The 70,679-nt window shown below is 41.1% G+C and overlaps 6 protein-coding genes and 1 long non-coding RNA gene across 7 annotated transcripts in view; 2 read left to right on the forward strand and 5 right to left on the reverse strand.

Moving 5' to 3' along the window:
• Positions 1-2,164: 2,164 nt before the first annotated feature.
• LOC125885865 (nucleoredoxin-like protein 1) lies at positions 2,165-3,959 on the reverse strand. Its single transcript, XM_049571670.1, has 4 exons — positions 3,787-3,959; positions 3,171-3,436; positions 2,700-2,789; positions 2,165-2,570 (listed from the first exon to the last, which is right to left on the reverse strand). Exons 2-4 carry the CDS (start codon positions 3,404-3,406, stop codon positions 2,234-2,236), a joined length of 663 nt encoding a protein of 220 aa, XP_049427627.1. The 5' UTR covers positions 3,407-3,436; positions 3,787-3,959; the 3' UTR covers positions 2,165-2,233.
• Positions 3,960-6,828: 2,869 nt separating this feature from the next.
• On the reverse strand, positions 6,829-7,794 carry LOC125886016 (nucleoredoxin-like protein 1). Its single transcript, XM_049571915.1, has 3 exons — positions 7,559-7,794; positions 7,364-7,453; positions 6,829-7,204 (listed from the first exon to the last, which is right to left on the reverse strand). Exons 1-3 carry the CDS (start codon positions 7,792-7,794, stop codon positions 6,829-6,831), a joined length of 702 nt encoding a protein of 233 aa, XP_049427872.1.
• A 7,441-nt stretch (positions 7,795-15,235) lies between these two features.
• LOC125886081 (procollagen galactosyltransferase 1-like) lies at positions 15,236-33,179 on the reverse strand. Its single transcript, XM_049572026.1, has 12 exons — positions 32,724-33,179; positions 25,629-25,739; positions 25,383-25,500; positions 23,389-23,523; positions 20,855-21,059; positions 20,649-20,768; positions 18,937-19,013; positions 18,745-18,851; positions 18,211-18,343; positions 16,560-16,687; positions 15,631-15,837; positions 15,236-15,523 (listed from the first exon to the last, which is right to left on the reverse strand). The coding sequence occupies exons 1-12, from the start codon at positions 33,155-33,157 to the stop codon at positions 15,253-15,255; spliced, it is 2,046 nt and encodes a 681-aa protein (XP_049427983.1). The 5' UTR covers positions 33,158-33,179; the 3' UTR covers positions 15,236-15,252.
• Positions 31,836-37,383, forward strand: LOC125886082 (uncharacterized). Its single transcript, XR_007448975.1, has 3 exons — positions 31,836-32,034; positions 36,042-36,217; positions 37,078-37,383. It is a non-coding gene; the product is annotated as an uncharacterized LOC125886082 (long non-coding RNA).
• A 7,649-nt stretch (positions 37,384-45,032) lies between these two features.
• On the forward strand, positions 45,033-52,072 carry LOC125885816 (zinc-binding protein A33-like). The gene is made up of 7 exons (XM_049571610.1): positions 45,033-45,303; positions 48,265-48,360; positions 48,488-48,724; positions 48,818-48,840; positions 48,927-49,045; positions 49,133-49,347; positions 50,705-52,072. The coding sequence occupies exons 1-7, from the start codon at positions 45,079-45,081 to the stop codon at positions 51,395-51,397; spliced, it is 1,608 nt and encodes a 535-aa protein (XP_049427567.1). The 5' UTR covers positions 45,033-45,078; the 3' UTR covers positions 51,398-52,072.
• Positions 52,073-52,406: 334 nt separating this feature from the next.
• On the reverse strand, positions 52,407-60,123 carry LOC125885458 (long-chain fatty acid transport protein 1-like). The gene is made up of 14 exons (XM_049571003.1): positions 59,600-60,123; positions 58,953-59,130; positions 58,673-58,811; positions 58,279-58,534; positions 58,026-58,193; positions 57,353-57,422; positions 56,289-56,380; positions 55,508-55,617; positions 55,216-55,425; positions 55,002-55,128; positions 54,715-54,852; positions 53,531-53,695; positions 53,238-53,384; positions 52,407-53,154 (listed from the first exon to the last, which is right to left on the reverse strand). Exons 2-14 carry the CDS (start codon positions 59,120-59,122, stop codon positions 52,997-52,999), a joined length of 1,950 nt encoding a protein of 649 aa, XP_049426960.1. The 5' UTR covers positions 59,123-59,130; positions 59,600-60,123; the 3' UTR covers positions 52,407-52,996.
• Positions 60,124-65,820: 5,697 nt separating this feature from the next.
• Positions 65,821-70,679, reverse strand: part of LOC125885457 (adhesion G protein-coupled receptor E5) — a 19,029-nt gene continuing 14,170 nt past the window's right edge. Inside the window, exons 13-17 of the mRNA XM_049571001.1 lie at positions 70,440-70,657; positions 70,141-70,299; positions 68,964-69,132; positions 68,689-68,790; positions 65,821-67,684 (exon numbers count right to left, since the gene is read on the reverse strand). Of these exons, the coding sequence (XP_049426958.1) occupies positions 67,643-67,684; positions 68,689-68,790; positions 68,964-69,132; positions 70,141-70,299; positions 70,440-70,657 (690 nt within the window). The 3' untranslated portion in view covers positions 65,821-67,642. The remainder of the gene's footprint in view (positions 67,685-68,688; positions 68,791-68,963; positions 69,133-70,140; positions 70,300-70,439; positions 70,658-70,679) is intronic.

Here is a 70,679-nt window from a genome sequence, read left to right on the forward strand (position 1 = left end):
TTATTTAAAAAAAAAAAGGCAGGAATCGCGCTATGAGGTGACGCTGTGATAAAAAACAAAAAGACAACTGGACAGTCAGGAGAGATGTGGTTTTCTGCTCCTGGCCTCGCCTTGCATCCGTCCTTCTCTCTTCTTCTTCTTCTTCTGGCTCTCTCTCCCTCTCTCCATCCGCTGGTCCGCTTGTTGCGCGTTCTGCACTCGAGAGCGCGCAACGCGTGTGTTGGCGTGCCTTTGTGTGCGCACGTGTGTGTGTTTGTGTGTGCGCGTGTGTGCAGAGAGGCAGGGAGAGATGGGGGCTTCGACTATATTACCAAGGTTTGTCTGAGTGAGCAACAATAAGCTGCTGTGTAGGCAAAAGGCACAGGAATATGGAATAAACAGCGGCTCATGTTTATTTAGGCCGCTGTGTCTTTTTACAGGTCTGGCCAGCTCGGATTTAGGTTTAGCGTTTCTCCCATGGCAGGAACATGCAGAAAGGGGAGCTATTGTGTTTGCCGTGCATGCCTGTGCACATCCAGCAAGCACAGGCATTTGCAACATTTCTATTAACCTTACAGGAGGAGCTTTGCTTTGAGCAACAGCTACATCATCATGTCACTGCAATGTATATGTCAAACCCATCAACCAGTCACACCTTGATGACACCTGATGACATGCTGGTTTCATCATGCCCCTGCAGAAGCATGTTTATCCCATCTGTTCCTGCCATTACTGCCATTAGTCCTACAATGCAAAAGATTGCTTTTGTATTTGCATTTGAGGAGTAATGTCAGCATGCAGTGACGGCCTGGGTCACTCAGAGGATAGAGGATGGATGGGAGATAACTGACTGATCTCATAAAAGCATCACTCATGCAGTTTACATGTGCGAGGAAGTGTGCAAAGGCTAAACACAGTCCTTGGCTTGAAAGAGGATGAGTCATGTCAGAGGAAATCACTGATTATTTCGAAAAGCCGGTTTCTCCATAATTTCACTTGACTGCCTTTGAATGGCTCTGATTGCTTCTTGTGTAGCCTGTAAAGTGGAACTAGACTTCATAAACACTCAAAGCACAACAGTCACTAACAAAATTATTTTAATGGCGCTGAATAATTCATTGATGTCAGATTATGCGTGATGTGTTTTGATTGGGTGGTGCAAATTGTCATGCAAAAAGAAGCAGGTGGGGGGGATAGCATTACAGTGCTGTGTCGCTGAAAATGGGGAAATGGTTAGAATAATCTCCGGGGAGTAATAAAACAAGCCATAATGGTAAGACTTGGCTCAGACCTAAGCTTGGCTTGACTGTGTACTTGGCAGCTTTCAGATATATTAAAGACAGCCACTTCTAAGCTGAGGTCAGCATTGGTTAGCAGCATTCAGTGTTCCTTTAGATAGTGTTTTAAATTACTTTTTATTGGTTGTTGGCATTTCCACACCCACTTATATGGGTAATATGTTTGCAGTAAGACTTCATACGTTGCTAGGTGCTGAATCTAGTCATAGTAACATCAGTCTAACATTTCTACCTCTTCAGTAAGATTAGATTTGTCTGTATTTTCTGATAATGAGCTCTGAAAGAGGTTTAGTTTTGTTAAAGGGACGGTTCACTCCAAAATCTAAAATACATATTTTTCTTCGTACCTGTAGTGCTATTTATCAGTCCAGATAATTTTGGTGTGAGTTGCCGAGTGCTGGAGATATCAGCCATAGAGATGTCCGCCTTCTCTTCAATATAATGGAACTATATGGCATTCGGCTTGTGGCCTCTCGTCCATGAGTAGATACACACTTCCTTCTGCGCATTGATGTGGTTGGCAGGTGCACCTCAGTAAAAAGAAAATAGTTCCTACATGAAAATGCTCACAACAAGGTCTGTGGATTATCTTGAGTAACTGGATCATAACTTCTGGAAAGAGACATTGCTGTTGAGTTTTTCAATTGTATTTTTTTGGTGCTTTAAACACCACAAGCAGAGTGCCATCTAGTTCCATTATATTGGAGAGAAGGCAGACATCTCCATAGCCAATATCTCCAACACTCAGCAACTCACACCAAAACAATCTAGATTGATAAATAGCACTACAGGTAGAGGAAAAATATGTATTTTTAATTTTGGAGTGAACTGTCCCTTTAAATAAAACACTGTCACATTTGCAGCATCAGTAGGAATCTTTGTGACAAAGCTTTAATTGCTAATCATGGCAACTTTTGGAGAAACTCTCAGTCTTGTCCTCTTGTTCTTGGCCTCCATCACCATGAAGGCCCTCCTCCATCCACCTCTGCATCTTCCTCTCCACCTCCACCCCACCCTTTGCGCTTTTTCTTCTTGTTCTTCTTCTTCTCGTCTTCCACCTTGTACTTCAGCCTTCTCACCGGGTCACTCAAGCTTCGCATGGACTTCTCCTCAAAGTCCTCGTTGATCATGAAGTTCCTGTCAATGAGCTCCGCCGCTTCCTGCCAGTTGCGGTAACAGCCCGGGCCGAGGCCGAGTATCTCCTCCACTGCATTCGGGATGAGGATGGAGCAGTCGGGCCGCAGCACCACCACTGTGGGTAGCTCCTGCACATTAAACATGGCCTCCAGCTCCCTGTGGACACACGCACACACTGGCACACACATTGGCATACAGCTAATAGGTTTATACAGCAAGGTATATTTACACTTCAATCATCCACCAGCAGGTTGTGCACACAACTAAATGGCCAAACCCACACACCTCCTGTAGGGGTCCTCATAGGCCAGGAACAGGCACTTCTTGGGCAGCTCTTTGAGGAAGCTTTCTTGCTGTTCCTCTGACTGGTCCAAACTGATGGATGAAAGAAAAAGGGAGAGAGATAGACTCCAAGTCTAGAAAAGCTATCCAAATGTTTGCTTATCTGTGTTATCCTGCCTTATGAGGACATTTAGCTCTCACAAAATAGGAATGTTTGGCTATAACTGGGACAAGACTATAACAGTCATATTTTCCTTGTCCTTTCCAAGAGATACAGTGGGGATTAATACATGTACCGTATGCTGCCGCACTTGTGCACACAGAATGTGCACACAGATGATGAAGATGTTTTAATTTAGGATAGGATAAGGGTAGTAGCTGAGCAGCTAAGTACATTAAGTATAGGTTTTGGTTTTGAGAATCTGTAAGCTTCAGCAACACCTTAATGTGTGTCCTTTTGTGTGTGTGTTGTACCTAATATACAGGAGAACGAGCTGAGCAGCGCGGTCCACATAAAATTCATCTGTCAATCTTTTGAAGAAGTCGGCGAGCGTGGGAGCAAACTGCTGGCAGCTCTCACATGCAGCAGATGCAAAGAAGAGCATCAGGATGCGGTTCTGCAGGCGCATGACGATCTCTCGTTCTGTGTCCAGCTCATCCTGGTCCTTGTTGTTTTTCACCAGGACCCGGTCAACGAACAGGTCCACCATGATGAGGTGTCACAGGAAGGAGGACTGGGGCTTAGGGAGGGATGAAAAAACTATTTATATACATTGGTTTGACTTGGACATCATGCACAACATGAAGTGAAAGGACATAAACAGAAAGAGACAGTTGTCAGGGTTTTTCACATTCATGCATATCAGTGCCAAACATGAAGAGAGCACAGACTAACAGCTACAACACTCTTGAGAATATCTGAAAGAGTTTCTGCTTTTGCAAAGGTTTATCTTGCATACTGTATTATTTAAAGACTCTGTCCTATAAATTAGATGCTATCTTTCCTCTCAGTCAGAATTACAGACCTCCCATTAATCATATGAGCCCATCTTGCTTGCTGTTAAATCGGATAATCCTCACAGTTGCTTACCTCTCACAAATATTATCTCCCCTTGAGGCCGCAAATCCAAAAAGAAAACAGCCTTCAAAATATAGTTTTTTTTCTTTCTTTTCAACTCCTCCTGGGTCGTACTTGAATCAGTTCCCAGCCTGTCACTTTATACCACGTTCACTCATTGACTGTGTCTCCTTCACCTTGACGGCAGTGGCTGCTCACTCCCTTCTCCCTTTGTGTCTCTGCGCTCCACCTCCCCTCCTCTGTCTGGGAGGGAGGGATTGAAAGACAAGGTGACAGAGGGACAAGAGACATGAAGTGCTCACTGTGACTGTGTGTGTGTGTGTGTGTGAAGGAAGTGACTGAGCCGGAAAGCATAGAAATTACAGAATGAGAGACATGCTTGAAAAAATAAAAAGACCTTAATGAAGTGAGCCACAGTGAGACCTTTATTATTCAGTAACTAATGGAGGAACAGAACCACAGGGAATGTGCGTTGGTGATAGCTTGATTCACTCTGCAGGGAATGACACAATATGGCCATGAAGCCACAGCAGTGACACACACACAAAGTTAGTGTTTGCAGAATCAAGACTTTATTGTTTTTGTAGATTCATACAACTTTTATATAACAACTTATAATATTTAATAACAAAATAGAAATTAGCTCAAGAGACACGCCATATTTAACATGGCAAAATAATGCTAAAAATAAATAACAGACACACAGTGCTTGACAAAATATTAATTTTGATTTGAAAACACCAGCAGGCGCCAGCGCCTAAATTTAGTTCAGAGCTGCAATCATCTTTTTGGCCACTTGGGGGCATAAAAACTCCACAAAGACAGCCGTAACACATTATTACCATGACTTAGCAAACTTCTTAGTTTTAAACATTAATTAAACAGACATGGAGCAACATTATCATTCATTTGAAATATCTCCAGCCTTCACTGTCCTTTATTTCTGGTTTGGCCTCTACCGACCCATGAGAAAAATATGTGGTTTTTTAGCTGCAAGATGTGTGACTTTCTTTACTAGCTATCAGGGGTGTAGTGCTGCCTGAGTGCACTGAAACAAGGCTTCAACACTTTCTTTCTCCAAGTGAGGACATAGGCTACAATAGTCACAGTTTGCATGATTCATCTGAAATTCATAGACATTTTGAAGCACTTGAAGATCCAATAGTCTCCAAAGCATATGTTATGTAAGAGAGACAATAAAAACAAAAGGGATGGCTATCATAGCTGTGCTGACTGATTCATGACATCAACTTATGCATTAAATAACATACAAGAAAATGTTTCATCTTACATGTTGCCGGTAGCAGCAGTAGCCTTTCAGTGGCACACTGAATTAATTTTTCTCTGTCTATACATAGCCTAACTAGTAAAGATAAAGAGGCAACAAAACATGCTTTCATTTTAAATTTATAGTCAGCCTGGTCCCACTCCCAACTCATCAAATACCACCATTTTTGTCAGTGATGTTGGCGTTAGACACACACAGGCACCCGTCACAGCAGTATAAAACACACTGTACAGCGGCATTTTGCAATGCTGCCGGCAACTAGCGTAGTATAAAGAGCAATAAAGTATGTTTAGTAGTGTGAGAGTGGAGGTGGATTGGTAAAACAAACTCCGGACTTTCACCTGGGAGACCGCTGTTTGTTTCCTGTGTGAAACCAAAAGTCAGTCAAGTTATTTTGATAACAATGTAGTGTGCTAGTATGTGTAGCATGCAACGGAGGTGATGTATGTCTCGTGATGTTACATGATGCTTGTAACAACGGCAATTATTTTAAGCTAAACCATGATGTTTCTAATTAAACCCTACCACGTGTTTTTGTTGTTTAAACTTAAGGAAATAAACCTAAAAACGATGTGTTTTACACCTGCTGTAATTTTATTTTGAAAAAGACTGTATGCATGTGATGAGCAGAAACTGTACGTTTCCTGTGAAAAGGGAAGTGTGTTCTGAAAAGAGACAATGCATGTAGCAAGCATGCATTGACACACTGTCCCTAAACATCCAAAACTGATGCAGGAGGGTACCTGGCACATCATATTTTGACATGTGGGCCCACTGAAAAAGCGGCGGTATTTGACAAGTTGCGATGAGGATGTATGTTATAGTTGACTCATGTATGTAAACTTGTAACTGTGGGAGGACTGTGGTTACATAACTTTCGAAACGAGCCACAACTGAACCATGGGGATGCACATTTGCACTCCATTACTTCAACAAATAGCACTACACCCATGATAGCTATAGTTGCCAACCTTTGCCATTTGTTGTTGGGCAGGCAACAAACTTCTTTTTGATTATTTGCTGATTATTTTTTGCTGAAAAATAATCTTGCTTTTCAGCTGCCTGAAAAGTGAAAATGGAGTGGATGTGACCTGAATCACTTTGTCAAAAACAATACACTTAAAAGGTCCAAAAAAGAGCTGCACGGTGGGGTCTGTCACCAAGAGTAACCCCTTTGTCACTACATGTCGTCATTTTAAACACTGTTAATACACAAATATTGATTTGTGGAGGTTTAAATTGGATTCTGGAGAACAGTGTTCACAGTATATGAAAGCTACATTACATTATGAGAACCATGACATTTGCTGTGAGACTGAAAATCTAACAACTCACACTTAGTTAATTTCAGTCATTAATTGACAATGTATAAGACTGGACTGGATAATAATAATAATAATTATAGATAGTAGGCTACATTAAAATATTCAATAGTTAGAAGTAATTGTGGTATATTTCTTAAACTAGAGCTTCATTTTTTTCAAATTTCGTGTCACCTGTGCAGAGAGGCACAGTTATGCTTCTACATGCCAATACCTCCGGCAAAGAGGAGCTTTTTTCAGTGTGCATTTTTTAAGAATTCTCCTGCACATGCCATTGCAGGCATTGCAAGTATTTCTGAGTGTTTCTTCAAGAGCCTGTAAAGTGGCTGTAGTATCATTAACACAGGATTTAAGTATTTACTTGAAGACTTATGACAACCAACACCAAAACCTTTGCCTCTTATACATATTCATATATGTTTTTTTTTCTTTGATTCCTTCTCTTCATCTTTTCCTCCATGGTCCTTTATCTCCCTCCTTTCTCTTTCTATCAAATGCTCCATCTTTCTCCTCCTCCACTTCATACGCATCTTTTCCCTTCCCCCACAAGTTCCACCATCTCTTTTTCCTCTTGTCGTCTTCCGTCTTGTACTTGAGTCTCTTCACGGGGTCAGTGGCAGTGCGCATGTTTAGGTTCTCGAACTGCTCGTTGAGCATGAAGGTCCTCTCGATGACCTCCGCTGATTCCTGCCAGTCTCGGAAACAGTCGCAACCGTAACGACAGATGTCTTGCACGGCGTTTGGAGAGAGGACAGAGCCGTCTGGACGAAGGACCACAACTGTTGGTACGTCCCTTACCTTGAACATGGCCTGCAGTTCTCTGACAAAGAGAAGAACACACACACAGTTATGGCAATGCACGTTATTCATGTCTAATCAGTTACAATGAAATGTCATCATGTTATTCAGACACATACACTCAAACAGGTTAGAAATACAAGTAAATTTACAAAAACATTTGAGTTTTCTTTCCACCTACTTCACATATGGGTCGTCAAAGGCTAAAAACAGAACCCTTTTGTGCAGCTCTTTGAGGACTCGCTCCTGCTGCTTCTCTGATTGGTCCAAGCTGGAGAGAGATGGAAATGGAAATGTTATGAATGATAAAACAGTGTAAATGCAAGTTCATGCAATCACATGGGTGCGTCAAAGAGATGAAGAGAAGGATAGAGACCTGATGAAGACAAGCGCGAACAGTTTGGGGTATTCAATGTACGCTGGATCTTTCAGTCTCTTAAAGAAGTCGTTCAGAACAGGCAGGAACTCCTGGCACTTTTCACACTCTGCCGATGCAAAGAACAGCAACAGGATGCGATTTTCAAGGATCCCGATGATCTCGCGCTCCGTGTTGAGTTCATCTTGGTCCCAGTTGTTCTCGATCAGAACTCGGTCTAGGAACAGGTCCACCATGATGAAAGACAGGGTAAAGGCCCTCTGTGGAGAAAGGCGAAATGCAGATTTGTTTATTTGTGCTACAATATACATGTATAATCTCATCAGGAGTGGTGCAGTTCTTTGCTTGCATCCATGGTAACGCTGTTGAACATCATTAGGAAATCATCTGAGATTTTCAGTGCAGCCTCAGCAGTTTAACTTTACACTGATTTCCCAGAATGACTTTCAACATCTCAGAGAGTGAAGTTGTTGCATACAGCTGTGATCTGTGTATATGTGTTTGGGAAGAGAAGTAGCAATGCAGCAGAAAGAGAATGGATTATTTCCCCCAAACTGGAAAAAAACACATTGTGGCTGCACTGCATTATGGTCTATTAGCCCCTGAAAATTGGTTTCAAAACATAGGTATTAAATATTTATGACTAAGTAAGCAAGAGCCAAAGTTCGGTGAAAAAACAGCTGTTACTTAGTAGGAGTTTTACCATACTATAATCTCTGCTTCATTGGGACTGTGTGGGTGAGGTTTGATTAGACTTATCCGACTGTTGCAGCTCAATTAAAGAAAACTTAACAGCTGGCATGATTTTAATTCAGATGTTGCTGAACAAAAAGATGTCTAACAAGCAGATTCTCATGTAGGAGTCCATCTTTGGAGTTTGTTCCTGCCCCCTAATACTGTGACAACAAAGACAGATATTTATACATGAGTTATATTTCTCCTATATTAATCCTGAATAAAGCCCTTTTGCTAACACTAACATCATTTTTGGTGCAGCAGAGGAAAAGTAGCTTTCATAAGCAATGCTATTGCTTTATATGCATATCCACAAAAACACATGAATAAAGAATCTTCTTTCTAGATTTGAATAAATAAATCCCTGCCACCTTAATCTGTTATTACCACACATCGGCAGAAAATAAAGAGTCTAGAAATTGATGATTGACTGATACCACAATTTACTGTTGATCATTTTCTTTAAGGGAGCAGTATGCAACATTCAGAGCATATCAATAAATTCAGAATCTGAGAGGATTGCCTCCACATGGACGTGGCAAAGCTGGCAGTTAGCAGCTAATGGTGCCAACAGTACAAACAGTGCTAACAATGGCAACAGTGCAGAGCTAACGTAGGGGGGAATGCTAATGCTCTATGATGCCATTCCACCACTGTGGTAGGTGAGAGTGTAACAGCTATGGCTCCCTTCTACACGAACTAAAGTTAAGGCGACGAAAGTCTGAGTTGGGCTGGTGGGAGGGGTCATAGATGGGTCCGACAAACCCAAAGACTTTCACCCAGGAGAGCAGTGCTCATGTCTCGTAAGATTATAAAGACAAACCCTTCTTTTTTCCTAAATCTAACCATGTGCTTTTGTTGTTGAAGGCAAAAAAAAATTCAATTTATAGTGCTGTACCGATGTAGTGTGTTTATGAAAGAGACTGTATGCAAGCGTTAAATTTCCTGTGACAACAGAAGTGCATTTTAAATAAAAGACAATGCATGCGACAGACATAACTTGACACGGTGTCTAAGAACGTCAACAACCAACTCACGCAGGGCACCTTGCATGTCATATCTGGACGTGGAAAGTCCACGACCAATGATTGAATGAATGAGTGGCTGTGGCGACCATTAGCTAGCCACTGGGAATCACTCACAGAGACTCACATGCACTAACATGCACATGCAGCCAGACTGTCCACCACAACAAACAACAGAGAAGCTCGGATTACAACACTAAGAGACGCCATGTGCCTTCACTCTCAGGACACCATGACTCTGCACATGATCTTAAGTCTGGACGTGGCTGTTTATGAGGGTAAAGAGGTCCACAGCTTTTCAGATACAAACTGATATTGATACTTAGTAGCTACTGAAACTGAGTGGATTACTCTGGTGAAATACGCTAAACCCTTTGATTGGTTGGGTTGTCTGTAGCAATAAGAGCACTGAACTAAGAGGGGAAAGGCCAAGAAAAAGTGACAGCATTTTGCGATAAGGTTCTCTTTAAGTGAAGCTGCTCATTGACTGACTGATGTTTAGTTTTGTGTTGCAACCTACAGGAGAAGATCCAGTCTGCCAGCTACAATAGATTTTGTAGGAAAAGGTAATCTAAATACAACCCAACAGCCCAGCCAGGATCAGCTGGCTGGGATGAATCAGCCATTTATGGGACGGCATTTCCAAAACGCAGACTTATGGCTCAGAACAAAAAACCACATAAGAAATAAATTTCATATATAGAAATAAAGTTCAGGCCTAACATCTCAGAAATGTGCTTTATCTGTCTCTGCCAGCCTGTATTTCACTGTCGCCGCAGTCGCTGCAGGCTGTGAATTGACAGTGATAACCTCACAAATTAGATTTGGCTCTCTGGCTCTGAGCTGTGCCAGATCTATTTGAGACTACAACTCTGGACTGAAACTTCCAAGGCTGATGTAGGAGAAATATGTTTGAAATTGAGCAGCATTGCACCTTACCTGAAGAAAAAAAAGAAGTGAGGATTTACTGGAAGACTCTGAAAGGTCAGAGCTTAAATCCTACATTTGGAAAAGTTATTTCACAATAATCCGGTTCACTTTTTGAAGCTGATCGATTGCACCTGATATATACTAGCGACACTGCCTTGTTTTGTTAGTTGCGGATTTAATAGACCATCAATCTCTGTACGTGCCGTGGCAGCTGCATATACCACAAGTAATTTACCTCACCTTGAAACTCCTCGACTCCTACAGGGAAAGAAATATATCCAGTTCCTCCTCTCTTTCAAGCCATTGTACTCTTTCTGTGATTTGTTTTCTTTCTTCCTTTAAATCCTGCAAAGTTTATGTTAGTGACACCTTTCACTGCCTCTTCACCTCTTGCTCTGTAATTTCTTTACCTGGCACTCTGTGCTGTACTGAGGGAGATTACAGATAGCTGGAGGTGTGGCAGTGCTGTAATTCAAGGGCAGAGGTTGCTCCTGTGTTTGAGTGTGTGTGTGCATGTGTGTGTGCGTGTATGCTGCGGGCCCTAAAACTCCAGCTCAACAGTAGCAATCTTATTACTTAAAGAGAAGAAGGGAGGGTGGAAAGGAAGGATGAAGTAACAGGACAAATTGGATTGCAAAATGAGGACTGACATGCAGGTGAGAAGGTGGTAAGAAAGACAGACAGGAAACAGAGAACACAGACAGGCATGTTTCACGTTTGCAACAAGCAAAGCCTCCTTACCTGCTCCAACCTTTCCTTCACAGCCAAACGGTGCTGGTTGTAGTCTTACTAATTACTGCTGTCACTCATTTACCCCTCAGATAATTGTAATGATTCTTTAGCAACCTGTTACCAAGGGGGTTTGACAGCCAGGATGAGGAGCTTCAAGGAAATGAACTGGGAAAGTCGATAGTTTGAGTCAAGCCTGGTTCTAGTAAACCCCAGCAGGTCTTACTGTAGAAAAGTGGCTATTGATCTGCAGAGGCACTTGCACAAAATACCTGGGTTAATCTCACAGAGGGGTGAGGTAAATATAGAGGTGGGGGGGAGAGAGCGATCTAATGGGATTAGTCTGAGTCGCACAGACGTTCGCCACTGACTGCACATGGATGCACATTCACACACAAATAATCCGAAACATACTGTGGACATGTGAGCATGGTCACCCAACACACGCTAAAGCTTTGTAGACATGATGTTAAGTGGCGTGGCTTTACCGTAGGGGCAGAGGTGTCGGTCTGTCGAGCCACAACAAGACATTTGTGTTCTCCTCAGGATGAGATGTAATACCTTTGTTGAACTTTTCATCCAGCACTATTTGTCCAGTACTTTGGATTGTGATCATATTCCTGCAGGGATAATGACATCCCCCATCAGCCTCAGCTGTACTTTGTGTTCAGTGCTTATAACCAAAACTAAGATGGCGAACCTTGTAAATACAACCAGCTCAAAACTGGCATGTTAGCATGCTAATGTTTAGTTAGCATTCCACTTAAACAGCTGTGTTGAAGTGCAGCTTCAAAGAGCAACAAGTGTGACTTCTGTTGTTGGTCCTGAGGGACATGCAATAAAAAAATTCCAACATGATTATACACACAGTAGGGATGGGAATCGAGCACCAGTTCCAAATTGCCTGATCCATCTGATTCGTATGCCTCCGAACTTATAAATTCCTTTAATCCCTGCCGGCATGTTTTTCTGACAGTTGTGCATTGCAAAACAACAACATCAAACCAGCTGTGTGTAGGCTGCTGGAAACCTGCAACAAGAAGGGGTCACGGCAAGGTCCAAAATAAAGCTTCACAAAGGAAGATGACATCGTAACGTCTGTAAAATGATCATTTCAGCAATATGCTCAAACATATTTCTGCGTAACATGGGCTTATGTTTCAGGAATGTATCCGACACTCTACACGCTGCTTCCCAACCAAGCAGCATGCCCATTATCAAGGGTGATTATCCTGTTATATTAACATTAGTGCCACGCATAGCCGTAGCCTTAGCATATTTTTTCTTTGACTAAGAGAAACCTAAATGAAAACGAAAATGCAAGACGAATAAACCTACTTTTTACATACAGAAAATTTATCAGAAATCAGAAAAAGGGAATCAAATTATTAGGTACACCTGTTCAACTGCTTGTTAACATAAATAACTAATCAGCCAATCACATGGCAGCAACTCAATGCATTTAGGCATGTAGACATGGTCAAGACGACCTGCTGAAGTTCAAACTGAGCATCAGAATGGGGAAGAAAGGTGATTTAAGTGACAACCATCTCTTGAGTTTACAGAGGATGGTTCGAACGGGAGGAAATATCCAGTGAGCAGCAGTTCTCTGGGTGAAAATGCCTTGTTGATGCCAGAGGTCAGAGGAGAATGGCCAGACCGGTTCAAGATGATAGAAAGACACTCAAATAACCACTCGTTACAACCAAGGTATGCAGAAGACCATCTCTTAACCAACAACACGTCGAACCTTGAGGCAGATGAACTGCAGCAGCAGAAGACCACACCAGGTGCCAAAACCTTTGGGATGTGATGGAATGGGAGATTCACATCATGAATGTGCAGCCGACAAATCTGCAGCAACAGCATGATGCTATCATGTCAATATGGACCAAAATCTCTGAGCAATGTTTCCAGCACCTTGTTAAATCTATGCCATTAAGAATTAAGGCAGTTCTGAATGCAAAAGGCGGTCCAACCTGCTACTAGCTTGGTGTACCTAATAAAGTGGCCGGTGAGTGTACAATGGTATCAGAGAATGTCTATTGCCATACCTAATTTTAAGTTTAAAGTATAATATCTATCTCTTTTTAATTCAGCCTTTTTCAGTGACACAATCTTTGTCTTGGATGCAAATTACATGAAACTGTATTACTCAGCACAGCAGGGTCACTTCACAGGTTAACAGTGAATAAAAGATTGTCTGTGTAAACACAGTGAAGGAGGAGTAATGGCAGCCTGCTGCAGCCCAAACTGACCATTATGCACAGGCAGGGAAGGCGAACACCAGCAGGCACTAATTAAAAGAGACCTTTCAACTGGATTGTGGGACGTTTACGTCTGGGCTGAAATAAAACTGCTGTGTGCCAAAAAAAAGCAGTGCAGAATGTATGTTGATGTTTTAGCCACTGTTGCTCTGGCTAGAAATAAACCCACAATTTGTACGATGTCAGTGCTACAGTGTTCTTTAATTTAGCTTTAAGGGGCTGATGCTCGAGTGTGTCCTCGTGTGGTCCAGGCTAAATTCAGCAGAGAATAGCACAGCCAGTAATTATAAAAGCATTTATTCATTCTTTGGTTAAAAAACAAACTTTGTAACCACAAAGGAGACAAAACATGAAAAGTTACTTAAAAAAATCAATATTCATTTGTTTTCTGTGATCTTCGACAAACAAAATGCAACAAAAGCTACATTAAAACTGCAATATGAACCGAGGGGGGAACAGTAAACCAATACACAGCTGCTGTCAAAGTGTAAAAAGGTTTGACAGCAAATAAAACACTACATTACATTCATGAGTGAAAAATATTTAAGGTTATTAACTAACAACCTTCGAAAACTTGCTTAAATAACACAATGGCTGAACTTAACAACAAGGGGTTAAGAGTCAGTGGGAGAAGACGACAGAGCAGTGGTTCCCAACTCTTTGGTAGAACTCGTCACAGCCAGTAGACATCCGCAACTGGTGATTAGGGGTTTCAAGTAGACACTACTTCTTCTTAAGGGATCAAAAGCCAAAAAGGTTGGGAGCCACTGACCGTATAACACTGTGTATAGAAAAGGCAGCATTTTAGTGACTGTGTTTTTCCTTAAGAGTATAAAAGGAGCTGTCGTTTTATATTCTAGAGGCTCATTTTCCAAAGCCAAAGCATACTGCAGCTTTCGCGTGTAACTAGGTGATGTTTTCATGATGTGTTGTGAACAGATGTCACTTTGGAGTTAAGCTAAATACTGCATCTTTTTCCAGCTCCTGGTTTTATTTTATTTTCTATGGAAGACTTTATATATGGGTGAAATACTATTTAAAGGTCCAGTGTGTAGCATTTAGGGGCATCTATTGGCAGAAATGGCATATAATATGTCTGTGTTTTCATTTGTTTATATTAACAGGTCCTCCTCCATGAAGTCCACCATGTTGTACTACAGTCGCCACAAACGGGCAAACCAAACACTGGTTCTAGATAGGGCCTTTTACATTTTTGAATCAGCCTCTGTAGGTCTCCTACACACTTGGCCCACAAGAGAAGTTTCAATTCTGTAACACTAGATGGCACTAAATCCTCCACACTGGACCTTTAAAACATGGAACTAGGGCTGGGTCATATGGAAAACATCTGATATCACATATTTTTTTACCAAACACCTCAATATCGATATAGGGAAGATATTGTAGGGTTGACTATTGGCGCATTTTCAAAATATTTTAACTCTGAGACTGCTATGTGGATATGTGGATATTATGATGATGTGGGTAAAGGCAAATAGTAGAGTGCCAGAACAGTTTGATAAGTTCAGAAAATGACATCACTTCACTGTAATGCAGCCTTTTAACCAGGAAAATAGTCTGGAAGATATCCAAAATCTAAGGTGATATCTAGTCTCATATCAGGATATGGATATAATATCAACATATTGCCCAGCCCTACATGGTTCTGTTATCGGACCGGGCTGTGGTCAAGGGATGTGCGTTGGATGCAATAAATAAAACAAAAGCTGCTAGCTGACTCTTCAAGAGTTAACTCTACATCTACATCTCATCTCCTAAGAGAAAGATGAAAGACCGGGGAGAGAAATGTATAAGGAAGAGCATTTTTCCCCTCACTAACCCTGTGTCGGTCTGACTCTGCCTTTCCTCTCTCTTCTCCTGCATTTGTTTTATTCTCGCCATCTTATCCATTCCCTCCACCATCACAGCTTTATTCTATCCCCTTTTATCCTTATCTCTGTTTGCCAGAGTCTTCTCTGTCTCTCCTCGTCAATTCCCCTCTTCTTCGTCACAGCTCGTCCCGTGCGCTCCAGTTCTCCAGTTCAGACTGCAGTACGTCAGAGTTCTGGGCCTCGAAGCTCAGCTCCCCCTGCTCCTGAGTTTTCCTCGACTTGGCTCGGTCCCAGTCGGTTTTGACGGTCTCGTTGTCCCACACCACTGATGTTTCCGTGTCACTGATGTAGCCCTCGTCTCCCGTGTAATGGGTCGGATACACCAGAAGTGGCTCAGCAGAAAACGCGCGCAGGTCCCGAGTCTCAAAGTGGTCCATGTACTCTGACCTGATGAGTGAGGGAAACAGCAAAGTGATTAGATTTACAAGAGCATAAAAATGAGACATGATGAGAGGAGCAGAGAGAAGATTAAGGGACAGATGGGTTATACTCACACTGGATGTTTGTTGTACATGACAGGAAGGAACTCATCAACAGGAAGCAACTTGGTCAGAGGGTCGGCCTTGAGGAGCTTCCGGGCTCCTTGTAAAGACAACAGATAACCTAGTGTCCAGTAGGAGTAGTCTGCCTCCACTAGATTATGGATGTTTGGCACAGTCTTCTCTTGGTGGTCCACCTGCATCCGCTTTCGCCCGATGTAACTGTATTTAGTGTTCAAAACAAGAGGCAGCATAAATATCACAAACACTACACAAACAACTGCTGAACTTAATATGAAGTGTACAATATAATCTTTAGCCCCAGCTTGCTATTAGTGGTGCGTGCAGCAGAATTCTAAACACAGTGATACGATGTGTCTTATCGAAACACTTCCTGAGTTGTAGTTTTCTCCTAACATCTTTATATGCCTCAGACTTTTTTTAATTTATTTATTTGTTTGTTTTATTTAGTGAGGCGAGACATGGCAGGTGAGACCAGACAAGACTTAATACACTGGATGACATGACCAGATTGCAATCAAATGCAATCAAACAAAAACAAAGGAGACAAAAAAAGATAAGATTATATGCCTTAGACTTTCTATGAAGAAAAACCCTGATATTATCTACTGAGGTTGCTCATTTTTGGATACGTTCACGCCTTTACACACTTTGTCATGGTCTGCGCAGAAAATGAACGGTATTTATTTTCTGACATTACTCCTCCAAATTTGTTCCTCTCTGACCGTGATCGGTCTCTGTGAATGTGAACATGCTGCAGCAGCTCAGTCGTGTGATGCTAAGATGCATAATTCCCACAAGTGTCTTCAGCATGTGATCAGTGGTGTGTGAGATATCATGTGTGACAGATGGACGGATTTCACTGATAATCCTCTCTGTTTACTACATCGTGTTTTCCTTCTGTTCGCTGAAGCATCACTCACATGAGATCCCAGTCCAGCTTGTGTGTCTTCACCTCCTGCAGCAGCGCTTGGATTCGTCGCTTGAAGAACACCTCGAAGCGGAGGTCGTCCTCGATGACCAGGGATGTCTGCAGACCACGATCTACTATCTATACACAAATACAGAAACGCATGAGTTTTTGAGCACTACAGTGCTGCTGGGTGAGCTGGCATGTATGGAAGCCCTTTTTCACCAATGTGATGAAAAAAAGATCCTGTAAGACATAATTAAAAAAACATTCTTGAAATAATGACTTGGTATCTCAAAATAATGAAAAACGTTCTTGAATTTGCATCTTGCGTCCCGCAGTCAAAAGAGGTGTGACAAGCATCCCATACAACTCAACAGTGTAGGCTTAGTGTGACACACGTGTCAGCAGCACTTTATAAACAACAATGGCATAACAAAGCAATAACAATCATCTACCGTCCCTGTTGTATGGCAGCTGATCTCATCCTCTGCCTGGAGGGTAAGGAGCTCCCGAGTCATATTGTTTTACCAATGTGCAGACATTTACAGCTACTATTCTTCTTTTTTTTAGTTAGCCGCTAACTGCTAACAGCTACTTTCTAAATCTCCCATGGTGGGTCGCATATGTAACATGTCTTCAAAACACCACACCTCCTGTCCTGCCCAGCTGTCCTGTTAATACAGATACCTTTTCGACACTGTTACTACCTCTGGTGGCAGATTAAAGGCTGGACCACTCTGTCCCCTCATTCCGCAATTTTAGGTTTTATACAGAATGGTAGGGCGGCATAACAGCGCAATATTCCTGCTCTTCACAGGCAGTTTAAAAAGGATAAGTAAATATTTTGACAATGTTTCCTCATTATTTTAAGGTACTAAGGTCTCACGTCAGTTTTCTATCAAATTTCATAGTTATCCTGGGAAATTAAAATGCACATTTAATGGATTCCTCTGTAACTGTGGCTATGTACAAAAAGACACTCAGAAATGCCCTGCTGTCAAACACATAGGATTTGGAAAAAATCATCACTCATACAAACTGTTGCTGCTACTGTGAATATGGAAAGGATTCCCATTTCTACACGTTTTTTTTTTGTCCTTTATAACTATACTTATAACTAATAATTATGACTAATACCTTGACCAATTACCTTTGTCTGTCCTTTGGACATGGTTTTGTTATATAAACCATAAGATTTCTTATTTAAAGTGATCTGTATTTATATGTGTGGACAAAAAAGGGAAATTAAACTAATAATTTTGAGAGTGTTTCTTATCATTTTAAGATACTAAGACATTATTTTGAGAAAGTTTCTCAGTACACTGACTAATGGAATCTTTTTTTTCCCATCACGTTGGCAGGAAAGAGCTTCATTATTGCATTACTGTGATGGAAAAGCTTCTTAAATCCTTTGCTGCTATGCTGGAGTCCTTTGTTCTAAATTATAACATGTTCTCTTACATTAACAAAGACAGCAAGTTGCTGGAGAACCTTATTCCCAAAAAAAGCAGTACATTTTTTGTAACAAAAATAAAACAAGCTCATTAATCTCACCAGCTGCCGCTCCTCACACAAACTGAGTTACTGTGTTTTTCAGTAGTAAACGTTATCTACCATGCACAGGTAGACCCAGAGGCCTGAGGCCTTTCCAAGTGTCTCACCTCCCTCCAGATGTTGTAATGAGAGAGGAAACAACCCAGTTCACCCTTGGTGAGAGGCCGACCGTGATAAGGGTCTTTGTAACCCGGCAGCATTTTAATCCTCATAGACTCTATATCAGTCTTGTTCAGAGCTCTGAGGAGAAAGAGAAGGGATAAACACAGAGATTAGATGCAGAGACAATAAATTATATGGATGTGATGTGTGTGTGAAAACAGGAAACAGACAATATAAGACATGCGTGTGTTGCAAGCTGTTTTTTTTTTACTTATTCTCACCATTACAAATAAAGATGATAGAAGGTAAAACATGATGCTACCTACTGATTGGATAGCCTACACACACATGAGAGTTACATTTTACTCACAGACAAGATTAAACTATGTGGTTCAGAGAAAATTTAATTGACAGCAGGCACCCGCTACTTTTCACCTGGTTGTTTGTCTCAGCTCAGCCTAAACCTCTAAACCGCACATTGCCGAGGCACAAATCAGTAAGACACAGGCAGTGGGGGAGGAAGAAGATGAGAAACGTACTTGCCATCCACAGCAGCGACAACCTTACAGCTGATCTCCTGCTCATACAGACTTCTCAGCATCCGCTCACGACGGTCAGCTCTCCGCACCAGATTTATCATAAACACCTGGGTGCACAGGAATGCAAAACCTCACACACATGCTTGGGTTATTCTGTGTGTTTTATGTGTTTATGCGACTGAGTGTGCGTACCTCATCAAAGCCAATCTTGTCAGGCTGCTTGGGAGGAAGAGACAGGAAGCTGGAAGGCTCCAATGGAGGATTTCTCACTTTCAAAGGAAAACGGAGGGAAGGTTACAACGAGAATGTGTAATGTGATGGAACAGAGGTTCCCAAAATGTGGCTCTGGGATGCTCAGGAGTCCTCAGGAGATTTCCAAAATGAACCATTTGAACTAGATTTCTGTGAGATGAGTATATGTAGACACTGTTTTATCATTATTGGTATTCATTATGTGGGTTTCACAGCACATCCTGCTGGTGTTTCCTCACCTACAACACTCACAGTAGTGCTACACAAAGACTTTAGTATATACAGCAGAATATAACTAACAGAGGACAGTTTTAGCAGGACCCTACCTTAACTCTGATAACTTGGATTCTGTTTTGGGAGTCCCTGAGTCATAGCGCTACACTCACACATCACTTGTTTGGACACTTCTGTTTCCTCTCTTGTTTTACTGAATGTCTCACCTGGACAGCTTTTACACCCTTAATTGGCAATATCTTTGAGGTTCAGTGTGTAGGTTTTAGGGGCATCTATTTGCAGAAATGGAATATCATATTCTTAACTGTGATTTTAAGTCTGCAAGTAGCTAACGAGTGAGCCATCTCGCTTCCTTCTCATCTCTGTTGAGTTGCATATGCGCAGTACCGATCAGGCAGGATGTACGGGTTGGTATCACAACACCGCAAATCATATCTTTCACAAAACAATGTTTTCTCATGTGATACAGTTCTGATCATGCTTATTAGCTTTTCCAAACATCTTGGCTGTTACTGAGTAGTCACCGCCAAGATGTGTGTTTGTGTGTGTGTGGGAGAAAGAGTGGAGAGAGAAGGAGAGAAATACTAGTAGAGAGAGATAGAGTGTGGTATTGGTTACTGTTATTGCTGCTTGTTAAGGTTTAGTGCAGTGATAGCTCTTTTTTCAATCTGTTTCTGCACGTTGTGATGTGCCTGGATAAGATATGTGACCAAATATATTTTTCTAAATTTCAAAAGCAAAAAAATAAACATCGCTATTTCTAACAACATTAATTTACATTGGTTTAAAATGTGTGGTTATCAAAAGTTAAGAAAAAAAAAAAGGTTTTGAAAAGGCTAGCTGCTGAGAAGGTCTGGCCAGTCTACATTTCCTGGATTTAAAATCCGGCCCAAAGCACTTTGTAATTAAAGAGGCCTGTCCTACATGCTTGGCACATGGGAGAAGTTTCAGTTGATTGCAATCTGCAACATCACCGCTAGACGCCACTAAATCCTGCACACTAGACCTTTAAACTGAAAAAAATTGGCTGCAAAATTATTTTAGCAAAGGTAATGTCATGAACCAAAACATTGTCTAAATAGGTATGCCGTTTATAGGTAGAGGTACGTCTTTAGGCTACTTTCAGAAAACCTGTCTTGGTTTTTCATAATGGATGCGGTAAAAAACATTTAGTTTAGCTTAACACAAGTTGGGAAAATCAAATAAATGCCAAAACTGCATACCATTACAACATGACAATGCAAGTTAAAGATAAAACTGAACAACAGATCAGTACAATTGAACAAATGTCCATTGTACAAAGACGTAATCACGTCTAATTACAGCCTAGTGTCTGTGTAAATGACTGATCACATGCAAACTCTCACACTTTTGCTAAAACTGTAGAACACAAAGAAATCACTCTGATCTTGACTTACCCATGACCTCAAGCTGAGTATGCAAGAAGCTCTCCGCCTCATCCTGCAGGGTACCATGGGAACGCGTTGGAACTGGGAAATAACCATAAATCTCTTTGTTGCACACATACATCTGCACCTCTGCAAAGATACAAGAGACAAACATATAAAAAAACATGCCTAGAAAGACATTAAGAACTCCGCCAGATAACAACCCTCGGTCTCACCTGCAGCACGAGCTGAGTAGGCAAAGACTATGACATCATCCAGGGTCCAGCTATACTCTGGGTGCGGTGGATAAAAAGCCAGCTGACGGGAGGCCTCTTTCTGTAGGTCCACGAGGTAGGTGGAGTGGACCATCGGTACAGCGAAACAGCCACGGCGCTCTCCCTTACGGATAGGCATGTAGGCTGGTGTACGCTTGTAGTAACCCTGCAGTGAATGCACACAAACACTGTACAGTTATACGCCATTTTCTTTTCTTTCAAATGTCTCCCCTTCTGTTCCTGAGTTATGACGTTAAATAATGGTGAAAAAAGTGTTTTTGCAGAAATTATGATGTCAATTTGTCTAAGAATTCTTTAGTTCTGGCCAAAAACATCTTCTTTGTGAGGTCACAGTGACCTTTGACCACCAAACTCTAATCACTTCATCCTTGAGTCCAGGAGGACGTTCGTGCCAGACCTGAAGACATTCCCTGAATTACTTCCTGACATATTGGGTTCTCAAGAATGGGCTGGACGGACAACGGGAAACCACAATGCCTCCGGCCACAGCTGTCACTGGTGCAGAGACATATTAAAAAGCTGGGGAAAACTCAAAATCTGATCTGATTTGATCTGAGATGTCTGACAGAGACTTGATTGAGAAAATTGGTTGCCCAAACTCTATGCATCAACATCTATGTGTCAGTTTAAAACCCTTTACAGGACCAAGACATGTCTGAAACTTCAAACTTTACTAAAATACTAAAAAAAAAAAAAAAGAAACGAAAAAGAAAAAAATTCAGTGACTAAGCCTGAGTAATACTGACTTACATGAAGAGACATTGACAGACATCGCTTATTGCCTTTTGGCTACAGGCCCATTAACTGTCATTGAAGAAAATGTTCTCTGCAGGGAATCAGACAGGCAGGGTCTGGGTTAGAGTTTATTCTGTGCTTGAGGATAGACAATGTCCATATGTCTACTCTGATTTGAAAAGAAGCAAGGATGAGTACTTGAAGGCATCCTGTCCAGACAGAAATATATCACAGACAGAACTGCATCCAAGACACCCACATACAGTACATAATGCCCAATAAATCAGATGTGCAAGTCTGATTAGTCAAAATCAAGCTGGCAGAGCTGTAATGATGTCTGTAAATCTGAAAATTTTACGGGATATGAGGCATACATTAATTAAAAGTCACTTTGGCCCATAGTTTTACCAGCAGCACAAACCACAGTAGTATCTTTTAGATAAATATATATATATATATTTATTTATGTATTATATATTATTTATAGATATTGGAGCAGGACAGATTTAGCTCACCTGTTAGACAAATAATTCACTTTAATTTACAATGTATATTTACCACAGCATTTCGCTCCTACCCAGTAATCAGAGGGGAATCACTTGAATACTTTAAGAATAAAAAAACCTCTCTACTGGTCCTTCAAATTGACTCGTTTGCTGTGTTTCTGAAGTGACTTATTCACACAAATTTGATTTCTTCATGCACAAGAAAAAATAATCAAGTGTGAAATTCCCTCCAGATCGAATTTCTGCATAATGAAGGTGGCAGGAGATGCACTCTATTAATCTGCAGAGCCGCATGAAAAGTGACATTTTATTCACGATCAGTAACTCACAGAGTAAATAACAGACTTTATGTGGATTGCATTATCTGTCCAAAGATGTAACAATAGAATTACCACCTCGTGGTTGTATGCCTCCGTGAACCAGTCAAGTTGCGGTTACAGTTCACAGCTACGTCAGTGAAAACATGGATGCTTTATACACATCTTCTCCCTGGCAGCACAGAAGATCTATACAATCAGCACAGCACACTCAAGATCAGCGTCAGCAATTCAGTATCTAACCAAATTTCTCCCTGTCTGGAGGTATGACACTGGATAATGGCCAGAGAAGTGTTTTTGCATTACATTATGATGTTACAGTGAAGCTGACCATCGACTTTTTGGATATAAAATGTCATCATTATACCCTACTAGACATTTGTGTGAAGTTTTGTCAAAATTAGCAAAATAATTCTTGAGTTACGGCCAAAAACATGTTATGTGAGGTCGCAGTGACCTTGACCTTTGACCACCAAATTCCAATCAGGTTATTCTTCAGTACAAAGTGGACGTTTGCGTGAAATTTGAGAAAATTCTCTTACGGTGTTCTTGAGATATCCCATTCACAAGAATGAGACCAAAAGATGAATAACTTGAAAACATAATGGCCATGGCTATTGCCTGGTGGAGGCATAAACAACTGTACTTTAGTAATGTGCAGTTCATACTTTAAAGCCCATGCGTAATACTTGCATTAGTAGTCTTACAGTGACTTAGAGAGTATTTGATTTGGTGTCGTAACTAGAGTGACTTTACTGTTTTAAATGTTTAATCTGATTTCTAATGTCACCACAGTAAACTTATTTTAGCAGAACATTTACACCACACCCACACCCAACACACAAAGCAGGTGAAGGAACTGTGAAGTGTACCTAAAGCTCTACATGCATGTTAGAAGTCGTGTAAATTGCAGTACCTGTGAGGTCATGCCGCACCAGAAGTTAGAATACGCAGCTCTGGACTCCAGCATTGGCGCTACGATCGTCTTGTTCTCACTAATCAGCTTCCATAACGTGTCCGGATTGGTGAGCAGGTTGTCACAGTCAGCCACCTGCAGACAGACGAGAAGGGCACAGTATTGACAAGACTCAAACACACACATGCACATGCAAGCACAGACAAAATGTCACTCACTGTCACTAAATGATTGATTGAGCCACAGCAACATGGTTCGATCACAGAATACTGCGAGCATAAGCAGCTCCCTCCTGCCCCACTTTAACTCACAGCCCAGAATTTTAAACAAGCCGTACAGACAGGCTGCACTTGTATTTGCAGTAGGATGTTCTCCACTCTGGTGTGTTGAGAACAACCTCTGCTCAATACCAAAACTCGATATTTAACCCTTGTGTATGTTTGCCTCCTTGTGTCTCACCAAGAGCAGCTCCAGTAAATGAAGACTGCTTCCAGTCAACCTGCATTTTTTTCTGCCAAAATATTTGTCCGGATACTGCCAATTTAAAGCTGAGGTCATTCTTACATTGACATTTGAAACCGTGCACTGTACTCTACATTTTTACTTACTCTTTTTTTTACTGATGATCAGCTGTGTTGAAGTATCAGCTGATCCCAAATATAGACAGATCTTTACTGGCCTGTAGGAGTGTACATCCCAAGTTTCAACACAATACGATATTTGCTGAAATTAGAAAGTCTGCCATGACACAATTTTGAGGGGCCTACGATCAGTTTGAGACAATATCAGTAAATATCTTCAGTCTTTTTCTTGACTGCTTGACATTGTCTGCCTGGCGATGAGCTGCGAGCACTGTTTGAATGTTTAGGGAGGAGGTGTGCTTGGTGACACAGACATGCCATCAGAATGTCAAGATAAAGGTGTATCTTAAAGTTGATGCTATTTATTGATGTTTTCACTTTGCACCGATGACTGTGGATCATTGCTCCTTGAATCATATATCAATCCAGATTTTCATGTATCATTACACCCCTACTGGCCTACATATCGGCTCATGAATAAAACATGAACTTGCACAAGAGAACTGCCAAAAATATGTCTGAGGTGGTGTAGAAACAGTGTCACCATTTTGTACTGGTTCATCTGACAAATTAATTTTTCAACTGGAAAAATTCCTGATCTGTACAGATGATCTTGGCTATAGCTCTTTAATGACCAAATACATCATGGCTATGACAAATAAGCTGGCAATGGTAGTGAATGAAATTAAAAATACTCTCACAAGCTTTTGAGAAAAGCATTTTAACAACTCTACATCACTGCATCATATATTGACATACAGGAAACCATAGCAAAGATACTTGGGCTTTATTGTACATTATGGAAAAGTCGTACCAGTTAAAAAATAATGTTAACATGACTTAGACTGACGACAAACAAATATTTGAACTCCATCTCTTTCCTTCCCACTGCGGCGTTCATCTCCTCGATCTTCTCCATTACTTTATTACATTAGCACAGCTCATTATGCTTTATGTTGCTTTGCTTACATCTGCTGTGACAAAATGGCCAATTTATAACACAAAGAAACACTTGCATGTCACAGAGATAATCTCTGGAAGATTAGATTTTAAGACTAAAAAGAAATTAAGACGTTAAATAAATCTGCAGTAGTCATCAAAATGTCTCTTCGTCTAAAACATGGCTTTATTCATTGCTCATAGATTTCGTCTTTATTGCAGTACCTTTTTATTTTCTATGTAAAAGACTGAGCTTTACTTTCTCATCCATATATTTAACATTGACCTCCTTACCCTGAACAGGTATTATCAAGTGCAGACAATGCATGCTTGAGTATTCAAAGAGTCGAGCGCTGTGACTCAGCTTACTTACTTCCACGTATCTCTGCTCACTTCTGACCCAGAGTCAGAGACTTCACTCAGAGTGCATAATAAGAGGAAGCTTATGAAGCTGTTGAGGGGATGATAACATACCAGCAGGTAGTCGGCCCAGATCTCGCGGGCAGTATCCAGCGCTGCCTGACGGAGCTTCATTACATGTTCATAACGGAGATTATTCCAGTGCTTAGGCCCCACCTCATCTTCAAAGGCACTGAGACATGCACGGACAGTAACTATTAGGTAATGCATGTCTCACACACATACTCATTCACTCATATACGCATGCACACACACACACACACACACACACACACACACACACACACACACACACAGTACCTGGATTCATCGTCAGGTCTCCACTCCACATAGTGATAGTCATTCTGCACCTTCACCAGCCAGTCTCTCAGGATGGCTGTGGTGTTGTCTATGTTGTGATCTGTCGCCACCCTGAGGGAGAGACACAGGGACCTTGAGTAAGACGCACCTTGATCAGCAGTACCACCAATATATGGTGTCTACTGGTATCAGACACTTAAATTTAGTACTTTTTATACCTTTTCAAGATATTTTTTAAGCAAATTTAAGAGCAGAGGTTGGTTCTATGTAGGAATATGGTTTTTAGAGTGAGTAAGGGTAATTTACATTTCACCAAAAAGTGCAAGTATGACATAAAAAGAGGGTACTAGGTTCAGGGGCAGGTTTAAAGATTTGTACCATCACAAATGTGGACTTTTACACAGAAGAGCTTGATTCATTTTGACAAAAATATATTAAAAGATAAATAACAGTTAAAAGGTTTGTGGCAATTAGGGCCACACAAATTCAAATTCAAGACAATTTAATGACCTTTCAGATAAAATATTTATAAAATTGAATTTAAGACATTTTACAACTTTTTAAGAAGCTGCAGACACCCTGTAACAGGGCTCCACTTATTGACTACATTAATTGTAGCTGATAAATTATTCTCTGTTTCCTGCCAAGAGACTACAGATGAAAATTAGCTTATAGCTAACTCTGGTGCCGCTAAGTAACTGTGCACTGTCCCTGTAAAATAAAATAAAATAAAATAAAATAAATAAATTAGTCTATCAATTATTTTTTCTAATTATTTCTTAATAATTTGGTCCATAATATAGCAAAAAATTTTGAAATATGTCAAGCTGGGTTTCATAAAAAGACCAAGATGATGTCCTCTGACATTTTTTTTTCTCCAAAACCCCTAAATATTCAGTAACTGGAGGAGTAAAAACTGAAAATATTCACATTTACAAAGCTGTTATCAAATGAGTTGGCAATTAATTTAATAGTCGACAATTAATTGATTAATTATTGCAGCTTTATCCACCAACCATGTAAGGTACTCTTTGATGATCCAGTGTTACTATGGGTCAGGGGTAGATCTACGGATAAAATCTTGTGTCACCGTGTTGAATTTCATATTCCAACAACGATTCAGTGAGGTCCACTAAATCTTTTTTATACAGCCCGATATCAAAAATCCAAAATTCACCCCAAGAGCCTTATATTAGGGGTATTAGGGATGCACTGATTTGTTGCGCTGGAACGGTATTGGTCCCAGAACTGACATTATTAAGCCGAGCCTGCTCCTAATAAAAACTGCTTCGTGACCTGTCATTGAAATTCAGTGATTCCACCTTTATTCAGCTGCACTGGGCCAATGGCTGAGCACCACAGCAATCCCTGTGCACAATAATGCCTTATTCATAAATATTTGCCAGCAGTTATTATTCTGTCACTCAAACAGCATTCTCACAACAGGAGCTTCATTGTTTCCTCCATTCATTTACTGCAGTGAGCTAATGTCTCTTCACAACTAATGCCTCCACTTTTAGTAAGAAGTGATGTGTAGTTGTATGCTCATGTTAACTTACACATAGAAAAGAGATCCCAATCCATTGCATTCATTGGGGAATGCAGATTTTGAATTAGGTGGAAAAACCACTGGTATCAGATTGGTACTTTGTAATGGACAATTACCCACAGGTCAAGGTAGCCTATTGGAATCTGTGTTCCTATCTCTGGACTGGTATTCTGGTTCTTCGGAATAAGCCTGATCCAGTGATATGCATCTTGACAAGTTTATTTTTGTCTAAATTCAATTGAGAAAGAGTTTATAAATTAAATAATTAATAATAAGCAGAGAAAGATACTGACTAAGTCAAATACTGTGATATTTCAAAGTCAGGTTGAGACATTTAGCTCCTTCATTCATCAGTAGAGTGCCTTCATTAATAGAAAGAAGCGACAACAGTGTCAATATGCAACTGATTGTTAAATTCTGTAATTTATCAAGCAAATTAAAAAGCACTGGAGTTGTAAATTCAGTAGTTTTATATTTTGGACAAGTGGAAACCTCCCAGGCAGAAAAATAAAGCCAACACAGAGGTGCCAGAAACTGCAGTTCTTTAAACGCCTGCTTGAGGCTCCAGAAGCGAGTCAGTCCCCATAGACTCCCCATGTTAAAATGCCCAAGCAGAAATAAACATGTTTACAGCCTGGTACAAAAAATAGTTTTGGTCTCTATAGCTACTTCCCCCTTCAGGACAACTGTGGGGGGGGGCGGGGGGGGGGTTATATCTCGTCCATTAACATTTTATTAAGACCTAAAGCAGTATGCATAATTAAGGGTGGGCTGCTTAGAGTGACAGGCTGTGTGTGGATAGTGTCCTCCACTTCTCAGTCAGATCCACCCCTCGCTCCTCAACAGCACCAGCCTCTCATCCAAATATAGTCCAGATAAAAAAAATTGCTCCAGAAAAACCAAGACAGCAGGTCCACAAATCAATGGGTGACATCACCCGTGGTTTTAACAGAAAAAAAAAAAACAAAAAACAATTTGGAGACGCTACCTTGGGCTCTAGTGGGGCAGCATAGCTCAATATTTTTCTAGAATTGTTCAATTTTGTGAATCCTACCTGCCCATGGCATGGACCCATCCCGTTAATTGGATCCACTCCAAAATGTAATGGCTTCTAAGTTGGACCATGCTACATGCCTCCACCAAGTTTTGTGAAAATCGGTTGGACAGCTTTCACGTAATCCTCATCCAAAAAATGAATGGAAGTGAATGGGCGGCCACGTGTGGGCGGCCCGTGGACACGCCCCCTGAGTTGGATCAACACCAAAATTTAATGTAGTCTAAGTTGACATGTGTTACATCCCTCCACCGAATTTTGTGAAAATCGGTCAAAATCAGTTTTTGTATAATTCTGCTAACAAACTAATAAATTGGGCGGCATAGCTAAAAAATTGTTCATTTTTGCGATAAAAGTGCCAAATTTGGGACATTTATAGCTTAATATACTGGAACAGAACACTTTGGTCAACCCCCCAAGCTGCTGTTATCATTGTTTTCAGGACCACAAATATAATTTAGAGACCAGTTAAAGTGAAAAATACTGTCACTATAATCAGGAGGCCATGAAATTGGTAGAGGATTATTTTTCTACAAATACCCAGCATTGATATCTCTATGCAGTTTCTTCACTTACACTGCTCTGTGCTCTCTAGTGTTCAGATATCCTGAATTAATTGAACTAAATCTATTTTCAAAATGCACATGAGAAAAAGTTTAAAATCTACAGAGGATAATATGTATTCAACGTAAAGACTGAAAGAAAAGGAGTATTAAATAATCCACTACCAATTTCATGGCCTCCTGATTATAGTTACAGTGACACTGTGATCTATGAATGTTTTTCCCCCTTTTGTTCTTCTTTTCTCATAATATTCAAGGCCTCGTTGTAAAAACAGCTCTATCATTAAGGTTCCTCATTGCTGCAGATGGCTGCACTAGTTAGATATGTCCAAACTGTTACAGTGTAATTGTTAAGTATGTTCACTGAACATTGTTCAATGGCCTTATAAATAACTAAATCTCACCATTGTGTTGGATGTCTTTAATTTACTGTTGTCCTACATTAGAATGAAACATGTTTTTCACTTTAACTGGTCTCTAAATTATATTTGTGGTGCTGAAAACAATGATAACAGCAGCTTGGGGGGTTGACCAAAGTGTTCTGTTCCAGTATATTAAGCCATAAATGTCCCAAATTTGGCACTTTTATCGCAAAAATGAACAATTTTTTAGCTATGCCGCCCAATTTATTAGTTTGTTAGCAGAATTATACAAAAACTGCTTGACCGATTTTCACAAAATTCGGTGGAGGGATGTAACACATGCCAACTTAGACTACATTAAATTTTGGTGTTGATCCAACTCAGGGGGCGTGTCCACGGGCCGCCCACACGTGGCCACCCATTCACTTCCATTCATTTTTTGGATGAGAATTACGTGAAAACTGTCCAACCAATTTTCACAAAACTTGGTGGAGCCATGTAGCATGGTCCAACTTAGAAGCCATTACATTTTGGAGTGGATCCAATTAACGGGACAGGTCCATGGGCAGGTAGGATTCAATTGCCTGTTCTGGCCACCAGGGGGCGAGTTTCTCATGCCCCAATATCCAGATTTGTTCTAAATATATTTGTCAAGACATCTGGCAAATTTGGTGCTTTTATCACAAAAATTAACGATTTTATAGCTATGCCGCCCAACTACTCTGGAAATTCATAATCTGAATATTTCACTTCCCTCTGATATTTTGCAGACTTAACAATTAAGTCATTAAAAGCTGAATCAAAATCATAGTCAGTACTGTAAATAAATGTTTGCTGCCACCATGTTTCAAAAGCAATGACTTGACACTAACATACTAAGATATAACGTGGAGACTATCACTATTGTTAGGTCAGAAAACACTTTGCAATTTAAACATGATGACCAGAATGATGTAGAATGTTCCACTGATCATTTGTCTGAACCACGAAAATCAAATAAGCTCAGACAAGTCTATCAGTTAACTGTAACATATCCTCAAACTGCCATTAATGCATTTTCGTGGCTATTTGGGCGCAGAAGAAGAAGCTGAAATCAGAATATTGCAAATAATAATTTTATAGAGTTGCCTACTTACAGTCATTTTAAAGGTCTAGTTTGTTGGATTGAGTTGTATCTAGCGGTAAGGGTTGCAGATTCTCACGTGTGCCAAGCATAAAGAGAACTACAGTATTGTGGCTGACAAGAAAAGGTGAATGACCCAATCTAGAGCCAGTGTTCAGTTTGTCCATTCTTGGCTACTGTAGAAAAACATGGCGGACTCGGTGGAAGAGGACTTGCTTTGTATGTAGATATAAACAGCTCATTCAAAGGTAATGAAAACAGAACAATTCTTAATTTCAGGTGATTGTACACCAATGAAAACACAGTTATATACCATGTCTGTCAATATATCCTCCTAAATCCACACACTGGACCTTTAATCAATTTAAAAAACACATTTAAGATGTATCTTGATACAACCAAACCCCATAAAATATTGCATTAATAATATTTATGTAATATCTGTTTCTACGTCTGTCCCCTGAGGGTCTTGCTGTCATAGGAGCAGAGTTGGACATCACTACTGTTCGGCGTGGACAAAGAAGATCACAGGCAGACAATAGGGGCTGAAAAGCGGAGCAGTGGCATTCGTCTGCTGTCTGTGTTATCATAACAGATCTCAGTGTGTGTCGGGGAGGGGCACAGACGCAGACATAGCAAGAGAGGGGGAAAGAATGCGTAAATATGGGAGAAATGGATGTGCTCCCGGCCCTGTCATGTAGTGAGTGACAGTCGGCGTGCTGCAGGTGTTAGTTTCCCATCTGTCTGTGGCCTTTTAACACAGCCGTGCCGTCCGAGCACCTACATGTGACCAACCCACCTATCCATCTTCTTCTTCTTCCCCCCGCTGCTCTCCCTACCTTTTGCTCTCTGGCTGCTGTGAAGTTCTCAATGAGCAGAGGTAGTGAATAAAGTTTACAGTGAGGAAATATTTGGGTTTGCTTGAGTGCCAGCAACAGAGCCATGCCTCAAGGATAAGAGAAAGCTGAGAAAGAGACAAGAGAGATAAAACTGGAAGATTTATGGACTGATAATATCCATCCTGCATGTCCCTGCAGAACACGCACACACACACACACACACACACACACACTTATTTAGGCAGTCTGCATAAGAGTGTGTCTATGCTGCCGCTTGCCAAGTGCTCCATCTTAACCTGTCGGGCTGATAACTACAGGTATCGACAGGTGGCATGCTAGCAGCTCAGTTTATGTCTCTCACGCTGCATTTCAAACCCTTTTATATGTGGTCTTTCACTGAGGGAAGGGATATGTTGTAGATCAAAGCAACCATGCAGAAAACTGAGCTCCGGCTGCCACATGGGCATAGTTAGACTCAGGCACCGAGGCTGAATTTGCTGGCTGGGATACAAGGGGAAAAAAGCTCAACATTCAGGGTGGTTTGTTTAAACAGACACAGGGACACTTGAATCCCTCATTCTAGCTCCCACTGCACACTCTCAGAGCGGCTTGGCACCCTGTCGGATGAAGCAATCCATGGGAGTTTGAATGATGTTGCACTGCAATCCAAACTCACACAATCACATAAACTCTGATTGAAGATATTGCTCTTCTTTGCTTTTATTAGGTCACAGGGTTTGTAGGAAATACAATCTAACCTGTCAGGGCTGAATGCTGATGAAAAGATTAACCTAATCTCCAAAAACAGATCTACTGGCGCAGGATCAAAATGACAAGAGGAAGTGAGCAGTAGAGACAAGAATAATCTGGAAGGCTGGGGGCTTGGTGGCGGAACAACAGGCCGGGGCTGAGGAAGGTAAATCCTGCAGAAGCTTTTAATAGACAGCTTCACAGACGCAGTTTGTTGAAGGTGGATTGTGCAAGATTTTGACAGCTCAGGTGGCAATTTGAAAACTTTTTTTTAAAACAACAATGCTGGTTTTTGTTCGAAGACGAAGATGTGGAGAGGGGAAGAGGGAGGGGAAAAAGAAATGGGAGGGTGGGGTAGAGGGGAAAAGCGGAGGGGGGATGAGAAGGAAGATCTGTGACTGAATGGAACTTTTTACGGGCCTGTCTGATGGCGCAGCCCGCACTCCGGGCTCTGCTGCCGGGGCCAAGTCCTTATAATACCCCGGCACATCCACACCCACGCTGCTCTAACCTATACTCATTTCACCAACGATTTGATTTGTGAGGTGTGAAGATAACGAGCTCTTGCGTTTACCTACATCTGAATAACAACACAGCGGCCCCACATGGCCAAAACCCACAAGCGCACGCGCAAACGCACGTAGACTTTTCTCCTATAATATGTCTACATGGGCTTCCATATCCATATGAGCCTTACGTGTCTCTTTAATGAGCTCACACTCACGTTAAATCACATTAAGGCATACTTTCCTGCCATTTTAATATTCTTACAATACTTTTAAAAGTTTTGACACAATATAATCTGACATTCAGTGTCATGAGTCCTTTTATAAGAGTAAAAGCGATGACACTCACCACAGCGCAATGCGGTCCTTCGGGTAGTCGAGGCGCTCGAGGGCTCCGAGGAAGAGCGGCAGAGAGTGCGCCGAGTTGCGGCAGACCAGCGCGACGACGACCCGGGGAGCGAGGAGCGAAGACTCGGGGCTCCAGCGCTCCTCGGGGAAATACCCCCGGCTCGGACCCGGCAGGAGAACGAACAGCAGGGCGGGCAGCAGGGAGGTGACCCGGGGCATGGCAGGGGGGGAGAAAGACTCGCTGGTGACGCGGCGGACAGAGAAGGGCACGGAGGATGTGGAAGCTGAGGGTCCCGCTGTTGTGTTATGCCGACAGTAGATACATGGCGGAGGAGCAGGCTGAATTAAAGGGCAGGTCTGGGCTGGTTTAAGGGGAACTCTGTGTTCTCTAAAGACAGCAGCAGTTCCTAATTTCTGTGTCTTCTCTTGATTCATATTAATAAATGTCACCAGGGAGCTCCTGTCAGGCTTGGGTTTTGGATGAATTGTATTTTATATAAATAAATTATTGTATCCCTCAAGGCTGATTGTAAAGGCTTCCCCCTTTAGTATGCTGTCCTCCCCTTTAAGAGCCGATCCAGCTGTAGGAAACAGCTAGAAAGCCACATGGGCGTGTCCATGTGTTCAATATGCTGCAGGCCTGTCAGGCAGAGACTGGTCATACTGGCCTTGTAATTTACAACAGTAGCTGGCTCCCAATCTATTTGACTGGTGGACCCCTTAAGATGAAGCAAAACTGTCTGTCTGTAACCCCTCATGACAACAGCTGTGAAAGACTTTTTTTAAATTCTCAGATCATTTCAAATGCAGAACTTCACAGGCCTGCGCTGAAAGTAAGGGGGAAAAAGCAAAACGTTTACATTAAAAAAATAAATACATAAATCACCCCTCAGATTTTTCTTGGGACCCCTCAGGAGGTCGTCAGGTTGGGGGTCATTGCTTTGCATCGTCAGTGAAGTTAGAAGACATGAAATATGAATTAGAGGTTCTCACACTTCATTTCGTACAGCCAACTTTATGCATTCTACCTGAGCCCAAAAGTAACAGTACAAAGTCCAAAAATATATCCTCCTGAGCCCCAGAAAAAAAACGTTTGGATATGTAGATTTTTATTTTATTTCATGTCATAGTAATTGGAATGTAGGAACCATATCACATAGATTTTTTTCTCTCATGAAATGTTCTTTATAAATGTTTTGTATCATGTCCCTTGTATTGGACATGGAGTCAACCTTTTCCACAAAACATACATTTACATTATATAATTAAATTCCCTTTTAAGATATGTAGTGTTAAAGGCATTTTGCATGCTTTTTAACTGGTTATACATAGTGTGTGTGCTTATGTGTGTGTGTACAAGAAATGGTTAAGAATGAAAAGAAGCAAGTCTCGCTGTCCCCCACAAAGGACGTGTTAAAATGTGTGTTTTGAAAGGCTTAAAAATGAACAGACATTTGAAATCTTAATACAATACAGTTAAGGCTCAGACTACTCAGACCACAGTTCCCCACTCCCAAAGGACAAAAGATATGTTGTGTTGGTCACACCGCCATGTTTGTTACATCTCTACAAAGCCCAGGATGTCCTTTTCCCAGTCTATCTGGAGTCAAATAGACTGCATGCATGGTTTTAAAGGTAAAGGCCTCAGTGTCATGTCCCCACAGGGGAGGATGAATTGCTGGATCTTAGGTGGATATATCAACATTATGCAACAAGGCTACTGTAATGTATGCTTCAATGTGCCACAATAGGTCTGTAAGTCATGACTGTTTTCATTACTGATCATTTAAGCCTATGGATATTTTTTTTTTAAATAAAAGATTATCGTTAAGTCTAAAGTATCAGAAAATTGTTTCCAAAGATATTCATGTCTCTGTCACTTACTAATTAATGAATCGTTTCACCTCTGATATACTAAACTATAAAACAGACATACAGTAGCATAAGTACAATGAGGTTATCAGGTTTATGTTTAAGTATATTCTCTTTTTTCCTCCTTGAAATTTATAGTTTAATTAAAGGTCCAGTGTATTTACTGGCATCTAGAGGTGAGGCTGCAGAATTGAAACTTCTCCTGTATGCCAAGCATGTAGAACTACAGTGGCTGATGAGAAAACACAAAAAAATAAATAAATCTGTCTAAAGCCAGTGTTTCTTTTGTCCGTTTTGGGCAACTGTAGAAACATGGCAAACTCCATGGGAGAAGACCCACCATGTACACAGATATAAACAGTTCATTCTCAGATCATGAAAACCACGATTCTTATTTTCAGGTAATCATAAACCAATGAAAACATAATTATGAATATTACATACCATTTCTGCCAATAGACACCCCTAAATCCTACACACTGGACCTTTAATGATACATTTTTGGGGCTTAAGTGTCTGTACATAAGGCTGAAACAATTTCACTATATAGCTGTCAATTTGTTCCCTTTCTATTGAAGTTGTATCTTTGTTCTGAAAAATATACAGAGGACATGATCCACTCTCCCTAAACCTTACTGTACTCTGTGGTGCTCTACAGTTCTTTCATGGTTCAGTGACATGGATGTATTCTCCTGCATCAAGCACTGAGTTTTCTGAGTTGGCCAAAGTGTCATCCTGGTTAGACACGGTGCTTGGTGAGAGTGTTTCAAATCCTGAGGTGGAGCCTTTAGAGGTTTGGCAGAAGTTCTGCTGGCAGTCACAAGGAGGCAGCAGCTCGTGGTACATTGGCTGTGTGACACTAGAGGTGGGGCTGCAGGGGTTGCTGGGACTGACAGGGAGAGGTGAGCACTGTTGTGGCAGGAAGTACCTCATCACTGCAGGAAAACGAAATCTTGGGTCTACAGCCTTGAAAATGAAGCAAACAAATGGTTCAATTAAAAAGAGCATTCAGTGCTTAACCTAAACCTGATCACACACTGTACCTAATTGGATTAAGAGGTCAGTTTGTCTTTTGGGATTGAGTGGAAGAAGGTTGTTAGGGTGGATGAAGAGGGCTTGTTCTGGATTCACCACTGCATAGTAACGAGACAGATCCTGAAATCAAGGGGAGTTACTTTTGAAAAAAAGACCTAAATAAAGAAAACAAACATACGCAGACAAAGATATAAAGACACAGACCTGCTCACCCACATCACGTGTAAATGCTGGTAATCTTATCTGCAAGATCACCTCCAGAATTAATTGACATTGAAGAGCCAACAATTCTGTTTCCAGGTACTGTTTTTGTTTGCCGTCTATGTGTATGAGACAGGGGCAGACAGAGAAAGGTGCATTTGGTTTGTAGTGACAAGAATAAAATAAGTGTGTGTGTGTGTGTTTTTCTCAGCCCATCCTGCCACACACCTTGACCACTCTCTCTTTGATCCTACACAACACTGTCGTGAGCTAGGAAGAGTCAAAAGAGAAACATGGATTTTGTGAGAGCAACCACCAGAACATCACAGCGCACATATCAACCACCTGGAGGTGAAAGAGGAGCGGAGGGATGTGAAAGACAGCATGGTGAGTTTTCACCACTCTTTACCCTAAAGGGAGCTTCTGTATTTTTCAACCTGGACCCTATTTTCCCCAGTTTTTGTGTCTAAGTGACTAATAGGACAGCAATTTTTGAAATTGGTCCAGTATTGAGAGAGACTGCTGCAGCCACAGCAGTGGCAGGCTGCAGTGTAATCGCCAGGGGCAATTTGGCACTGCCACTTTCCGTCCATTAAACGTGCTTGTTTTTGGCACTGACAAGCTCAGATTATTATATGTGTCTGACAACACCCCGGAACAGAAGAAAAAAGTTTTTCCTTACCTTATGCTGGTCTGTGTGTCATTGTAACCAAGCCTCGCACAAGGAGAGGTCTTGAAATCTTGCAAGAGGTGACTTGTTGCAGGAATAACAACGATGGAAACATAAGTGAGAGTTGGAGAGAGGAGTGCCAGGAAGTGTTTGTTTTGTTAAGGTACAGAATGCGTAGCTTAACTTTATCTTAAAGATTTTAACTGCTATGGCTGGATATTTAGCTGACTGCACTGTGAAATGTCAAAGTTTGAATTCTTCTTGAGCACGTTCTGGTTACACACATTAACAAACAGACCAGGGCCTTTTCCATAATGCTTCTAGACACTTAAAATATCAGTCTGAGCCTGTTAGTGGCAAAAACACACTTTTAGATGTCATAAATTGACTGTGCACGATTGCCTTTAGAAATTACATCGCAGCCTGTTTCACAGCTGCAGCTGCCACAGTCTCTCTTAACCTCAAAAACTGTTGTCTCCATTAACCACTCAGACACAAACATAGGAAGATAAGGTCCAGGCTAAGTTTTCTTTGAAATTACTTGATACACTGACATATTTGTTGAATTATTTTGTAGAGAGTGTTCTGAGCTTTGAGTAGCAAAGGCCTCCAGGTTCCACTGTGGACTCCCCATATCTCCTGGAGCCACATACGCCCCTCTAAGCCTAACTCCAGCTTCCCCAGGCACTGCCACACCCTGGCATCGTCTGGTTCAACGCCACTCAGAGGTGTCAGCACCTACAATAAAAACATCTGTGCCATGTACTGAACCACCTTGGAATTTTTCAGCACAATGTATTGTTAATGTGCTGCCAGTTTTATCAGCTCCATGTACAAGACTTGGATTTTGTTCAAGAATGCTGATGATGTATGATATGATATACCCCACACTGGTTTAACAGAAGATGTTTAATACTTTTGTTTAAATACTTTAATAATAAATATTAATATTTCAAAAGAAACATGACGTGAGCTTACGTTGAAGTATTTCATGCCTCGGGGCTCGTAAAACACTTCACATTCCATCACATAATTACACAATCACAAAGCTGCCAGTCAAATAATGAAGTAGTCTAAAGAAACTATAGAAACACCTCGCCTGTCGCCTGAGGGAAACTTTTATCAATGATCCACTTCTGCTGTTACTTTGTGCAAGACAAACAAAATCTTCAGCTACCACCTTTACATCTTGTGATTCACAGAAAGTGGAGGAATGCTATTTGTGACACCCAGTGATGGTTTTGGCTGTGTGCCTTTGTGTGAACATGAGTCGCTGGCAGTTCAACCGAAGAGTGACTTTCTTCTTCACATTTGATATGAGGGATTGAAGAGGCCTGGTGAGCTGGCAGGTATTTCAGAGGAAACAAAAAAAAAATTAGACATTTTTTTTCATAACTTTCAAATCGGGAACCCTTAGATTTTAATTGGGTCCTGACATCAAAGTTATGAACAACGAAGGTGCTTTCTGCCTTGACAAGACATAGCAAAATCTGTATTTAAATGGAAACAGTGGTGCAACATCCTGCTGTGTACGCAAGCACACTGCCTTTTAATTTGGCAATTATTAAACACATGTCACTGCTGACTGGGTAACACCTCTGACACTCTCACCAAATGAGAAAAAAAACATTCCTCAAACCTTGTTGAACATAGTTTCAGACCAATTAGAGGAAACATTTTGTTCAACCTGGAAACCGTAGCGAAACACTGCACACCATTTTCACATTGAACGTGCCCCTGTTGTTTTAGAACACGTCATTGCTAAAATGTGGCAGAACAACATCAAAACTAATGTCTTAAAGGTCCAGTGTGTAGGATTTAGTGGCATCTAGCGGTGAGGTAGCAGAAATGAAACTTCACCCATTTGTCAAGAGTGTAGGAAAACTACAGTGGCTGATGCAAAAACGGGAAAGGCCCTTCTAGTATTTGATTTATAGAAACAAAATGGCTGACTCCATGGAAGAGGACCCACTTATGTGGAGAAATAAACTGCCTAGTGTGTAATATGTAAACATGAAAGTCCACAAAGCTGCGATATGTGACAACTTGGAATGAGAAAGTTTTGATCCATCACACTGAACCTTAAAAAAATCATAAAAGAAAGGGCACATTTCCCTCACCCATCACCTCTTTTTCAATGTCTTTCACTGATGCTTTTTGAACCCAGGACAGAAGCAAATCACCACAGGTGGGTGTAGCCACTTCCTACAGAGTGCAGTCAAGCTTTGGGACGATAGAGACTGTAATATCGGCTCACACATGTCCTATAAGTTGAGATGCAGTAAAAAAAAAAAGAATCAAGATGCTGAACACATCCTCGTTGTACATTTTCTAACTTCACAGAAACAAACACACACCTGTGATCGTGTGAGTGATGTCGTGCTGCAGCAGACTGGCCTGCTGCAGTCCTGCTGAGATCTGTTTCTCCACATCAGAATGATAGCACGACAACTCCTCCTTCAGTGCAACCATGGCAGCTTTTATCTGATGCTTTGCTGTCCTGTGGACCTCAGACAGCAACTGACAGGCATGCATAAATACAGATGGAGATTAGGAGAAAGACACAAAAGGTGCATTTGTACACTGGTTCCTATCTATTTATATATTTGTATAGAGACATATTATTTGTCCTTTTCACCCACTCTGATCCAGGCTGTCCACTGCCTGCTTTGATGTTCAATAATCCTGGGATATACTTGCTCCATGAGGTAAGGCATCACTGCTCCCATCACTATGCTTACCAACACCTGAAGGACAAAGGGAGACAGAGGGAGAACAAAGATTAAAGAAAGGAGATATTAGAGAGGCAGCAATGCACAGATGATAGGAAATAAAAGGCAGAAAACAACAATGCAATAATGCATGACATCATATCTCTTCCTCATCGCCCACTGCATGTATCTCTGTTTGACAGTGATCTAAGAGGGCCCTGGATTCTGGTGAATCTTCACACCAGAGTGCTAACAGATGATACACAGTCAAGGCAACGGGTGGGAAAAGGTGGCATTGAAACATGAGGAAATTTGTCTGGCTCATGATTGGGAACAGCAATAAGAGAACTATACCAAGGTTGTAGCATGTTGGCCCACCGTGTCTGTTCCTGGTGTGATCCAGTGGCCAGACACACTGGGGCACTGTAAGGGTGCTGTATGAAGACAGGAAATGCTGTGGGGCAATCCCAACATGCCAGTTTACCACCTGATTTATCTACAAAAGCACAGACATGCACACACATTAAAGTGTGTTTGTTGCATAGAACTATAGCAACAACGTATACAGACTGCCAATAGACAGGAAATAGCAGCTGTAGTCTAAGAGCATTCTTAATGTGGCGGCACATGTCACCCACTAACTCACAATGCTTCTTGTATGGAGGTGCGAATATGACATCCAGAAATCACCAGCTCTGTCTTACACCCCCAACTCCTTTCAAATAGCTGGAGCATTTAAAGTCACATCCACCTTACACCTTATAACATCCTGGAGCACAGAGCCCAAGTTTGTTTAAAGGGATAGTTCACCCCAAGTTCAAAAATACATATGTTTCATCTTACCTGTAGAGCTATTTATCATTCTAGATTGTTCTGGCGTGAGATGCAGAGTATTGAAGATATCGGCCGAAGAGGTGTCTGCCTTCTTTAGAATGTAGTGCAACTAGATGGCACTTTGCTTTTAGTGCTTTTAGTGCTTAAAAATGCATTTGAAAACTTAACAGCAATGTCTCTTTTCAGAAAGGATGATCCCATTACTCAAGATAATCCACAGACCTTGTTGTGTGCAGCTTTATGTAGGAACTATTTTCTGTTTACCAAAGTACACCCACCAACCATATCTCCGTGCAGAAGGAAGCATGTATCTACTGCTAGCTCACATAGCACCACTGAGCTTACTAACAATACAGCTTAGCTGAGGAGGACGGCATTAATCTTTGCCTCTCATCTATGATGCATGCTTCCTTCTACCCAGTGATTCGGTTGGTGGGTTTAGTTTGGTAGAAAGAAAATCATTCCTACATGAAACTGCTCTCAACAAGGTCTGTGGATTATCCTGAGTAACCGGGTCATGATTTCTGGAAAGAGACATTGCTGTTGAGTGTTTCAAAGTTCAAGAGAATGACAGAAGGCAGACATCTCTATGGCCAATATCTCCAGCACTCAGCAACTCACACCAAGACAATCTAGACTGATAAATAGCACTACAGGTAAGAGGTAAAATATGTATTTTTGATTTTGGGGTGAACTGTCCCTTTAAAAAAGCTTCCTATTTTAGCCTGTCATCTCTAAAAATGTGCTGAGGTAAATATTTTTGATGTTCTTACAGGATGCTGAACAAAAGGCCGGCGTTCAGTGAACTCCATGTGTTTGTTTCTCATGTTGGTCAGTAGATTTGAGCTGAGGTGATGTTGATATAGAGGAGCTCACGTCTCCATAATGTCAGCAGTGTGCTTTGCTCATTCACACAGGAAAAACTAGATGTCAGCATTGTATTACCAGCAAGCAGTGTAAAGTTTGAGTTAAACACAAAAGGAAAATCCTGAATGCATAAGTGGAGAAATTATGACTCCAAACAGTCGCCAGATCTCTGCCACACTGAACCCCTTGGGGCAGCACACAAACCAACAACATTTTCTTAACATCTCAACATCGGATAGTGACTGGGAAGCATATATAAGATTAGATAAACATTTGGATACACACATAGTCTTGAAAGCAGCATGAGACATCATTTTTTTAGCCCCATTTCGACAGGCTTACCTGAGACGTACCTGCACTCTTTGGAGTTTAGGTGACAGGTAAGCTTCCCTACCATTCTCTTTCATCTGTCTCTTTCCTCTTCTTTCATACTGTCCTGTCACCCTTATACCGGTTGTAACTGTTTGTCCTCACCCTTTAGATGACTCTTTCTCCACCCGCCTTCTTCACTCGCATGTCATATCATTGTGGTGGACTTGACAGCCAATACATGACTGACAAGAATAGACAATCAGAAGACAAGACAAACATGGCGAAACAACATCTAACCCCATCAACCCCATCTCTCATTGTAGTTATTGTGCAGCAATGTTAGATAATGGAATCAGCATGAGGGACTGTATCAGACAGGACTTTTCTCGGAATTTAAATGATGAATACAGTCACAAGTAAACTGACACTGACTGAAGAGAAATGAAGGGATGGCGAAAAAGGAGACAGTACTTCACCCTCTCAACACTCGGGACTCAGGCCACAAAATCCATTTTCTCGACATGATGTGACTAATGTTAAGTGGCGCAACCCACAATCAGCTGTTGTAATTGATCAACCTGATGACAGAGCTGTGCAGTCGACAGGGGAAATCGTGTGCCGCAGCAAGAGAACCACTTTTAAGAGCAATACAGTGAAGCTTTTAACTTCACCACTGTCATCACCTTCACCGTCTCGAAAACTCTTCATGTCACAGGAGAGAGAGGTAACAGTCGGCTTTCGGGATTATCGGAGCCGAGGAGGAGGACAGCAGAGAAAGAGAGGAGACAGCAGACAGAAAGAAACATGGAGCAGAGAGCTCTGCGAAATCATTACAGAAAATACATGCAGCACACGTGCAGAGACAGCTACCGTACTGTGATGTGTTTCATCTTGTCTCAGCCAGTGTGTGAAAGCCTGCTGCTCAGGTGTGTGGCCAATTCTATCACAGAAATCGGGTCTGATGATGGAGGTTTGCACAAACCATGCATGTATAGTAGCACCCGTATAAACAGTGTAGGTGTGGGTATGTGTATAAATTGTAACCTTCATGAGGCAGTGACAGAGGCCATGTTCACAGGCATCAGTTCACAGACATGTTGGCTTCTGCCTGTTATCTCTTTAAAGGTCCAGTGTGGATTTAGGTGCGTCTATTTGCAGAAATGGAATATAATATCTATAGCTATGTTTTCAGTAGTGTATAATGACCTGAAATTAAGAACTCAACGCATTATTTTTACCTTAGAATGTGCCGCTGGTATCTACAGACATGGGAGGGGCCTCTTCCATGGAGTCTGCCATGTTGGTCTACAGTAGCCTAGAATGAACAAATCAAACACTGGCTATAGAGAGGGCCATTTCTTCCACATGCTTGGCAAGATTCAGTTCTGCAACCTCACAGCTAAATACCACTAAAGCGGCCTTCACATGATAAGAACAATGTGCTTCGCTCACCGCCAGGTGCGGCGCAGAGGTCAGAGGTAAACTCGGTCAAAGTTCAAATAATTTCAACTCTGAGCGCAGTGCTCGGGCGGAAAATCCAAGAGGTACGCAACACCAAGGGTAGCGGTGGCGCTTTGTCAGGCGTTGCCGCCCTCTCCATAAACAAACAGTGGGACAGCCAGCGCAAAGCGGTTTTACAGCTGATCATGTGTAGAGGCCTTTTATCTTACACTGTACCTCAACTAGAGTGGTGCAGGAATGAGTCCTAAAATCTGAAAATGAGTTAGCACTCCTGGTTTTGTCGTCTTGAAATCAATGGATTTTTGGTTAGATGCCTGAAATAAGGTCTGTGGTTAACACAAGCTTAACAGACTCTCACATTATGGTCTAGGACATAAAATATGTCAGTACTGATGTATTCAAGAATTTTGAAGCTTTTACGTGTCTTTAAAAAGATGGCTGCTAACAAGTGAGCGCCATCATGCCGAACATGACTTAACAGCCTTTTTGTAGTGGCAACCGTGAGGTCATGCGACTGTGGTGTAGTTTGTCTGTAGCCTAACGTTAGCGTTTTACTTCCAGTGATTCCATTTACACTTCAAAAATAATAAAAGTGGTGTTCATTTGTGAAGACTATTTTACAGGTTATTTCACTGAACAACACATGTAAGTGTCAGAAAGTTTGTTGCCACAGATCTTATTTTCTGCATGAATCCATAAAGGAACCAGGATGAAGCTAACTTTCATTTAGGTCTATAAGAAAATGTCATCCCTGCAGCTCTCCAACAGATTTTTTTTTAAATTTATTTTATTTTCATTTAACCTTTATTTAACCAGAAAAATTTCCTTTTCAAGAGTGTCCTGGCCAAGACAGGCAGCAGCCTAAGTTACAGACAGACAACATAGAACAAAAATACAGAATTACAAATGTAAAGCTGTAAAGCAAAATAAAGCACAAAATAAGATTACTACAAAGAAAAACCAAAAAGTATGTTGATAAAATGAAACTTAAAAATGCAAAAAATGGTAACAACTCATGATAACAAAGACCAGCTAAGACACAACGTGACACTGCCATATAGAATACTGTGTACAAAAATCCTGCAACAGTGCTTTGAAATGGCCGAGAGGAACCACTGAGTGCAACTTTAAGTCCTTCTGCAGATAAATGCTAGCTTGCCAAACTCTGTACGTACACTAGGTACAGACAATAAAAACATGTTTTGTAATTGGAGACCATAGCCATTTTCAATTTCTAAAATTATTTCTTTGTTGCTCTGTTTCTTTGGTTTTAAATCATGAAGATCTACGATGCGATGGAGCTGTCTGCTAACAGTAAAAGTACAGTTTCAACATTCTGCAGGAGAAGGGCAATGTGTAAAACTCCTGAAATCCTTTGTACAGAACATAAATGTGGAATTTTTTTTCTTAATAAAATCAAAAATAGTTTTGAATTCTTGGTAAAGAATTGTAAGCAATACTACTTTTATCATTAATGAACAATTCTGCTAATCATACGGTTTGGAAGATTATTCATTGAAATCATTCAATGCTCTAAAACTAAACTACATTTCAAAAAAGTAATTACCCCATACTTCTCTTGAGCGCTAGCTAATTCACAGCTCAAAATGTGCTGAGAGGACTGTTAAAGAGTTGGCAAGACATGGACACATACTTATGGTCATGTCTGTCTTATCGTGTATCACGTTGCAAATTGAGAATAAACAGATTACATGTCTATCATTTCACTTCAGAGCATACCACATGATTCAATGAAATATGATCCGCCTGTCAGGGCTGATCTGGTCTCCATGTTCTCCACCAGCTCAAATTGTTAAAGGCCAGTGAAACTAAATCCATTTAACATAGCTCAGGCCTGGCATGCAGTACATAAAGTACCACTGTATGGCTCCAAAAATATACAATAATCTAATACTACATGTGGAAGTGTAAAAAAAAAAGCACCTAGTTGCAGCTTGTTTTTGCTTGCAAGGTACAGTGTGTCGTTTAGTGGAGGAGCGTACCTCTGTGGGGAGATGGATAGTAGAAAGAGTTAAAGTAACAAGCAAAGGCACAGGAATAAGCTGGGCCTTGGGATGTGAGAGTATACCATAAATCACAGGATCATGAAAGTCACACTTCAGAGTGATGTATGGCTGCATCTGGTGTAAGCTCATTGGCAAAGATTCAAGTTTAAGACGTAGAGTGTAAACAGATCTACTGTAAGTAACTTCAGTGCTGCACATAGATGGAACATGAATCAAGGCTCCTTCATGGCAGCTTGACATAGAACACTGATCTCATCTCGTTATATGTCCCGCCGTGTTCCCACTTTTCATCTGTTTCATCTCGCTGCTTCAGTCTGACCACGAACCAAGCTGGCTTCAGCTCTAGAGACCACCAGCAGTCCATCCATGAGCTGCCAATCCTTCCTCCCCGTCTCCCTTCACCAAGCAGAAGCGGAGGGCCTTGCCTTGACGCCCTGGTCTGTTGACTCTTCAGAGCGGTGCGAGGAACATGACGAGAGCCTGTCTGTGTTCTGTTTGGATGACCTGGAGCCTTTATGTCAACTATGTGCAGCTTTGAGCCACGCAGGACACAGAGTGTACCTCCTGACCGAGGCTGCGACTGACTGCAAGGTAGGAATCAGGTATCAGGCTCCTCAGCTGAGACATATTCACTGCACTGAAAACATCAATTCTACAACTGATGGAGTTATGTGAGCCCTTTAAAAGAAGTGTCACTCTAAATCTGGGTCATCAAATGGCTGCTACTCTTTCTTTGGCTCACCAGACACAAAAGGCAGCATTGTAAAAAGCAGACAAATAGTCATTACTGTGTTTCTATTTTTACAAAGTAAAACACTGGCTCCTTTCTGGCTTGTGTCCCCTGAAAACAAAGCAACTTCTTCATGTGACCCACTGCATGTTTATTTGTCCGTGACTTGTGAGCAGTTCAACCAAATGTTTTCTCAACAGCCCTTGACCTTTATCTTTGTGTTATTCAGATAATAAAATATGCCCATGTTGTTCATCCTACGATGTTATTCTCTAAAGAAATCTGATATAATTGAATAAATGTTTCTCTGTTGGCTTGTTTCTGTTTCTACCTTTGTTATGTAACTTAAAAATAGCAACATCTGACATCTGTTGCCTCTTTTTTGGTGACAGGAATTAAAATGAGTCATCTCTAATATTTGTTGTGTTGTAGTTTCAGAATATGAAGACAGTTGGAGAACAATTACAAAACAGGATGTAGGCTCTACGGGATGTTTCTTTTCTCCTGGCAACTATCATATTTTTCCAAAAAGGATGTGCAGATTATTAGGCATTCTCAAATGACTTTCGAATTAGTGCATATAGCTGCCATAAATGGAAAAAAAAATCTCCCCGAGTGAGTCAGCCCCAGGATCCCCCTTGGTTTGGGCTGAGGCCCAAACATTTACAATGTCTGGCTCCACCCCTGATGTAAGTGTGTTTCGAGGCCTCAACGAATGAAACAATGATGAATTATTAGAGCGGAGTCTAAAAAAAAATGACTATATTTCTGTGACGCTGAATATATCTTTATTCTCTCCTATCACATTAATCATCTCCTAAGGTTTATCTTGCGACTGCTTTGAGAGAGCCGCTGAAGTGAAAGGCCTGAAATAGGCCCCCTTAATCCTCCACCGAAAGCAATAAAGCATCATGCTGAAGGGTTGGATACAGAGCAACTGGCAGGAATTCACTGTTTTCCTAAAGGACGCTTCAGCAGGGTAGATGATTGCCAACGAGAGCGCTCGTATGCTGGTTTTCTAGTTAGAGCCACCCCACTGCCACAGAGCCAAACAAAACATCAGCACAAAGATGTCAAATAACAGCAGAGCTCCCAACAGCTCTGGCTCGTCCAAGATTTGGACCCTGTCTTTCGCAAAGAGCGAGGGTGCCCTCTCATGACTGTTTCGATACTTTTTCATTAACATGCTTCCTGCGACCACAGCAAGTGGATATTTCGACAAGGAGCCAGTCAGGCATTTTTTCATCTCCTGTAAATATTTATTTTCTTGCCCAAACAGATGCCGTCTGTTAATCCAAGATTAGTTTACACAGGCAGAATTCAGAGTGAGTTTAAAAGAGGCACCGAGCTGAAAACTAAGCTGGTAATTACTGTTGCTATCATCGTGTCACAAATGCATGTTTAGAGCTCATCAGACATGCAATTTGACCTGCATACACACACCCACACACCAAAATGCTAAGAATAACCTGAAGGATTACATTAAATTCCTGTGAAGTCAGTGTTGTATTTTAAGTATTACTGATTTATTACAAACAACATTTTAATATGTTAGCTGGTTGGAATCTTAATTACTAATTATGTTGTTGTGTAGTTTGATGAGTAAAACTTAAAAGTGAGCATCAAAATCTAAAATACTTATTTTTCTTCCTACCTCTAGTGCTATTTATCAAATTTGATTTTTTTTTTTTTTTTTTTTTTTTTTGTGAGCTGCCGGTGTTGGAGAGATCAGGTCTAGAGATGTCCGTCTTCTTTCAAATAAAATTGAACTAAATGGCGCTCGGCTTAGGGCTGATGGCTAATGTAAACCACTATATCCTCCTGAGACAGTGCGTCCTCATATGAGGACATCACATTCTGGGTTTGCTGCATCTTATGTTTCATTCTGCTTATCTTTGACCTGTTGTTCTCATTCATGGACACTTTTGTGCCATCTAGTGGTAGCAGGGGAAATACCTGTTCATATATATATATATACCATCAACCTGCCAGGGACTGCAGATTAAAATTAGCCTGTATGGCTAAATCTGGCACATTTACATGACTTAAGTGATCATGTTAATTAATGTGCACTGTCTCTTCTTAAATAAAATTAAAATAAACATAAACATAAACATAAACCTCCATGTAAAACAAGATGGCAGCCACCTCTGCCAAGTCAGTCTGCAGCCAGTCCTGACACAAATGGAACAAGGTTCAAAACCTGATCAGGTGTTGTGGTCAAAACTTGTTTGTTTAGGCTTATTAATGTTTGTGATTTGATATGTCATACTCATGTGACCAATTTCAACAGTAACAAAAGGACATTTCTTGCTTGGAGTATGGAGCAAAGAAAATTGATGCAGAGTTTCTAAATGATAAATCCCAGACTTTTAGATTTGTTTCATTATTTGTAATTTAGTTTTTTTTTTTCACAACAACATTCAGACATTGAAATAAACATTATACATGAAACATTTATTAAACATTTATACTTTATTACACATTGTCACTATTAAAAATAAATCCAACGTCCTCATATGAGGACGTAATTTTTTTCTGAAAACTACTTTCTGTTCAAAGACAATGTTCAGTTTTTATACTCATCAGGTCGGACTGATCCCAAACAGCATGGACAGAAGCTAAGGTCTCAGAAGGATCTATAATTTTGTGTATAAAATATTAATCTGCAAAATAATTCATAAATGTAGCAGTCAAATATCTTATTATAGTAAACAAAAAGTAGTTGCACTTAAGTGCACTTTGTCTTTGACTACCCTGTGATAGTGACAACAGATATGGATGGAGCATTGTTTAAAAGTCATTCTCCTTTTGGACCCTAGGCAGAGCTCAGAACATCACTAAATGGACTGAAGAGGAAGAAGACTGACTTTGAGAAAGTCGCTCAGACCTGTGAACATGCATTCAGACATAATGAGGTAGAACTGTGACTAAAAACGGAAACAATCAAAGTTCAGATGCATTGTTAACTGTCATGATTGGGTCACTACTTCAGGATGTCCTCTTCTTTCCTTACACTTTTCTTGCTTTTTCTGTTCTTCCCAGGCTGAGGCCAAACTCGCAGAGGAGCTCATGAAAAATGAATTTGAGAGTCTTCACCAGTTTTTGAGAGATGAGGAAGCAGCCAAGCTACTTGCTCTCAGGGAAGAACGAGACGAGAAGAGGAGAAATGCAGAAGAACAGGTAGACAGTATAATTCAGGTGATACAATCTCTGGAAGAGAAGATCCAACTGGTGGAAGAAGAGCTTGATGCAGAAGGAGACGGGGTTGGATTTTTAGAGGTAACATCAATCAAATGTTACATAATTAGTCAATGAATGAGAGCAGGTGTTTGTATTTCAAACAGTAATCATACAAACTCTGCTTTTTTACAGCACTACGAAGACGTGATGAATAGGTATGGGACTTTTTCACACATACAAGTACATACACATGCAAATGCACCTGTTTAACTGTCTGCATGTTCATGTTTATTCACTGCAGTACATGGATAGATGGCATGGAGCCTCTTGAGGTTTACAAACCTCTAATAGATGTGGCCAAACACGTGGGTAACCTAAAGTATGCCGAGTGGGAGAAGATGAAACACATCGCCCCATACAGTCAGTCTCTTCCTATGCATACACTTTCTGATTACTTCCTGTCCATTTTCGCCATCAGTACCCTCTGAGCCCCTTTGTGTCTTCCAGCTCCAGTGACCCTGGACCCCAGGACAGCTGGTCAGTCCCTGAGGGTGTCTTCTGGGTTAAACAGTGTCCATATCAGCCCTGGACCCTCACAGGGGCTGGAACAAAGTCTGGATGTTAATGTCCCTGTCCCAGCTAACCCTGAACGTTTCCACCCTTGTTCCTGCATCCTGGCGAGAGAGGGCTTTGACTCAGGAGTGCACTGTTGGGATACTGAGGTATTACATACTGTCTGTACTAGAGCCTGAGCAGTATTATAACTGGTAAATACTGGCTTTAGAACACTGGCTAGAATTGTTGTGTTTTACCTTAGAACGTTTATATCTACACACAGAGCAGGTCAGGGTCGCGACATTCACATTTTTGTGTCAGACATTGTACTTACCCTATACGCTTGGCACATGGGAGAAGTTTCAGGTCTGCAACCTCAGACTAGATGCCACTAAATCCTACACACTGGACCTTTTGGAACTTTGGACCTAAAATAAGGCAGCTTCTTGTACAGCAGCTCTATGCTTCAAATTATGACACTCTATGTGGCCATAGTAGTTATGACGGGAGCAGAGGAGGAAGTCAGGTGACATAGTATAAAGAGTGACATAGTCTGTGTACTGAGGAGGCCAGGTGGATAAAAATGGGTCAAATATACATAGGACTTTCACTCAGATGACTTCATGTACTTAATTTACGTCACATACATAATGTACTTAACACACTTCACGCACGTAACATGCCTACTTATTTTAACCCAACCATGATCTTTTCCTAAACCTAACTGGAAGTTTATTTTGAAAAGACACAATATCATCCTGAGATGCCTTTGTTTGGTATGATTTTTTATTATCTCCCAGCTATTTGGGATCAGTAGGGCCTGATAAGGATAAAATGATGATAATTAAGTTCCAATGTCTTCAAACAAGTACTTCCTCATTAACAGTGTTTTAGCTTGTTACTGTTGCTAAAACTGGTCAAATTTGTTGCCACATCAAACTACAAACATTATTAATCATAAATAAACAAGTTCAATCATAAAATGTGATCAGGGTTTGGACCTTGTTTACTTTTGTGTCGGAATCAAGACCAACTAAGTAGAGATGGCTGCCATCTTGATTTTACATGGATTAGTGTATTTTGCTCTTACTACCACTAGATGGCACAGACAAGTGTCCACAAAGAGGACAACAGGTCTCAGTTAAGTAGAATGAAGTATAAGGTCCAGTAAATGTGATGTCCTCATATGTGATGTAGGGTCTCAGGAGGATATGCATGTAAAGAGCATAAACTGACACTTATGAAACTGCCGCTAAGAGGGTGTGTAGAGGGTCATAGTTTGAAGCGTAGGACCACTGACCAAGCCACAGTGTTTGATGAGTAAAGAGTAAGAATGTGTTTGTCACTGATATGAAAAATGTGTGAAATGTCCTGCCATATATTGATTTTATTTGCTTGTAATTATTGCAAATGGTGTCAGCCTCAATTCCTTGGGCTCTAGTATACACATGCCTTGAGACACGTTTCTGAGTCCTTCCTGTCGTCCACCCCGTTTGCCTAATCTTTCTGTATTGATTTCAACAGGTTGGCGACACCAGCAATTGGACAGTTGGTATGGCTGCTCAGTCAGTGTCCAGAAAAGCAGAGTTTGAGGCCTGTCCAGAGGCAGGACTCTGGTGTATCAGCCTGCAAGAAGGAGAGTACCGAGCTCTGACCTCTCCTGCTCAGACCCTATACTCAGACCACCTCAGCAGGGTCCGTGTGAAGCTGGACTGGGATGAAGGGACGCTGGAATTCATAAACCCTGACAGAGACACACATCTTTTCATGTTTAGACATCGCTTTACTGAGAAGGTGTACCCTTACTTTCAGAGTATGTCGTCGAGTGGGGGCTTTGCTTTGTTGGCACAAAGAGTGAAGGTCAACGTGGGGTCAGATTATGTCCCTGTGGAGGACACTGCTTTCACTGAGGAGCATCAGGTAATGAAAGGTGAATCTTGTACTGAGGGAAACAATAACACCACATCTGCCAACAGCAACAGAAAGATGTCAGAGAGCGGACATCTGATGGAAGACAAAAACTTGCCAATTTGTTCTCTGAGACAGGAGAAGAAAACCAAACCTCAGAGACGCACCTTGAAGGAGCAGCTCATTAAAACAAAACCCGCTGGAAATGAAAAGATAAAAGACGACAAACCTGTTATTCATCAGACCAGCAACCCCAGGTTCCTCATGAGGTACGAGGTTTCACTGAGCAGAGCTCGTCATCAAAAATGAATCTGACAGTCACAAACAAATCCAGATGAATCATGCTGATCATATGGTTTATCGTTTGTATGTTAAATAACAAGATCTTGCAGCCATAATGAATTATAATGGCATCTTTTACTTCCATACAAGTGTTATTCTTAGTGTGTTGTGATGCTAGCAGCATGGCTTTAGGGATGGTACGATCAGTCGATCCACCACTTTGGACCACATGGAAAATCTCAACAACTATTGGATGGATGTTTTATAGACATTCTATGGAAACTAATGACGTCGGTGATCCACTGAATTCTCATCTAGTGGACATTTGTGGTTTTAAATGAAATGTCTCAACATCTATTGGATGGTTTGCCATGAAATTTAAAACAGACATTCATGTTCCTGTCAGGATGAATTTTAATGAATTTCATGATCCCATGACGTTTCATTTGGCAGAATTGTGTTGTCAAAATTTAATTTGCCCAGTACTTTGGTTTATGACAAATACCTTCAAAATGTATGATGTTGTTTCCATCATAGCTTTACTTTGTAGTTGTTGCTATTAGCAAATATTAGCATACTAACATGCTAAATGAAGATGGTGCACATGCTAAATATTATAACTGCTAAACATCAACATGTTAGCATTGTCATTGCGAGCTTGTTAGTATGCTGACGTGAGCATTCGGTGCAAAGCATGGCACAGCCGCTACCATAGATGTAGACTCTTAAGTTTTTGTTTTAAATACATTTCAGAATTTGATTGGATTTGTTTTAAGGAGTGTTATGAAAATGTATATTTGCTGTGTGCTCACCAGTATTTAATTCCTCTGAAACTGTTTACATTAAATTGAAAGCTGAGTTTTAGACCTATTTGTCTGGGGGTGTTTTTTGTTTGTTTGTTTTGTTTTTTCTTAAATTGATGTTAAATTTCAGATGCCATTAACTGTTATATGCTTATATTTTTTATTGACATCATTTTTTAATTGTATATAAAATGACACAGATATCATGAAAAGTAATACACCACAATTCGTATATAAGGTACGTAACCATGAGCCAGTACTTATGTATATATGAGAGCTGCGATCACATGACCAATGCGCTGACAGGAGTAAAGAAGGAAGTAGTATAAAGACAGGAAGTCCGCAGAAGGATTCAAGCTGGGGTGGTGGAAGGGTCAAACAACACAGGACTTTCCCTCAGGAGAGAACTTTTAAGGCTGTCACCATGTTCCTTTTTTTTTAAAATCTTACCAAAGTTACGTTACTTTCCTAAATCTAACCCGTGTAACTTTACATAAAGTGCATTGTTTGTGGAGCACTAATATATTAGATATACAAACCATCATATGAGCATTTTGTAAGATATAATAATTGTTGTATGAGGACATGTTGCCAAGTGTAAGATACTGTACAGTGTGAGAAAAAATACAATAAATCTGGTTAAAAAAATAGATGAGTTTTATTGCAAAAAAACAGCAACACTACGGTATTTCCACATCAGTATGTAGAGATGTATTTGCCCTCTAGAGAAACATCCCTGTGGTTTTTTTCTCTCTCTCTTTCCCCTTTGAAATATACACACTATCCTCTTCAAAAGTCTGTATCTTCTCAGCCTCCTCCTGTCTCATAGGCGCACTTTCCCCTCCATGATGGCATTATATAGTTCATCAGTAACTGCCTCGTAACGCCCAGCACGACTGTTCAGAAAATAAATCTCGTCATCTGAGTCTTGTGGCTGGTATCCTTCCCTCTGCAGCCGTGTCTTCTGGATTTTGAAGGTACCTGAGGACAGAAGGGAAAACTGAAATTCATTTGCGACTTTTTGAATGTGTGCGTGTTCGCATGACCTTGCATGACTGTCTCACCTGTAGTGTCAACAGATGGCATGAGTCGCAGAAACATGGGGCGTGCGTAGGAAGGCAGAGCTTTCTGTACAGCGATCAAGAATGCCTCGAGGTCAAACTGGCCTTCTGTGTGAGCTATTGCAGCCATACCGGCCTTCCCCTCCACACCTGCACACAGACAGACAGACAGACAGACAGGTGAGGTAATGAACAGGAGACTGTATGATGTAACAGCCACATTAAGCCTTTAATCGTTTGTCTTTAATTAACGTGGCTTTGTTAGTTTTTCCCCGTCCTGACTGTCTCATCTCTACCTGGTACAGAAACTCCGTAGACAGCTACAACAGTGTGTCCCAGCAGGCGGCTGAGGACTCCCTCCACCTCTGTTGTGGAGACATTCTCCCCTCGCCAACGAAACGTGTCGCCACTGCGGTCCCTGAAATACATGTAGCCATATTCATCCATCACCAGAATGTCACCTGGGACACAGACAGGGAGAGAAACAAATAGATACATAAATAATAACAATAATCATCATCATCATCCCCAGAGGCGATCACAGAGAGAAAGAGGCAGAAGCAGAAGTCTGTAGTGATGATGACTCACCACTACAGTTTTGACTTTAATATGATATGATGATGATTCACTGCTTCACTGTGTTGTTTGTAAATGTGGCAATTATGGACTTGATTAAAGATTTCTTACGATGACTCTTGAGACGTAATGTCTCCTATCATGGGCAGATTGAAAGACAACATCGGAGGAGCACACACTGACTTTATAGCTGTAAAGCCTCTTTTTGTTTTTGATTTGCATCTTTTTGTAGTTGTTCTGTGTTATTTTGTAATTGTTTTGATCTTTTTTGCGGGTATTATTCGTGTGTGATTGTTTTGCCCTTTCTTGTAGTCATTTTGCATCTCTCTGTGGTCATTTTGTGTGTCTCTGTGGTAGGTTTTGCCCCTTTCCGTAGTCCTTGTGGGTCTCTTAGTGTGTCTTTGCAGCTTTCTGGATGTTTTTGTGTTTCTTTGTGGTGATTTTGAGTGTCCTTCTGGTCCCTACATGTCTCTCTAAATAACATTTTGCAGGTTTAGGCCAGAGAAGCCCCTGACATTTTAAGCCCCTGGGCCTTGTTCAGGAATCCATCCGTCCACATTGTGTGTCCATAAGTTTTTGTATGTGTTGCTGTCTTCTATGTTTCTGTTGTATGTTTGTGGGGTTTCAGGTTCATTCGTGTCTATTAATCATCTTTTTTTTTTCACTCATAAAGAGCTGGAACATATCCCAGCATGCACCGAGTGGAAGACAGGAAACACAATGGACAGGTTCCCATTGTGTCATCACAGACAGTGATTCACTGATGTTCACATTTTAATTTAAAGTCTTCGATCCAGCTGTGTTATACAGCATGTGTTCAGACAGTGGGCGGGAGCGTGTATGAGCACAGACAGTTGATCATCATTATTCTGACTGTATTCTAAAGAGACACAATGAAACACACCTGAGACATAAGCAGAATCCCCCATCTTGAAGACATTTTGAGCAATTTTACGACTGGTGGAATCCCTGTCAGCGTAGCCGTCAAATCTCCTGAGTGGATCAGAGTGGTTGATGCGTCCCACTAGCATGCCTGGCTCACCTGCAGAGACAGAGAGAGAGGAGGGAGAAGAGAGAAGAGGACATTTTGGTACATTTGTAACACTCTTATTCTGTTATGGCTTTGTGTGTGTGTGTGTGTGTGTGTGTGTGTGTGTGTGTGGGTGTGTGTGTGTGGGTGTGTGTTCTCACCAGGCAGACAGGGTATACAGAGTCCCTGTGAATCCCTGAGCAGCTCTCCGTTCTCCTCCTGCACCTTGACCAGTCTGATGGGGTAAAAGCTGGGCAGGATGCGACTGTTGAAGCCACATGCCCCCACCTGGGCATATAAGACAAGTACATGAGACAGAACGCACTCTGTAGAATCCTTCACTCTACCTCGAAGTCATTAAAAAACAACACACACCTTTCCGTCGATGTTGAGCAAGCTGCAGTTGCACTCTGTGGCGCCATAAAATTCCCCGACGTGTCGGATTCTGAACCTCTGGACAAACTCTTCCCACACAGAAGGACGGAGGCCGTTACCAAGGGCAAGACGCACCCGGTGCTGTGCCTCAGATGAACGGACCGGCTGGGCCAACAGATAACGACAAATCTCACCTATGTATTGAATTACCTGGACAAATAAAGAGATCAGTCAGTTTTGGTTTGAGAGAAGTCCTCATTGGTAGCTGAATTTAGTGGCAGGGTGTACTCACAGTGCAGTTGTATTTGACACAGTCATCCCAGAAGCGGCTGGCTGAGAACTTCTTTCTGACTACAACAGTCAAACCAAAGAGTAGACACTGGCCTAAACCCATGATGGTACCTGTACAACATTCACATGATCACATGCATGCAGCGATTATACACATACAAAGACAGACATAATGATAACAGTCAACCTATTCTCTGTCCCCCACAGCTTAACAGATTCTGCTAAGTTATTTTCAGTATGCTACTTAGACATAACAATTGGTCTAAGTCAATAGAGGCAAAATACACCAGAATAAGACATCCGTAAATTAGATAGATTACATCATAAACTAAGGGCATACAGATACGGTCCAAGAACTTGGAAACCAGCCACTAGCCTGGTTCACTCAGAAGGGAATACTTAAAAATTTATTGGAGGATCCTGGCACACAGATACACAAGTACAACAAAGATTACAATTTAATGGTGATGGGTGTGGTGATGTTTTCAGTAATAGTGTTACATCTTCTGAACTGTGGCTGTAAAGTTATTAAGTATGATTATGATCATTATAGTAGCATCATGGTATAATTGGTACGGTATTATAGTTTGAAACATGTCATGTGGGATGAGGGTGGAGTTATGACACTGTTTCGTCTTGTACAGTCTTTTTTTAAATTGAGCTTTTAAAATAGACACAGTGATACAATGTGGGGAGTGAGCTGAATATACAACAATATGACAGCAGTACAGACAGGAAAAAATAGATTACAGCTGGAAGAGACCAAATTGAGTTAGGCCTACCTGCAGAATGATACAGGGGAAGGCAGTTGTAGATGATGTCATCATGACGCAAGCCAAAGGAGTGGAAACCAAAGGCAGCGATGCGATAATACCTGACAAGAGAGATGGAATAAAGTGACTGGCATCCATCATCACCAGACTTCAGCTCATCAAACACACAAACCAGAGATCCTTATGGTCCTCTTTTTAATTGAAACGCTTGTGGTGATTCAACTGCCAACAGTTTAAAGGTTTTTAATGATCCTTCATGGGTAAATTTTAGTGTAACTGTCCCAACACACGAGGCCGACTGCCAGCTGTTGGTCCAAGTCTGGGCATCAGTCTGCATATGTCTTTCTAGTTTTCACATTGTGTCCTGCACCGTGGGGACACGTAAGCCATTGTCTGTGGTTTTTCGGCCAATTCAGCATTTTGAATTGCCGTTGGAGACGCTAAGTCCATTAGTAAGGAAATCCCTCTGATTGGCAGTTCAGCACAGTGCACGAGAAGAGAAACAGAAGTGAGGAAAGTAAACGAACAGCTAAAGTCGAGAGGGCGTGAGATGGAAACAGACGCCATTAGCCATTGATCTCTGTAGCAGAAACTGCCCATAATTGTGTTACTGTTCGCTAGCACATGGTAAATATCATTTGTGCTTTCAACTTCGGGTTGTGTTGTTAAAGTGCTAACTGGCTGACTGTCTTCCTGTTTCCTTATTGAATGACGAATACAGACTTCCACCACCTGCTGGTATGGAGGGTTATTGTCTCTAACATAGGCACAGAACACAGGTGCTAGCTGGCCACTGGTTGTAGTCTTTGCAGTGTGTTCAAGTGCAACATTTTGGCCAAGGCACAGAGAATGTGTTTTTTGATGTCAGTATTGTGACAAAGAGTTACTAACTTGACAGTGACAAATGAGATACATGGTTGTAAAAACAGTCAGATGTGTGTGGGCAGATCATCAGAGTTGATGCAATTAGGCAGAGTTGTAGCTACTGCAAGTGTCCCTTATCTAGATCTTTTTTATTTTAATTCCCTCCATAAACTTGACATCAGTTCAGATAAGATCACAGATAAACTCACCGACTGTGCACCACCACAGCTGCCTTCGGCATTCCTGTTGTACCAGAAGTGTAGATGTAGAAAAGTCTGTCTGCGAGGAGAGATGAAATGACAGGAAAACAAAAGTGAGTTGTTAGGGGCTGGGGAATGTTCAGTGCAACCTTTTTTGTTTTTTGTTCATTTGCCAGTGTTTTTCACATGTGTGGTATGCACCCTGCTCCCCCATCATTCCTTAACATATTTCTGTCTCTCCTCTTGTATCCTCTGTATGTTTGACAGGCTGTGCAAGCAAAGACTTGAAAAGTATGAACTTAGGAATGTCATGTGATAACAGGGTGATAAACAATACAGATAAGCAAATCAATAAGAGAAAAGTAAGTTTACGAATATATCACCCACTAACTCAAAAGTGACAGAGAGACATTTAAATATATTGTACAAACTATCTGTCTACATGCACTTCATTGTTGCATGACATCCAGTATTTCTGACGTGAGCTGATGATTTGTTTGACAGTCGTGTGTGTGTGTATTTAAGAAAACCAGAGCGAGTGAAATCAGGTAGTAAGCAGTTCCCTCTGGCAGGCACAGACTTGCTAAGGAAACAAAGGTGTTGCAATCAAAAAATTTGTAACATAGGACATAATATGGCAACATCTGTTGGCCCCATGCACAAACACTCAGTAGAGCCTCACCATTGAAATCCTTCCTGAGTGTGTAGCGTGGCGGGTGTTTGGGCGAACGGTCCAACAGGGCGTTCAGGCTCTGAACCTGGAGGTTGGGAAGCTCCTCTTCGTCGCCCTGCTCTCCACTGCTGAACAAAACCATGTGGGGCTGCAGAGAGCCACTCACCTCTGACACCGCTGGGAGACAATGAAACATCACCTTTAAGTCTAAAAATCTTGGATCTACAGCTTCGTAACTGTTATTGATACAACATGCTCCTACCTTTTCTCATCTCTGTCCCGAAAACCACTGCCCGAGCACCAGATACGCCGACACAGTGCAGCAGCGAGTGCTGTCGAAGGTTGTGGTTGATGAGTGCCGCCTCCACGCCGACCATAGCCAGACCCAACCAGAGAGCCACCACTAAAGGCTGGCTTTCCATGTACAAGGCCACCACATCACCCTCAGCCCATCCCTGTGCCAGCGCCCAGTGAGCCACGGCATGGCACCGCTCCTGCAGCTCCCTGAAACTCCAAACCTGGCACAAAATGAAAATGGAAATGCAGTAATTTTTGACAACAATACGTCTGACAATGGGCTCTGTGATTCTGTTTGATATCCATATCAGTGTCACAGCTGAAGTTGCATTCATTTGTAATCTAAGAGGAGTCCTCACCTCTCCAGTAGCCTCGTAGATCAACGCAGGTTTGTCTGGATGCAGTCTCACCGTCTGGGCAAACAGGGCAGGGATGGTGCTTCTATTTCGCAAATTACGGTACATGGAAAACCTCACTCGCAAGATGACAAACAGACACCTTTTAGGTAGAGAGGAGCAGAAAAAGGAGTAATGAAAGAAAGTGAGAAATAGGACTAGAGTAGGCAGCTTGGAAAATAAATAAATAAATATCAGATATGACAAACACACACACTCATGCACATTCACACAAACTCCTTACATTAGGTCTCTTTTGATGGTGCATAGAGCGACATGTATGAACTTCCAGGAGCCCCTCCACACCACGCAGAACCCCAGCCCTGCCAACAAACTGCAGAGCCAGGGGAGGGAGAGCAGTCTGACGGCCCCAAACACACCCAGGCACATGGTAACACCACTCATCAGATGCATAGTAATACCTGAGGGCATACAAATGGTGACTTCATGGATAACAACAATCAGCATGCTGGGAAGCCCATTTCCACCAGTGTGATGGAAAAGAAAGATCCAGAAGTCATTATAATGGAAACATTTCTTGAAATAATGGCTTAATATCTCAAATTAATGAAAAATATACTAAAATATTGTTGTTGTTGTTGTTGTTGTTGTTGTTTGAGAATGTTTCTAATTATTTTGAAACACTAAATCAACATTTTGAGACAATTTCTAATCATTTTGAGACACTAAATCATTATCTTGACAAAGTTTCTAAGCATTTTGAAATACTGAATCATCTTTTGATAAAGTCTCTAATCATTTCGAGACACTAAATTATCATTTTTAGAAAGATTCTCATTATAATGCCTAACAGGATATTTTTTCATCACACTGGTGTAAATAGGCTTCTATATTAAACACAAAATCATTGTTAGGTGAAAGGAAGCTTACCTGTCCGAGAATTTCAATCCTGTTCCACGAAGAAATAAAGAAAGGAGCTGACAGCAGCCAGGCGCTCCGCCGCAAGTCCAGAGGTGTAGGCTATAGGCTAAGTAAACTTGAGTTTTCGGTGGAGCCACAGCAGCGCAGAGGAGTTGTCATAAGTCAGATGTGTAACATGTAGTGAGCAGCAGCACGTACTGGAGCAGAGAGCAGCGCAGGTTATAACTTATAAACACTTGCGTCACTGCAGCGCTGCTCCCTGCGGAGTGATTCAGCACCCTCGGGTGTAAACATGTCACGTAGAGTCAGATTTTTCAATTACACATGTGTGATTTAACGTGGAAAATGAACTGATCGTTTCATGAGTAAGATTCCTGACACGTATCGTAAATGGCATGTGTTGCATTTATTGAAGTACAATGGAAAATAGAGGTAGTCTAAAAAAACTGCATCAAATCAAAAAGTTTTATCAGCAAAGTGTGCCAAAGGTCAAAGCCAACTGACAGTTATATTATTGGATAATGACAGTGGCAGAATTTTAGAGCAGTTAGCAAACTGTTAGCAGTTCAGATCTGTAAAGTAACTGTTACACCAAATTCTGTGACCAATCCGCAGGGGTAGGCAACCTAAGGATACTGAACCACATCTCTCCAGTGGCTCCCCATGGCTTTAAACAACGAATAACATGGAAATGAAAATATTTTAATTTTTATTTATTATTGCTGAAGGCCAAAGGAAATTTTTTACATTCTTTAACTGTAAAAATGTGCAGTCTATACAAGCCTCATCTCACTCTCAAGTCGTGGAAATCCGGCACTTGGACGTGGAACTTGTGGTGTCAGAACCCAACGCAGAAAGGTGTCCTTTAATGTCGTTGTGATATGGGGCTGGTTGCCTTTATAGTTTAATGGCACATGGCCGTGTCAGGGGGAAACATGAAAGTTAAGGTAGGGATAATCTAAGTTGGGCGGGTGGGAGGGGTGGTTTATGGGTCCAACAAACCATGGGTGCAGATCTGATGACAAGTTTGGGGGGGACACAGTCAGTTGTGATTTTTTTTTAATTGCACGCGTGCAAATCATGCCCACAGAGCGCTTGAGATTGCCAGCATATTTCACGAGGCTCATCACCATCACCAAGTCATTCAAAAAGCACTACAAAGAGAATCATATGCTTACCTTTACTGTTTATTTCTGTTAAACAGCCAGTAGTACATGGAACCAGCCATCACCCTCCTTTTCACTGCTTCACTGTTAGTTAATGCTACTTCTAGTTTCAGGGTCTCAGGCATGTTATGTCCACTCACGTTCTCATCTCTTGCCTCTCACGGATTCCCGTTTCTCCTCATCATCCTCCCTTTCTCCCAGTATATAGGACTACTGTACATTTGTTCAGTTTCAATCATTTAAGCTATTTAGAACTGGGGGGGACAATTTGTGTTTTTCAGAATTTGGGGGGGACATGTCCCCCCCGTCCCCCCCGGGATCTGCACCCATGCAACAAACCATGAATTTCACCCGAGAGAGCAATGTTCACGTCCCTTAAGATTCTAAAGCCAAATCCTGTTCTTTTCTCCTAAACCTAGCCACATGTTTTTGTTGCCTACTGTGTATTAGTTGTTGAAGGGGGAAAAAATCATCCATTTGTGTTGTTGTACTGACTAGTGTGTTTATTTTGAAAGAGACTGTATGTAAATGTTAAATTTCCTGTGAAAACAGTGTATTTTGAAAGAAGACAATGCATGTAACAGGCAGAACTTGATACGTTTGACACTTGACAAGTTTTTAACATTTTGTCAACTACCTCTATGGCCTGGCACCTTTTCCTCTAAATATTGCTGAGGTCATCTCTAAATGAACCTCAGTAGCAGTGACTAGTCTTGAACCTTCCTTGCGAGGCTAACTATGGACTCCAAATCCAAAAAATGTGAAAGTCTCAGAGGGAAACAGAGACACTAACAATGACAGATTAATTTGCTTTCACCACCAACTCACATCAAATGCTCATAAATAGCACTGCTGACCAACCATCTTGTGCTAGAACATATTAATGAATGCTCATTTAGACCTGTTAGTGGTGTTGATAGGCTGTTTTAGACAGTGTTACCTTCAAAATAAGACTCAAAAAATCCTTTTATCCACTTAAATCCATGTACTTATTCAGTCATGAATTCAGTAAATCATCAGTGTAACTAAGCTTTTATGCTGTGCTTCCCCTGCACTTTTGCTGCCTGTTTCCTTGGTGCCATAATGTCTACACCGGACATGTGTGTGCTTGTGTTTGTTTGTGTAACAATTATGGCTTATTCTGGACTATTGTGGCTGACATGGACTCACTACATCATCTTAAATGTTTTCTAAGTGATGCTAAAAATGCTAAAAATATCTGTAATATTATAAGATGGCACACAATCGCATAACTCATGATTTTATGGCACCTGGAAGCCATGCTGGTTTGATTTAAAAAAAATGTAGTGTGAAAATATTTTGATTATAAATCAAACAGTTAATAAAATGCAACATCAATCATAGAATCATTTTTGTTGTCATACCCTTATTATTTCGGCTGCAGTACTCCGATTACCAAAAAAGAGAAAGCAACATGGCGCATGGCTCCTCTTCCAAGTTCTGAGACTCTTTGCTCTGCCCATACAATTTGTCTCAGACTAATGATTGTTTCATGTAAGGCACATAGTGACAATCAATAACATCTCGGTGACTGGCTGCTAATATCAAAGAGCCCAGGATGTAAAATCTTATTTGTCCTATTTAACCTGATGTCCCACATTACATTACATTTTATCATCAGAGAGTTTGATGCTACAGCCTGACTCTTACTGTAGCTAATGTTAGCAAACTGAAGAGAGAATTTCTTCTATGTAATGGACAATATTGAGTTCCTTTGCTAACTTTATTTGTGCTACACTTTGCATTGCAAATGCTATTCAAACAAACATTTTGTAATGTCTTTTTAAGTAGCCTATGCCACAGTTAATTATACCCTGTACTGTAACTTTCCACCACAGAAGTATCGAATGGATGGTAATTTGCGTGATCTTCCTGGCAATGAGTTCTTAAGAACAGCCTTTGGTTGTTTATTACCTTGATGCATGCGGGCGAGCAATTTCACAACTTACAAACATACTGACAAATTTTAGGCTTATATTCTTAAGGTAGTGTGACTCATGGTGACCAATTTAATCTGCCTACTGGAGGAAAATCTATCTATCAATATATCTATTGTGTGTGTGTGTGTGTGTGTGTGTGTGTGTGTGTGTGTGTGTGTGTATCTGTCTACCTATCTGTCAATCTGTCTATCTATCATCTATCTATCTACCTACCTACCTGTCTGTCTGTCCATCTATCTACCAACCGACCAATCTATCTATCTATCTATCTATCTACCTGTCTGTCTGTCTGTCTGTCTCGACCAACCCCCGGACTGATCCAAACCAATATCTGTCTGTCTGTCTGTCTGTCTGTCTAACTATCTACTTACATACATACCTACCTACCTACCTACCTACCTACCTTTCTGTCTGTCTGTCTGTCTCGACCAACCCCTGGACCGATCCAAACCAATATCTGTCTGTCTGTCTGTCTGTCTGTCTAACTATCTACTTACATACATACCTACCTACCTACCTACCTACCTTTCTGTCTGTCTGTCTGTCTCGACCAACACCCGGACCGATCCAAACCAATATCTGTCTGTCTGTCTGTCTAACTATCTACTTACATACACACCTACCTATCTGTCTATGTTTCTGTTTATCTACCTGTCTGTCGTTATATAAATGATAACACCTGTGCATTATTCACCCTGGGTTTTACACCATCACAAACCCTGCCCTCAGCTCTAGTTGATGACCTTGTAAGCAGTTTTAGTTCCAGTGTTATGACTGTTATTGATTCTATTGCCCCAATTAAGACCAAAGTTATGTCAGGCAGGAAAAGGGCACCCTGGAGAAATGCCACACTAGTTAAAGAATACAAAAGAGTATGTAGACTAGCTGAACGCAGGTGGCGAAATAACAAACTCCAGGTATATTACGACATTTGCAAAGAGAGTCTTCACAACTATAACCAGGAACTGAAGAATGCAAGGCAATCATATTTTTCAGAGATTATCAATAGAAACAATAATAATGCCCGCACACTTTTTTCTGTAGTGGACAGACTGACCAACCCCACAGCATCACTCCCTCCTGAACTACTGTCTAACAAGTCATGAAATGACTTTGCAGCCTTCTTCACAAACAAAATATTACAGATAAGACAGGCAGTGTGCAGCTCCAGCTCAGGAATGATAACACTTGTGCCTTCCTGTCCTCTGGTTAATCTAGGACATTTTAGCCTCCTAGATTACACAACTCAAACAGAAACAGTGTCAAAATTAAAGCCCACAACATGCTGCCTTGATATTCTGCCTTCAAACTTTTTTAAAACCATTTTTAACTGCATAGCTCCAGATGTACTGCAGATAATAAATACTTCTCTTAAAGCAGGCCAGTTTCCCCAGGCCTTGAAAACTGCAGTAATAAAACCTCTCCTAAAAAAATCAAATCTGGACGCCACAACAATTAGTAACTATAGGCCAATATCAAATCTGCCATTTTTGGGGAAAATCACTGAAAGGGTTGTCTTTCAGCAAATCCATACTTTTATGATGCAAAACAATCTTTTTAACACATTTCAGTCTGGATTTGGGACACATCACAGCACTGAGACTGTAGTTATCAAAATCTTAAATGATATTCATCAGAATAATGATGCATGCAAATCCTCTGTCCTGGTATTACTAGATCTCAGTGCTGCATTTGATACAGTTGATCATAATATACTACTTAGCAGATTGGAAAAGTGGGTGGGACTTACCTGCACTGTGCTACAATGGTTCAAATCTTACTTACAAGATAGGGACTTTTTTGTGTCAATTGGTAACCATGAATCTGAGCGAACTACGATCACATGTGGGGTTCCTCAAGGGTCCATTCTCGGACCACTTCTATTCAACATCTATATGCTACCCCTAGCCCAGATTATGGAACATCACAACATCTCCTATCATACGTATGCCGACGACACACAACTCTATATCTCAGTGTCATCACACAACTACAGTCCCTTACTCTCATTGAGTAACTGTATTCATCAAATCAGTGACTGGATGTGCCAGAATTTTCTCCAGCTAAATCCAGAAAAGACAGAGGTATTAATTTTTGGCCCTAGAAATGAAAGGGCAAAGATCAGCGCCCACCTTGGCTCTATGTCATTGACAGCTACAAATCAAGCCAGAGATCTTGGTGTTATTATTAACTCAGACTTGAACTTCAACAGCCATTTAAAGTTTATTACTAAATCTGCCTATTACCACCTGAAAAATATAGCTAGAATTAAGGGGATTCTGTCTAAACAAGACATGGAAAAACTTATTCATGCATTCATTTTTAGTAGGTTGTATTATTGCAATGGCTTATTTACAGGCTTTAACAAAAAAATCAATCAGACAGCTGCAGCTGATTCAGATCGCTGCTGCCAGAGTCCTTACAAACACCAGGAAAAGGACCATATTACACCGGTCATTAAATCGCTACACTGGCTTCCTGTGAGTCAAGGAATAGATTTTAAAATCTTACTGCTGGTCTACAAAGCCCTAAATGGTCACGGACCACAATACATGCTTGATCTACTGGTTCTCTACGAAGCATCCAGACCCCTTAGGTCATCTGGGTTTGTTGTGTGTTCCAAGAACAAGATCCAAGCAAGGTGAGGCAGCATTCAGTTATTACGCTCCTCACCTGTGGAACAAACTTCCTGTAGATCTGAGGTCTGCTCAAACTGTCAGCTCCTTTAAATCAGGGCTAAAAACACTCTTGTTTACTGAAGCGTACTCTTAGATTAAATACTTACCTGCTGTATTCTACTGCCCGTACTTTTTAACTACACACTGCTGATTTATGCCTTTTATTATTCTACTTCTTTTCTTATCCTGACTGTTCAATGTATTGAGCCTGTTTTTATTTTATGTTACTGTATTTTATTATTATCACTATCATTCTCAGTTTCTATTTCCCTTTTTAATTGACTGTTTTTATTGTTTTAAATTGTGTCTTGTTGCTTTTAATGTCTCTGTAAAGCACTTTGAATTACCTTGTGTTGAATTGTGCTATACAAATAAACTTGCCTTGCCTGTCTGGAATAATGCTGACAAACCACACACTTAACAGATTGTTCAGATGAAGCAGAAGCTTTAATAAATCTCGCGGTGCATAGTCTTCAAAGAAAACAGTACCAAACAACATACAACAAAACAAAGTAGAAAAATAAGTTCATATACCTTCAAACTGTAACGCCTATAGTATATTCTAACAAGAACCTCACATTCACAGATGCTGCAAAATGTGCATAGCTTTTTCACATAAAAAATACATTTTGCAATGCATGAATTAAAGGTATCGATGGTCACAAAACAGTGCAGCCACACGTAAGAACCTACAAACAGTTTAGCTGTTGAAACCCACACACATGAGGTCTTCATCACATTAAAAGACTGACTTGGATTCTAGCACAGCTTCTGTTTTCTCTGCAGATCAAAGTCTCTGATCATTTTTTATAACAATTAAAAATTATAATTGATAGCTTTATTACAACAAGTAAACTGTTCAGGTCCTTTAAACGAGGCTGGTTCTCAAGTTTTCTTGATTATCACATGCACCATGTGAACTACGATGTGCTGGATTATCATTTTTACAACAGAAAAGTGCAATAACATAAACTCATGTCTGTACAGCTCCCATCAGACCTCATCAAAATGACTGAATAGTTCTCATTTCAGGGATTTGATACCTTACAGTCACTGACAATGTGTGGAGGAATAACTACTGTAATAAAAAAAAAAACATATGACACCAAAATGGAATTTTATTCCATAATCACAATTTGATTACAGGAAACTGAGGGCTTATCAGAAGGGTGGGCCTCTTTCTGTGAATTTCCCAAGAAACTATTTTGGGCTTGATTTGTTTTCCTGTTTGCTAATTCAAAAGAAGTAATATATCTTCTCATACATCGGTGACAGAAAGCACAGCTCAGCTGTAAATCGAGAAAGATTCTTTAAGATTAGCCACAAGTGATTAAAAAAAACACTTATTTTGTTTAAACTTGAGAAACAACAGATGCAAAATCCTTCCAAGAGCCCACATGGGATTTGCCGGGACATGAAGGGAACGTCAGAGGCACTCCGTCAGTCATTTGCATGCTCAGCAAGCTGTTTCTTTATCATACTGTTAACCACAGTACATGGACACAAATATTTTCTGTGAGGAGCCCCATAACAAAAAGCACCCTCACCCTTATTTTTACATAAAACATGTATATAAAATACAGCGCAAACTGTCTGCTCATGCTTTAAACATAAAGAGCATCACTCATATTTTCTTGTAGCCTACATAAAATAGACTTTATAGTCTGCACTTGAAAATAAATAGTCTATGTCAGTATTTTACTTTAAACCCCTCCGAAGGCAATACAGCTTATATTGTGATATGTTTTGGAAGAACCATTAAGAAACACCTTCACTTTCACTTAAAGAGTTCCTGAATAAACACTTTAGAAGTTGGCTACTTCTTGCCTGCTGTGACAATAATGACACACTAAAACAAAAATTCAGTCATTATCAACACAACTTGATCAATCATTAAATCACTGTAGAGCAACAACAGTGAGGGGAATAAGCAAAAAGTGGTAAATGGTAGACTCTCTGACCCATAATGCAATTCACTGGCAGATGATGCTACTCAGATTAGTGGAGTTTTTTAGTTTGGTCCCATTAACTTCTCTCTCTCTTGTTAAATGTCACATGAGACATCTCGGATTTATCGTGTGACCTTTTGGAGGGCCCCTGATTACTTTTTCAACTGACATCGAGGTGAGTTAATAATGACTGAATTTTTATTTGAAGTCATCCAAACCTTTAAAATGAGGCCTTACTCAGCCCAGAAAGCTTAAAGGTGGGATAGTTTGTCTTTGGGGGAGGATAAAAGATATTACTTTATATTTGGGATTCTCCGGTGTGGTGTCCACTCCGAGAACCCTGAATGAAGACAAACAGCACAATGTCAGAAACAATGTTAGACGACATAATGTTGTGTCTGCAGCAATGGGAGAGGTACAATTTTATTAACATAAAGCAGCAGTATCAAAATGTAAAAATATTCTATAATTAGGAAAAGTCAGGCATTAAAAAGTATACTTAAGTTAACATTATTATGTATTGTCAACAAAATGTAGTTAGTAGGTATGCTATGCAGGAATTGTTGACTACTAACATGCATTTTTTAATTTTTTTTGGCACTTTGCCTGTTATTTTTGTAGCAGCACAGTGGTGCTGTAGTGAGCATTAGCCCTTTTGATTTAGCCCTGATGATTGCGAGGACAAGGAGGGCACACAATTCCTTGTCTCCCCAGTGGCTCATCTTTACAGTGTCTGTCAGGTTTGTGTTTCCCTCTTACTAGTAGCTGCTCATTCCTGCTATCAGCTGTTTCCTGTTTATCCACCGCCAGTGGTTCGCACTTGCGGTGTCAACAGCCCCTCCCACAAGTCTTCAATAGCCCCTCCTGTTGCGGAAGGCCGCCTCGGTCTTTTTAAACTAAAAGGGTTCAGCCAATATGACTACCCTACGAGGCGGAAAATTGGGCACCTCGGATCAACACACCAATCCGGCTCTGTGTGTCTAAACGCTCGCAGCTTGCAGGCAAAACAGCCCAACATTCATGGAAAATCTGGCAGTGTAAAAGGGGCTTCTGTCACCTCACAGCAAAAGGGTTCCTGCTTCAAACCCAGGGTGGGAGATCCCCTTCTGTGTGGAGTTTGTATGTTCTCCCTGTCAACGTGGGTTTACTCTGGGTACTCCAGCTTCCTCCCACAGTCCAAAGACATGCAGGTTAACTGGTGACTCTAAATTGGCCATAGGTGTGAATGTGAGTGTGAATGGTTGTGTGTCTCTATGCGTCAGCCAAAGTTGTACTTAAGTAGGCTAACAGCAGTTTAATGTATGTGTGAGAGAGTGACAGTGAGTGATGTCACTTGATGCTTACTTGTGACTGACTGCTGGAGGGATTTGTGCTGCTGAAGTCCGAGTATCTCTTCTTCTGTGGTGTGCAGATACAGGAGAGGAAATGGGCGTACTCCTCTCTGACCTGCAGGGGGCAGCAGAACATCAGGCAAAAATCCACTGCTCAGATTCCTCTTACACTTCCTCATGTTTCTTTTTTTTATACTTTTATCTTATCTCTTTCTCAGCCTCATGCATACAGACCCGGTTACACACACACACAAACACACACACACACACACACCTGTCATATCCTACCTGTTTGGACAGTAGGCAGTGCATGATGAAGACCAGTGCTCCCTGCAGGCTGTTGAGGATAGTGAAGATATATGCCACTACTATGCTGTCATCTTCAAACATGAAGGCTCCGAACATCCACATCAGACCCAGTATGCAAATCTGGGCGATAGCTGTCACGGTGAAAGCTCTGCAGACAAAACAGAAGGATGGAAGAGGGTGGTAATGGGTCAGAGAAAAGACAACAGATAGAGAATGAAAGGAAAGATTAACATGACATGAATGAGTCAGATACCACTCCAGTATCTGGAAAATCCCTGAAGAGCGGAAAGGAATAGTAAAGGGGGGATTGGTGCAAAGCAAAGCAGCTGTTAACTGTCTATTGAGAGACGGTGGAAGAAGAGAAACCAAAGAGAACTGATGAATATAGAAGATAAGCTTAATGGGAAAATCCACACTCAGAAGCACTGCTTTAAAAATACCCAGCAATGGACTCTTGAGGCATGGGCCCCTTGAGGTATTTGGTGATTAATTCCTCTTATTCCTACTAATCAATATCATTCTCATTAACATACAGAGGAGATTAATAGCATATAAAAGTTTAATCATCTAGGACACCAGGTTTTAATCTAAGTCCCTTAGAACCAGAGAAATTCATCTAAAATTTGGATAGCGTACCACATTTTCCACTGACAGAATTTTTTTAAATATAATCTAATGCTGTCTAAGTTTTTCCTACCTGAAAAAATACTCCCTTTATTTTAGCACAAGCGCTTCACATTCCCAGTTCCCTGGACCAAACTGAACAGCACTGATTAATGAACCAGTTTATTCAAAGATGGATTTTTTTTAATCAAAGGGAAGATGTGTTCTGCAGCTGCACATGTTTATACAGTGGTGTCTACAAATGCATTGAGTGGAGTAAAAAATGAGCGTGCACAGATGAAGGTAGGAGCCTTTCAGTAGCGTTAGAGAGCAGAGCTGGTACTATGAAAACACTTGCTACATTTTTCCCCCCACAATACTCTCACATTCTTTCCATCCGTGCATTTTTCAGTTCCCCAAGCTGCTCCATTTAGCCGACATATGGTGCGGACATGCGCAGTGGAACAAGTGAGGGTCACATTACGGAACACATTACAACAGCAGGAGCGGACACACACAAAAAAGCCACAAGCAAACAAACACACAGACTGACTTAATTTTGTGCAGTTTGGAGAGGTCTGGGTTGAGGCTGGTGAACTTCTGGGCAAGCCTCCAGACGGTGACGATGAAGAAGAAGACGTTGATGATGATGATGAAGCACACAGGGCCGAAGAAACTCCAGATGAGGCCGTCTTTCAGGGACAGCCAGCAGCTGTTAGGAGGGAGGAAACACATGTGCATGACAGGGTTTTTCCTGACGTCATCGAGACAGATAACAGCAGGTCTGTGTAATGCACTGATGTAATCGCTATCACACATCAAGTATGCAAACACACATCGTGTAACACTTACTACTGGTCAGTGCCGTATCCATCTGGTCTAGAGATGGCAGATATAATGACGATAACAAGTGGTGTCCCATAACCAGCGAGGTATAAGTAGAGGGGTCGAATGGTGGCATTGAACACCAGGACCACCATGCGGTACAGCTGAACCCCTTCTAACAGCATCCAGGCAAACACCCCCAAGAAGAAGAAGTGTAGCAGCCCTGCAACAAACCTGCAGCCGCCCTGTAATAACATAACATGACAA

Source organism: Epinephelus fuscoguttatus, linkage group LG3, assembly GCF_011397635.1.
Source record: "Epinephelus fuscoguttatus linkage group LG3, E.fuscoguttatus.final_Chr_v1".
NCBI lineage: Eukaryota > Metazoa > Chordata > Actinopteri > Perciformes > Serranidae > Epinephelus > Epinephelus fuscoguttatus.

What these genes read in the sequence shown, in the direction of transcription:
- LOC125885865 (XM_049571670.1), bottom strand. Translation starts at nt 3,406, where the DNA reads ATGGTGGACCTGTTCGTTGACCGGGTCCTGGTGAAAAACAACAAGGAC. An exon ending in CTCGTTCTCCTGTATATTAG is followed by an intron (nt 2,790 to 3,170) that starts GTACAACACACA and finishes TTCATCCATCAG; the next exon opens with TTTGGACCAGTCAGAGGAAC. An exon ending in TATGAGGACCCCTACAGGAG is followed by an intron (nt 2,571 to 2,699) that starts GTGTGTGGGTTT and finishes GTGTGTCCACAG; the next exon opens with GGAGCTGGAGGCCATGTTTA.
- LOC125886016 (XM_049571915.1), bottom strand. Translation starts at nt 7,794, where the DNA reads ATGGTGGACCTGTTCCTAGACCGAGTTCTGATCGAGAACAACTGGGAC. An exon ending in TTCGCGCTTGTCTTCATCAG is followed by an intron (nt 7,454 to 7,558) that starts GTCTCTATCCTT and finishes ATCTCTCTCCAG; the next exon opens with CTTGGACCAATCAGAGAAGC. An exon ending in TTTGACGACCCATATGTGAA is followed by an intron (nt 7,205 to 7,363) that starts GTAGGTGGAAAG and finishes TCTCTTTGTCAG; the next exon opens with AGAACTGCAGGCCATGTTCA.
- LOC125886081 (XM_049572026.1), bottom strand. Translation starts at nt 33,157, where the DNA reads ATGAATCAAGAGAAGACACAGAAATTAGGAACTGCTGCTGTCTTTAGA. An exon ending in AGACCTGACGATGAATCCAG is followed by an intron (nt 25,501 to 25,628) that starts GTACTGTGTGTG and finishes TGCATGTCTCAG; the next exon opens with TGCCTTTGAAGATGAGGTGG. An exon ending in TCTGGGCCGACTACCTGCTG is followed by an intron (nt 23,524 to 25,382) that starts GTATGTTATCAT and finishes GTCTGTCTGCAG; the next exon opens with GTGGCTGACTGTGACAACCT.
- LOC125885816 (XM_049571610.1), top strand. Translation starts at nt 45,079, where the DNA reads ATGAGCTGCCAATCCTTCCTCCCCGTCTCCCTTCACCAAGCAGAAGCG. An exon ending in ATGCATTCAGACATAATGAG is followed by an intron (nt 48,361 to 48,487) that starts GTAGAACTGTGA and finishes TGTTCTTCCCAG; the next exon opens with GCTGAGGCCAAACTCGCAGA. An exon ending in TACGAAGACGTGATGAATAG is followed by an intron (nt 48,841 to 48,926) that starts GTATGGGACTTT and finishes TATTCACTGCAG; the next exon opens with TACATGGATAGATGGCATGG.
- LOC125885458 (XM_049571003.1), bottom strand. Translation starts at nt 59,122, where the DNA reads ATGCATCTGATGAGTGGTGTTACCATGTGCCTGGGTGTGTTTGGGGCC. An exon ending in CGGGACAGAGATGAGAAAAG is followed by an intron (nt 58,194 to 58,278) that starts GTAGGAGCATGT and finishes ATTGTCTCCCAG; the next exon opens with CGGTGTCAGAGGTGAGTGGC. An exon ending in CTGTATACCCTGTCTGCCTG is followed by an intron (nt 54,853 to 55,001) that starts GTGAGAACACAC and finishes CTGTCTCTGCAG; the next exon opens with GTGAGCCAGGCATGCTAGTG.